Below are 51,055 nucleotides of genomic sequence, written 5' to 3' on the forward strand. Positions count from 1 at the left end.
GATAAATATCAACTAGATGTTGCAGGGTAAAGCAGTATGCAATGCAATAGAATATAACCAGAGAAATCAGGGTTTAGTCCACAATGTTGTACTAACAAGATGAAGAATTGTGAAGAATACAAAGCCACTCATAATTGTTCTGGAACCACAGAATAAACTTTATAAAACAGATGTTTAATCCTTTATACTGTCTGTGTGGAGAGATTCAGTATCATAAAGACAACCTGATATATGGTTTTTGTTTTATAACTCCAAATATGTCCATAAATCAGTCGGTCTCAGTGACTATCAATAGTGCCTTTATAATAATGAGGAGTCCTTGTGGCACCTTAGAGACTAACAAATTTATTTGGGCATAAGCTTTCATGCGCTAAAACCCACTTCATCAGATGCATGGAGTGAAAAATACAGTAAGCAGGTATACAGCACATGAAAAGATGGGAGCTGCCTTACCAAGTGGGGAGGTCAGTGCTAACAAGCCCAATTCAATTAAGGTGGAAGTAGCCTACTCTCAACAGTTGACAAGAAGGGGTGAATATCAAGAGAGGGAAAATTACTTTTGTAGTGCTAACGAGGCCAATGCAATCAAGGTGGACGTCGGCCATTTCCAACAGTTGATAAGAAGGTGTGAGCATCAGCAGAGGGAAAATTACTTTTTGTAGTGACCCATCCACTCTTGATTCAGTCTTGATTCTAGCCGAATTTGATGGTGTCCAGTTTGTAAATTAATTCCAGTTCTGCAGTTTCTCGTTGAAGTCTGTTTCTGAAGTTTTTTTGTTGAAGAATTGACATTTTGAAGTCTGTTATTGAGTGTCCAGGGAGTGTCCAGTGAAGTGCTCTCCTACTGGTTTTTGAATGAACAATTCTTGACGTCTGATTTGTGTCCATTTATTCTTTTACGTAGAGACTGTCCAGTTTGACCAATGTGCATGGCAGAGGGGCATTGCTGGCACATGATGGCATATGTCATATTGGTTGATGTGCAGGTGAATGAGCCTCTGAGGGTGGGACTGATGTGGTTAGGTTCTATGATGGTGTCCCTTGAATAGATATGCGGACAGAGTTGGCAATGGGGTTTGTTGCAGGGATTGGTTCCTGGGTTAGTGTTTTTGTTGTGTGGTGTGTAGTTGCTGCTGAGTATTTGCTTCAGGTTGGGGAGCTGTCTGTAAACGAGGACTGACCTGTCTCCCAAGGCCTGTAAGAGTGAGGGATAGGTTGTAGATCCTTGATGCGCTGGAGAGGTTTTAGTTGGGGGCTGTAGGTGACGGCTAGTGGCGTTCTGTTTCTTTCTTTGTTGGGCCTGTCCTGTAGTAGGTGACTTCTGGGTACCCTTCTGGCTCTGTCAATCTGTTTCTTCAGTTCACTGTTTCTGTTTTCTTCATTTATAATAACAGCTGAACAGAAAACAGTTTCTATGAGAATGGCTTTTGATCCCAGCTGCTGTCTGCAAATCAATGTTCAATTCTGGATATGATTTATATAAATGTTGCAGCTCAGATGCCTTTTTCAGCAGCTACATCTCACAGAGGTTAATAACTATTCACAGTAAGTACAATCCACACAATAGGACAAGAAGGTTTGCAAGGTTGTCAGTCAGAGAAGCTAGCTATAATTCTGTATATGACTATCTTGTTCTTGAAAGGCATAGTATTTTTAATTGAATTATAGGCTTTCATGCCAGCATTTCTGTCTGCACTTGTCCTTTGGACCTTCTACAATCTGGAAAGAAAACCAGACACCTTTAGAAGTTAAAACTATTAAATTGCCTTGCCCTCCACAGAAATATTCCTAAAGCAATTTATAAAGTACTTTTAAACACTCTCTTTAAAATTAATAGTTTGAATTATATATTAAATATACTTACAACTGGCATAAACCATGACAGGTAGAGAGATACATAAATGGTGCATTTCCATAGACAGAGCAGGATTGGGCCTTTAGTGAGAAAACAGCTTTATACAAGAGAGATCCTCCCTTGGCTGGATACAGAAAAGGCTTTAAGGGTCCCTTTATGCTGCTCCGGACCTTTTACCCAGTGTAAAAGTTATAGTTTATAAAAACTCTTAACATTGTGTGAGACATTGGATGACTCAGGAGATGGATAATTGGGATATGGAGCCTTTCACCTCTTGAACCTGGATGAAATGGGGTGCTGTCCATTTAAGGTAGTGTGAGAGGCCAGTTACCCCATCCCAAGTGTCTGGAATTACCGATCCCACTGACACTAACATGAACCAAATCAGGACTGTAGTGGGTCATAAGCAGATGTGAAAGATATGTTCAGTAGCGAGGACAGCATAAAATAAAGAAAGGAGAGGACAAACAACAACAAAACCATGTTGGGTGCTGTGTGTGGGGTGTGTATTTATTGCTCATGAGAGGTGCCAGGAAACAGATTTGAGTGACATCCTGGCTCCACTAAAGTCAGTAGGAGTTTTGCCATTGACTTCAGCAGGGCCAGGATTTCACCCTGGGACTGCACAGTTCTCTAGTTTCCATAGGACAGGTAGAGTATGAGTTAGTAGCCATCCAAATGTCCCTCCACCACTGTGGGCCATACATGCACTGCAGAGACAGTCATAAGGCTGCCTTCCAAGGACTCCACCATGAGTCCTGGTGTAGGAACATGAGATGGGGTGGGATTAGGAGCAGAAAGATCGTGTCGGGGTAGGTCAAGACCACACAGCGCTGCAGAGATTCCAGGCAGTGTGGTAGCCAATGGGGCAGTCCAAAGAAACTGCTGTAACTTAGACAGGCCCTCAGGGCTGGCTAAGTTACATCAGGAGCCTCTCCATACCCTGAAACAGTACAGGCTCAGGAAGACACAAAGGCCACCTTAGTGCTCCCCCCCCCCCCCAAATCCCCAAAGCTGTCAGTTCTATGATGCAGCTCTTAGGGTATGTCACAGCTAAAAATAACAGAGTGGCTGCAGCAGCAGCATGGGTGGCAGCTCAGGCTAGCTGCCCAAGTATAACCCCACCACCACCTCCTGCTTCCATGGGTACCTGGCCGCCACAATGCTGTTTTTAGCATGCTAGCCTGAGCAGAGCTAGCACATGTATGTACTTACACAGGACATTACACCTCTCCACTGCTGTGAAGACATATCCTTAGGCTTATCCTCCATGACTCTCTTACAAGAAATAATTCCTCACTTTTACTTTTGATTAAAAACAATTTTCACACACGTAGTTAGATCATACTCATACACAATGCTGTTGCTAAAATCATTGGGCCTGATTCTGATCTCACGCGACAATAAATCAGGAGTAACTCCATTGAAGACAGGTGTAAGTGAGAGAAAAATCAGACCATTATTTTGCTCTTACTGTTCTGACCATGTCCCTTCCTTGGGTGGATTCCTCCACTGGTCTCCTCTCAAATACTACAGCTAGTTCAAAGTTCTAATCCTTCCTCTCAAGACTCTGTACCACTCCACCTTGCCTACAGATCTGATCTAATTTCCTTTAGTTCCACTCCACTGCCAGCACTCCTATCTAACCTCCTGCCTAAACAATCATTTGTATCCTGAGTCTACTGTCGTCTTTGTGGCTTCCTTCATCTTACCCCATGTTTGGAACTTCTGTATCAAGGCAGGAATTCACCACTCTGCAGAGGACCAATTCAAGGCCTATCCGCCACTGAAGAAAGATCATACTTATTTGTTTTCTCTCCTTTGCATTGCTCAGAGACATGGCCATTGTCAGGGCATGTGGTGCATTACGTGACTGGACTCTACTGTCTGTCTCACTAAGTGAAACGCAGCAGCTGTCTGACAGCACAAAACAACAGTATGCTATAGTTTAGGACAGGAAGTGAAGCATCCTGTATCCAATTTAAACTTCAGGGCGAATGTATGAAAGAATGGAATTACCCAAAATGGAATTTGTTCAGTACAACTTTCCCCAACTCTAATGAAAAGTGTTATGGGATTTTAAGGACCACAAGTGGTCAGAATAGTGGTTTTACATCTTGTCCAAAGGATGGCACCACCGTGCAGAGCTGTCCCTTGGGTAGCGCGAATCGGGGCAACTGCTCCGGGCCATGCGCTTTGGCCATGTAGACTGGTGCCGGACGCAGTCGGTTCTGGAAGTGACAGATTCGTCACTTCCACTCCAGGCCCCGTATCCCCTAGGGATGACCCTGCCACCGTGTACCGCCAGCAACACAGAGCCCTAACATTATGCTCTCTCATTGCTTCTGTAGTGACTGAGATATGCAGTAAATACAGTACAGTACTGAATCATCAGCACCCCTTCCTTCAGCCCCTTGAATTTTCCACTCAGGTTACCCAAATTACTGTCCTGGATTGTCTCTGCTTCTCCTGTGAATGGACAACCCAAGGTAGCATGGCTTCTGGCCATATAAACATGCAGAAACATTACCTACTGTCAAGGATATTAAAGAATGAGGAGGGAATCCATTGTTTATTTGTCTGTCCTGTTAGTACCTGCTTGTTCTTGTCTGGATAGAAAGAAAAAAATTTAGAAAGAAAGAAAAGAGACCTCACGTCTTATCTTCTAATCTCTTTACTTACCCTCTCTTCAGAACAAGTCACTTACAAAACCTTTCACCATTAATCCCCCAAAGAAAGAAGTGACTATTTAAAAGAACAGTTCCCTGAAATGGTTTGTGATCCAGTTGTCATCTAAGGATTGATCTTGGACGTCCTGAGCATCCTCACCTCCTGCACTTTGCAGGATTGAGCCCCCAATCATCCCATATAAACTGCATCATCTTTTTAATATAAACTGCAAGCTCCTTGAAGCAGCTATTTTCTTCCTCTGTGTTTTGTACAGGGCCAAGCACACTGATGGCACATCATAAATCACAATTAGGCTTCCTTAGTTTTCATTTTCAACCTGACACTGCTTCTCATTGCAAGAGAGGAAGCTCATTACTTTCTCAAAGCAGGCGTACCACTTTACAGTTAGGATGTGAGATCAAGTGCAGTATTAGTTCAGTATTTGCTGCCCCTTGTGCAAAGCTACCTCATTATCCACTTTCAAGCCCCTCCTCATAATTCTTCTTTGCCGTGATCCATTGTTTACTTGACAAAAAAACTGACAACAGTTCGGCTCCTGGAGTGCTGTGACTACTGCCTATCACCAGCATTGTTTCCTTGTATTCCCTTATCTGCCCGTATCTATCTGTTGTCTCTTTTCTTATACTTAGATTGTAAGTTTCTTGGGGCTTTTTGTTCTGTGTTCATACAGTGGCTAGTGCAGGGATCGGCAACGTTTGGCAAGCAGCCCGCCAGGGTAAGCCCCCTGGCGGGCTGGGCCAGTTTGTTTACCTGCCGCGTCCGCAGGTTCAGCCGATCGCGGCTCCCACTGACCACGGTTTGCCATTCCAGGCCAATGGGGGCTGCGGGAAGTGGTGCAGGCCGAGAGATGTGGTGGCCGTCGCTTCCCGCAGCCCTCATTGGCCTGGAGCGGCAAACCAGGGCCAGTAGGAGCTGCGATCAACCGAACCTGCGGACGCGGCAGGTAAACAAACCGGCCCAGCCCGTCAGGGGGCTTACCCTGGTGGGCCGCGTGCCAAACATTGCCGATCCCTGTGCTAGTACAATGGGATCCTAATCCATGCTCTGGCTCCTCATAGACTTTTAGGTCAGACGGGACCACCATGATCATCTAGTCTGAGTTCCTGCACATTGCAGGCCACAAAACTTCACCCACTCACTCCAGTAATAGACCCATAACCTCTGACTGAGTTACTGAAGTCCTCAAATGATTTAAAGACTTTAAGTTAAAGAGAATTCACCATTTACATTAGTTTAAACCTGCAAGTGACCCATGCCCCATGCTGCAGAGGAAGTCGGAAAAAAACTCTGCCAATCTGACCTGGGGGAAAATTCCTTCCTGACCCCAAATATGATGATCAGTTAGACCCTGAGCATGTGAGCAAGACCCACCAGCCAGACACCTGGGAAAGAATCTGTAGTAACTCAGAGCCCTCCCCACCAATGTTCCCTCTAACTTTTGACAGGCCATGTGCGCAAAAAATTTCTTCTGTGCAAAGTTTTGAAGCAGAGTTCAAATTTGTACGCCATGAGGCAAATGCGCCCAAGCGAGTAAAATGCTTATACATTTAAAAAGTTTTAATTTGCAATTTGAGTCAATTTATATGGGTTTTCAGATAGAAACATCATAAGTAAAAAAAGAAAAACAAGAGTTTGTTTTAAATTTAAAATTTTCCTAAAAAAAATCAATAAATGATTATCAGCAAAGAATAAGATGTAATTACAAATGCATTTTAATTTCCTTATTGGTCAAAATGTCAAAGACTGCTAAACTAACCTTACTGTTTTTCCCTGCAATCTTTTTCATTTGCCCATTCAATATAAACTCTGTTCAGATCCATCAGTCCTCCATCCAGCTGGTAACTCTTAATACACATCAGCATGTCCAAATGATCTACAGTACTTGTAAACGATTCCATAGTTTGTTTTTTAGAGTGTTCATTAAGCTAAAGCCACGCTCAAGTCTGCACTTGATGCTAGGAATGTTCCTCCAATATCCATCAACTTTGCAAGATCCTGAAACTGTTCATTCTGGTGAGCAAATGTCACGATATCCGGGAAACTTAAAACCAATTGGCTTTTGATTCTTTTGGCTACTGCAAACTTGAAGTCATTGTACTGACTGACTATAACAATCTCTTCAGCAAGAAAGTCTTCGTATTTTGAACATAGGGATTTGACCTGATGAATTCCAAAATTGAAGTCACACTTAACTATTGCTACACAATCAAAAGCGGACAACTCCTGGACTTCATCCTCTGGAAACCTGTCTGCCAAATGTGCACAAAAGATGTTTATGAAAGTTATTATGGAACTGGTATCAATTTCATTATTTTCTTGAGAGCTCATATCTAAGAGAGCCTTAACTTTGTCGCGCCATAAGACTGAATTTCCAAGGTATTGTCTTCTGATTTTGCTCAGTTTACCTCGGGCAAGGTGAAATGCTTCAAGAGGTGTAAGGCCCTGTTTCTGGAGCAGTGTGGATAGTGAAGCCAGCTCTGACAAAACATCATTCAAAACTTCTAATGTTATTTGGTATTCCATGGTATTCAGCTTTTTGTGGCAGTATTTAGAAACTGGATCAGTATCTTTGTCTTGCTCAAAAATATTCCAGAAGAGGATTATAGCTGTGAATAATTGCTTGAAGTGCAAAGTGCCTAGATAACCAGCGCACTTCACTGAGTGGGCTGAAAGCCACTGACTCACATTCAGAAGCATCCACTATTTCCTGAAATTTGCATTTTCTCCTGGATGACCGACAGAACACCATTAAGGTTTCAATGTCTCTTATTAGCTTGACCTCTTTCCATGCATCAAAAATTCCCAAGTCTTCCCGGTGTGCAACGCAATGTTGCTGGACTAAGTGTGGAATATCACATTTCAGCTGAGCCGCCACGCCATGGAGTTTGCCCAACATCATGGAGGCACCATCAGATGTGAACATCACCATTTTAATTAGATCAAGTTGGTGTTTTTTATAAATCTTTTTGATTGCAGGTGGCCATGCATCTGAAGAAGTGGGGTTTTTACCCACAAAAGCTTATGCTCAAATAAATCTGTTAGTCTTTAAGGTTCCTCCGGACTCCTTGTTATTTAAAGTAGAGTATCAAGTATCTGTTAATGGATATATCAGTGCTTTCATCAACAGCTAGAGTATGAAACATGGCCGATGCTATTTCATGCATGAGGTCATTTTGGACAATGCGGTTGATAATTTCAAGAAATTCAAAAGCATAATTTTTACTTCTCCAGCTTGATGGTAGGCACACATACTTTTCCACGTGGCCGTTAACACCCTGAACAGAAAGCACTGAGCTGTTCATTTTAATGGCCAACAACACACTGTCAATAAATATCTTGATTTCTTCTGGGTTTGAGCGCTTGCGTTCAAGATTAATTTGCTTCCTCTGCTTTTCCGCTGGACTTTCAAGAATCATGCTCAGCAACCCACTCCGTAAGGACGGGTTTTTGTTTCTAAGTCTTGTTACACCATCTGTCTGAGACTTACTGGACAGATGACGCTTTAAGAAATCCAACTTCCATACATCGTTCCACATTCTTCCTGTTGAAAATTCTCCTGAAGCTCTGGCATCTCGACAATATACACAAACCACTCCGTTGTCCTCATCATATGTGACTATTTCATGAAGTTGAACAAGCATTACACTATGTGACTTTGGTGTAACCATCTCTATAGTCTCATCCAGCCATCCAGATTTAAATGAAGTCGCTGTTCTTTTACGCTTTAGACCTCTAGACAGCGACATTTTGGGATTGATTTTTTACCAGATTTGTTTATTTAAAATTAATACTTTTATTATATGGCTACTATTTCAATGCGCTTAACAGCGTGACTCGACAAAAGGGCAAATGGGAGATCGTTCAGATCAGGATACCAGAAGTTTGTGCACAGCTCCGATCACGTCCATGCATCTGTGGAAAAAAAACATGGGAAAATGGTAAAACATCACATTAACTGTATGAAGTCCAATGCCTTTGAAAGATTTCAGTCACAAAAACAACTCTTACCTTTGTTCATTTCTGGGAAATCTTTGCAGTTCCTTAGCAACTACGGCCAAGCATTTTGACTTATTCACACATACTTGAGTTTGTACACAGCCAAATGAACAGACTACAAGGAGGTGTGTGGGTCCCGACCGTCCCGATGTGATCAACGTTCCACGTTCAAAATGCTGGTGGGGAGGGGTATGATTCATTGCCCTCCTTTCCCTTTCCGCCCGTTGCCAGTTAGTAGAATCTGGCTGTGTTGATAGATGGCGGGCGAACAATGTCAAAAGTCACCCGTAAATAGGGTGACCAGATCACAAGAGTGAAATATCAGGACACACTGGGCGAGCGGGGGAGGAGGGGGAGGTAGAGAGCCACACAACTCCCCTGCCCTGCACTCCCTGAACCCACTATGCCCAGAGCCCCCCTACATTTCCACCACAAATGCACAGTGCTGTGCATACCACCATCCCTGCCCAGTGCCCCCCAGCCCACAGCCCCACTACAGCTGCCCAGCACCCCACACAGAATCCCCCACTCGCTAGTTTCCCAATACATACAGATTTCTCCTCCCTCCCTCCCAGTGCCCTTCCCCACAGCCCCACCACCACAACTAAACAATGCCCCACACAGACCCCTATTGCCCAGTGCCCTGACACACACAGATCTCCCCCCATCCAGCACCCCCAACAAGCCCCCACTGCCTAGCACCCCAAAACACACAAACCTCCCCCACTGCTCAGCGCCCTCCACACCCTCACAGCCCAGCACCCCACCACAGACCTCCCAGACACTCACTCCATCATGCCCTGCCCCCTTCCCTGGCCGCACTCACCAGCCCTGCTGGGAGGTCTCTGACTCCTAGGGTCAGAGCTGCAGGGGGGGAGCGGTGTCTCCAGACTCTCCACGTGCTGCGCCTGCCACAAGCACGACCTCCATGGCTCCCATTGGCCAGGAAAAGAGCCAATGGGAGCTGCCAGAGCCACAGAGCAGGGCTTGCAGGTGCCAGCAGCACACAGAGACCCTAAGAGCCAGCAAGTCCCTCTGGCTCCTAGGGTCGGGGCGGGGCGGGGCGGAAGAGCGGAGAGTTCTCTGCCCTCTGTCGAGGCCAGCAAGCCCCGCCCCCACAGCTCTGATTGGGCAGGAGGGAGCCGGTGCAGCACACTGAGACCCCCTCCGCCTCTGTGCCTAGGGGCTGCCCGCACTGCAGGCTCCTGCTGGCAGGCGGGCACGCCCCGGGAGCTACCCCAGAAAGCACCGCCACGCCAGCCCTGGACTTTGGCGGTGTTGGTGAGTGGTCCCCGATTTTGGGACAAAGGGTGTCCTGACCGACGTGCGATTGGGACGTGGGACAAATGTGCGCGCGGTGTTCGCCGTGTGCGCAGGGTTTAGGATCTGTGTGTATGCACACACGCGCACAGCTTAGAGGGAACAGTGCTCCCCACCTAGTATCCCATCACCAGGCATTGGAGCTATTGCTTCTAGCATTCGCAGATCAGCTACATGTCATTATAGGCAGTCTCATCATACCAGGGCTTAAATTCTCATAGAGTATTTCCTGGAACCCCACTCACCCACCCCATTCGGGGTTCAGCTGTGGGGCAGGGGGGTCTCAGGGCTTTAATTCAAATTAAAATTCCTCTGTTCAATCTAGCGTATTTCCGAGGCAATTTTTTGTTGTTGTTGCAAAGATCTTCTTCTGCCTGATACAGATTTGACTGAGCCAGACAACCTGTGCAGATGACCAACATTTAATGTTGGATAACCACCTCTCAAACTGATGCTAAGGGATGTGTTGGGGAGCTAGCTCAATGGTAGAGCACTTGCTTAACACGTGAGAAGTAGCGGGACTGATGCCCACATTTCCCATGTGCTTTAGTCACATCACTCTGGAAGGTGCTCTGACACTACGGTGATGAGGGAGATATAAGAGCCTGAACAGAATAGACATTAGTATGGATAGTACAACATGCTGGGCAATCCCAGCCCTCATCCTGCACCCCCACAGAGATCCCCAAATACCCTTTGGGGGAAGGGGTCTAGTGACACTTCACCATGTTCCAGTGCTGTATCCCAATGGGATGTACTGGCATAGCGCATCGGGCATGAAGATGAGGTTTCTACCCCAAGCAAATTACAATCCAGTTGCTGCTGTTATTAATCATTCATTCAGCACCGACAGCATGCCAGGGGCTGCGCCCAGCCTGGGTCGCAGCCACCCCTTCCCGCAGCGCCCAGCATCGGGGGGGGGGGCTGCGTCATGCCACCCACTGTGCTGGCTCCGTACGCTTCAGAGCGGGGGACACCATCTCCCCCCACACTGGGCCTCCTGACCTTTATGGCTCCAGGGAGGGTGCAGTGACCGGGGCCTATGGAGGGACCCAGGTGTTCAGCTGCCAGCCTACAAATCTCCCACCCACGTGGGGGGGGGGGGCAGCCGGCCGGTTCCATCGCCGACCCGCATCCCGGGAGAGGGCGAGCCGTGGAACGCGATGGAGCCAGCTGACTCCACTCCCTAGCGAATAGCTGCCGGCCTTAGATCCCAGCTGCGCCCGCGCAGCCAGTAGGTCGGAGGCTTACATTCGCACGCGCTTCCCGCCGGCGCCTGAGCCGTAGCGGCCCTAGTTGCTGTGGTGGCTGGGGCTGCTCGTGGCGCTGGCGGACGGGGGGCGGCGGTGGAGGGTCTGCAGGAGGAGCAGGTAAGGGGCTGGGCCCAGGGCTGGAGCAGGCACCACCGTCCCTGCTCCTGGGGCTAGCACTCAGAGCTCTGCGGCTGGTGCCTGGGATCTCTTGGGCAGGCTGGGGAATCCACCCCCACCCACCCGTCGCCGGTCCCTCCCCGCGGGGAGCGTCTTTCACCCTCTTCCCCAGAGCTCGCTGCGGTGCGCATTTATCGCTTGCGGGGATGCAGCGCGGGTTGTGTCCGTCCCCCCCCCCTCCCCCGTGGGGCTCGCGCCCCTTGCCCCGTTTCAAACCTTGTGCAATTCATGGCCCCTGCTCTGCCCGTCTGGAATTGCACGATGAATGCAGTCGCTGAAGCATTCCTAGCCTCGAAAGGGTTAATTAACAGCGGATGTTTAGCTGGTGCCAAAGAGCCTTTCTTTGATTATGCAGGTTTTATGCTGATGCTTTTTGTCACCAACCAAACAGGAAGGAACAAAATAAATAAACCCAGGGCCCTGGCCCTGGGGTCATGCTGGGGCATTTGTTTTTGTTTTGCAACGGGGGCTTTGAATAGCTGTCATCTGGAGCTTATGGTGACATCTGAAAACGTGAGAATTGCTGCAGCATATAACAAACTGCCCTCTTTGCTATGAAACTTGTGTATATGGCACCATTTCTGGTAAAGAGCCCCTCTTTGACTCCCCCCTAGTAAACCCTAGTTATCACACAGAGGGCATTTTGCACTCAGGAGGAGCAGCTCCTGACCTACAACATCTGTCAGGGGATGTGACCAGCCACTGGGTGGAATATGGAATGAACTGGAGGCCAGATAAACAGACTTTGCCCTGGCTGCAAAATGTTTCTGAAAGCTGCTTTATTTCCACCCCACAGTCAGGAGCCATTCTCTAACAGATTTATTCTTGTGTATATAGTGTGTGAAGTTTGTAAAGTGCTTTGATATCTATTTGAATGAAAGGCAGTGAATGTGTGGAAGACCATTATCATGGAGCCCTTTTATATTAGTTCCAGAAATACTTGTCAAGTGCATTCATAGGGAATGAATGAGAAGCCCGTAGGTGTAAATTTTACATTGGCGCAAGATAATGTCTTTAGTGGCACAGCCCACAGATTCATCTAAGGTGGCATCCCACCTCCACCAGTGGCCAGTACCCAAAGAGAGAGGCTGAAAACCCCCTCTGAAGAACCCAAGTAATTTTTCAGTATTGTACAAACAGATAGGGATTGTTCTTGACCCCTGTATGCCTTGTAGCAGGGCTTTTCAATGACCTGTATCGTTATGTTAACTTTAACCATAAATATTTATAGCTACTTAAACTATTTAGTTGTCCTAGTTTTGGGTGGGGAAGGAATGGATGATTTACACAGTCCTGGCATGGTTTCTCCCCCAGCCCCACATAATGGGTAACCTCTGCACTCACTGTAATGAATGACTGCTGCAGGCACTGAGCACCTTTGAAAACTCAGGAAGTATTTCTTGCTTTGGTGACCTACTGCTCCAATGAATGCCACAGATTCCTAAATCTAATTCTCAAAAATAATTGAAACTCATAAATCACTTATGAAAATTTTACCAGAAGTCTTTTGTTCAGTTGGCTTTATGCTTGTTGCCCTTCAGTTCATTGTCACACCCTTTATTCTCAAACAACACAGAGTAAACAGGAACTACTAGTTTTCCCTCTATTCTTACTCTTGCATACCTCAATCTAGTTCCATCTAATTCTTCTTCCTGGTTTAAGTAGCCTTAATAATCTTTGCGATCTTTCACTGTGTACAGATCCCTCCATTTTGCTAAGCTCTTTCGTTGCCTGTTTCTGAACCTTTTCAATCTCTGTGCTATCTTTAACCAGCACTGGACAGAGAGCCCTCCATATCTGGATTGATATTTGTTTGTCCTCCTCGTCTTAAGACTCCCAAGCATTCCACTTTAACAAAAAACCAGGCAGATCTCTTAATTGAGTTATCCATGAGGAGTCATTTTCCCCCCAGGATCCAGCAGGTTGGGGGTCTGAGATCAGTCAAAGAAATGTAAGGTTGGAAAGGACCTTGAGAGGTCATTTAGTTCACCCCCCTGCAATAGGACCAAATATAACTAGACCATTCCTGACAGGCATTTGTCTAACCTGTTCTTACAAACCTATAATGATGGGGATTCCACAACCTCTCTTGGAAGCTTATTCCAGTACTTAGCTGCCTTTATGGTTAGAAAGTTTTTCATAATATCTATCCTCAATCTCCTTTGCTGCAGATCAAGCCAGTTATTTCTAGTCTTACCTTCACTGGACATGGAGACATCACATTCCTTTCTTATAACAGCCTCTAACATATTTGAAAACATATCAAGTCGTCTCCCTACCCTACTCTTCTTTTCTCAAGACTTAAATATATATTTTAAAACCCTTCCTCATAGATCAGGTTTTCTAGAACTTTTGTTGCTCTCCTTTGGACTCTCTCCCATTTCTCCACACCTTTCTTAAAATATGGTGCCTCAAAAGTGGACACAGTACTCCAGCTGAGGCCTCACCAGAATCAAGTAGAGTAGACCAGTTACTCCCTGTGTCTTGCATATGACCCTCCTGGTATTACATCCCAGAATATTAGCCTGGTTATCTTTGCCATTCTGCTTTACCCGACAGTTATTCAAGTTTGTTGCAGGGTATTTTCTTAGTTAGAAAATGTAACTTGCACTGCAGTATTTTTCTAACACTAATTTGAAAAGGCTCCTTATCTTGGGCTCTGTTCTTCCATTGATGCATGCAGTACACTATAGATCTGGCCCTCATCCCCATATTGTTGTTATAATGCTTCATACTTGCAAGTACCTTCCATTCAAAGATCTCTAAGCACTTAAACATTACACACGCAATTTTACCTATGGGGAAACAGAGGTGCAGAGGTGAAATGACTTGCCCAAAATAAGATGGGAGGTTTTACACATCACCTATTTCCTAGTGCTGCACCTTAAACACAAGATTATCCTTCTGTCTGTTTTATGGCAAGTACTTCTATGGCCCTCATCACTGCAGCTTCTCTGAACGTCTCCAGCTCACAACAAATAGTAGCAATGATGGGCTATAACCAGAGAGGGAGGTCTGGGCTCGGATTAAGATTCCCCAGCAAGACAAGCTAGAGTACGTATGAAGATGCAACACCTGGGTTGATGCATGACTGCACTTGGGGTCTGTATTAATGCAGCTACTCTTGCAAAAGTTAGGCATAATCTAAAACCTAGAGAGGGCCTCTCTAGCAGCAGGGCAACCTCTTGGACTAAGTTGGAGTTGTGCTGCTGTAACTAACAGGAGAACTTTGCCCTTCATCTCTTCCCCCTTGGCTGACACATGTTTGTCTCTACTCTGAGCAGCTTTATGTCCCATTAGACACAATAGAGTGGTACTAGTCAGCATGTCTCCATCACTATTAGTTACTGGTCAGAAGGCAAGCAGGCTAGTTTCCTTAGGTTCCTGTAAGAGCAAGTTGCCCTTTCACAGACAAAGAAACAATGGCATGTGCCGCTTCCAAGCGGTGCTTTTTCTTTTCCTCTCCTTGTTTTGAGCTTTGCTTTCTTCTCCCCTTTGCTTCCTGCCTTGCTGGCTGCGTATCACTTTGCACAACAGGAAAAAAAATATTGGGTTGGAAGTTCCCATCGGTGAATCCCACCTTTGACATGGAATGAGTGGCTGAGTTCTCCACTGTTTCTCCAGGGGTGGGAGATGCACATGCCCACAGAAATATATCTTTATTCTTCTTGAAATAAACTTAGTGCTGGCCTGTTCAAATTCCACATAGGACTGCAGACAGGTGCCATCCCAGGACACCCTGCCTGTGACCTGGGGAGGTCTATTGGGCACCCTGCTTCAGTTTCTCTCCAAATTCCCAGAATAATCCAGTCACAACCATAGCCTTTGAAACAATATTCCCCTGACTTAAGGGTCTAACTTATTAAATGTCATTCAGCTTTCCAAAGGGCCCCTTTCTGCTCACCCCTCAGGTTCAAGGTCTCTCAATCTTCCTTCTTGGGACTGTTTTCAGTCCTGGCCTGTAGACTCTCTGCTCAGGTTTAGATATTCACAGCTCCCCGGGTTCTTCCACTCACCTGGCTTTGGATTCTCTTTTGAGTTTCCCACACAGTCAACTAATCAGTCTCTTGCTTCTCCCAGGTGAGTGTAATAACCCCAAACACCTGTCTGTGTTGGCTAGGAGACACTGGAGCCTTGCCCCACTCGCTCTACAAAGCTTCTGGTCACAGACCCTTAAAGGAACAGTATTCTGGGATAGCCCTAGACCTTCCCTCTCCCCAGCACTAACTGCTCTGGGGATCATTTTTGTCTCTTCCAGTGATGGCTTCATTTTTCTTCCCTGGACACATGGAACAGGGTAACTACATTCTTTGGCCTTAAAGGACCAGTATCCCATTACAAGGACAAAAGGTCTGCTCCCTCAGTTGAGAGAGGGGCCACAGAGCCCAGAAAACAAGAGTGTGTAAGACACCAAATGAACAACCAGGAATGGGATTGGGGGGGTCAAAGGTTCAAAATGCAGGGGACCAGACTAGATGACCTCTTGAGGTCCCTTTCAGTCCTACACTTCTATGATTCTATGAGGGAACTCTGGATCACCCAGCAGAGAACCCTGGACAGCCCCTACTGCTCCATGAAGGCTCCAGAGAAACGCTGCCCAGAGACAAGTATGAACTGAAAGTAAGCCACACAGTCACAGAGAATCTCCCTGTCGAGCTTCCTCTTCCTGGATTGATGGAGGCCATCTCAACCAGTGCCAGGAGGAGATTGATGTGGCGTTCCTGTGACTTTGTGCAGACCTGGACACTGAGTGCGTACAGCTCGGGAGAGTGAAATCTTCTCTTTAGCCAGAGAGCAGTAGCAACACAAACTCCACCATGCTGCCTAGTTAATGTGCCTTAGCGCAGTCCTGGAGGTTCCTCTTCTGGGATGAGAGCAGTTCAGGCCCCATGTATCCATTTGACCTTTGGCTTTTCTTCCTGGCCTGAGATTGCTGCTGCTAATTGTGTTGGAAGGATTTGCAATGTAGATTCCAGTTGGTATCCCCTGGGCTGGGATTTCCAAAGGAGCCTAAGATAGTTAGGTATCCAACTCTCATTGAAAGGTGATGGGATTTGGATGGATGAGTCCCTTAAGTTCCTTTGAAAATATCATCCTTTGTTCTCAAGTTTAGTATCATTGGAGAGGGGCCCACAGTATTCAGTTCAGTTTCTGGGTCTGTTGGACTGGGAGTGGGGTTTGAACCCACCTCTTAAAAATTAGCCTCTGCATTAATACCTCTTCCTTTGCCTTTCAGCTATGGCTATGCCCAACTCCCTCTTGTGGGCAGTTGATATCTTTGGGAGGGTTTACACTCTTTCTACAGCTGGCCAGTACTGGGAGCTCTGTAAAGACAGTCAGCTGGAATTCAAACGAGTCTCTGCTGTCAAACATTGCTGCTGGGGAATAGCTTGTGATCACCAGGTATATGCCTACGTATTCTCAAGTGATGTTCCAATCAGATACCAGGAAGAAACTTATGAGAATCAGGTATGTAAAGTCATGAGCACATCTGTCAAACTTGCCATGCGCTTTTCAGAGAGGGTTGGCAGTGAGAGATGTGGTTACTTGTCCAGACTGATCTGTTGTCCAGTAGTAAGGTTGTTTGTTGTGTAATGTGCAAATGTAAGAGCAGACAAGAAGAACCTCATATTTGGGGTTCAAAGTGAATGTGGCAGCTAGGGAAGGAATTCCGAGCTTTGGGTGGAGTTCTCCCTTCTCTGGGTACTGTGAACCATTCTGAGCATTCAGGGATTGTATTTATTTATTTATTCATTTGTTTTAATCCCTGATGCGTATTTCTGAAGGGCAGATCCTAAATGTCCCCCTAAATCCTTCCTCTTTCTTCCCCTTGAAAATATTGTCCTCTTGAGCACTGGCCATCCCAGTTGGGGTCATTCAGTCTCTAAGTCTGATGTTTTGGTTCCATCAGTGAGCAATACCTGTTCCCTTATGAAAAAGTCACATGGAACTTAACAGTAACAAAGGCTATAGAAAATGTTTTCATTTCTATAGGTTAAAAAAAAATTCCCCAGATACAATTCCCCATTAAAATCTACCATGTCTTTTAAAAAAACCTGTAAAAAATGTTATTGTCACATTCTGTAGGGCTTCTCTGTAACAGATGCTTCAACAGAGTGAATTCATAAATTGCTTTTCTTTTAAAAAAAAAAAAAGAGAGAAAAAGAAAAAGAAACAAACACCCCTCCGCACCCCAACCCCTCCCCCACCTCATGTACAGTATTTAGTAAAAATCATTCTAGAGCTACAAACAAAGGATTTTTTTTTCTTGTTTCTCTTGCTTTCTAAGGGATCACTAGATAAATGTAGTATAGAGTGCTGTGTTTATATGTAAGCAGGGGAAGGCGTATTTTCCTGACCTTTTTGTATTTTGTCTAACATTGCTATAATTATGCATTATGTTTTTAGAACATTCTTCCTTTAAGAAAACATTTTAAATGATCTCAGTTAAATGTGTTATCTGGGTTGTAAATTGTACATTCTTCACTTTGTTTGGTCTAAACCATGAAAAATAGAAATCGGAGATGTGAAATTTTTCTGTGGGAACAAACTAAAAAAGTCGTAACTATCAGACCTTTTTCACTGAATGCGTCCGATGAAGTGAGCTGTAGCTCACGAAAGCTTATGGTCAAATAAATTTGTTAGTCTCTAAGGTGCCACAAGTACTCCTTTTCTTTTTGCGAATACAGACTAACACGGTTGCTACTCTGAGACCTTGAATAATGGATAAAGAATGTGCAAAGGAGTTTAGCCTAATAATATTGTTTACAGTATAACCAATATTAAAACATCTTGAATCATTTATGATCTTTGCACATAAGAGGTCTTACACCAGACAAGGGAGTGGCTGTGGACTAGCCCAATGTCACTGAGGGAGAGCAAGTTGTGTAAAACTTCGTGGCAATTTTATTTGATTAAGGTTCTTTGTTGTGATTTTTTTTTTGTTGTTTTTTTGTTTTTAAAAGCACTGGGCTGTGTGTGGTCCTTCAAAATTTTTATTATTATTATGTAAGTGAACTTGGGCAGGTTTGACAGCATTGGAAACCAAAGTCATACAGGGTAGAGAGCGACGTGGCAGGTCAGCTTCTAACCTGGGGGGACACCTCTAAGGATCAATCAAAAGTATGTGAATATCCCCACCTACAAGTCAAAACCTGGAAGTGTTGTTACCATAGAAACCCACAGTTTACTGCCCTTTCTTATGCTGCATCAAATACTGTGCCAAGCCCATGTAACATTTATAGTTGAATTCTGTTCACTCAGTTTTCAGTCTAAGACATCTATGGTAGGGGTCTGCGGACTGCAGGTTGAATTTTCAAAGGGGTCTGCACCTCCATTTGAAATTTTTTTGGGGTCTGCAGATGAAAAAAGTTTGAAAACCACTGGTTTATTTCATTAGGAGAACTGGTGTAAGCTATACAAGCAAAAGAATTGTTGTTGTTAGCTGTATCTCCACTAGGACGGTTTACTGGTACAGACATTTCCCTGGTTACGCAAGACTCGACTTACACAAATTCACACTTACGGAAGAAGTTCCATAAACTAGAAATAAGAGGTGGTTGTTGTTGTTTGTTGTTTGTTGTTTTTTTTGCGTAACGGTCAGGTATATGTTTCTGACTGATGCAAAATTCAAGTTATGCAAGGTGTAAGGGACTGCAAAAGACTTTGTTACGGCCTAGCCAGGGAACTTCAGCTTTCCTGAGCTGAGAGGTTACTGTGGGACATAGATAGCTGCTTTATTATTGTGGGATAGAGAGAGCTCTTGAAGGACACAGCTGCTTTGCATGGCCCTTCGCCAGGTAGTAGAAAGCCCCCCTTTAAGAATCCCCTAACTTTATATTCATGAGCTGTTTTTGTGTAATGTTATTAATGTTGACTGTCTGCCCCTCCGTCGGACTCCGTCCCAGGCAGAGCTCCGATGTGCTGGGTTCCCTGCCTCCGTGACTGCAATGCTGGGAGTCTCGTTGTGGGTGGGTCACTAACCTTCAATAAAGCCAATAACTCACAGCTGTGTGCAAGCCTCGTTTTTCTCAGAGTACTCCGGCCAGGCCTGTGGTGCTTCAAGCACCTTGGCCCAGAACACAAGGCGTTCCGGAATGATTGTGTAACCCGGGGAGTGTCTGTATAGGAATACTGGCAAACACTTTCTAGGGTAGACAAAGCCTTAGGGTATGTCTATACTGCAATTAAAAACTCGTAGCTGTACCATGCCAGTTGACTCGGGCTAAGGGCCTGTTTAACTGTGGTGCAGATGTTTGGGCTCGGGCTGGAGTCCAGGTGCTACGACGCTGCAAGATGGGATGGTCAGAGAGCTCAGGCTGCAGCCCGAGCCCAAACATCTACACCACAGTTAAACAGCCCCTTAGCCTGAGCGCCACAAGCCCAAGTCCACTGGCACGGGCCAGCCATATATTTTTAATTGCATTGTAGACATACCCTGAGTCACCTTTCCATTAGGAATTGGATTAAGGCTCCATAATCCATGGCCACTTGATAGCTGTCTGATGTAGTGGCCTTTATTGGCTACCAGGCCGAGCTGAACTTGGACCAGTACGCTAGAAATGAAATGCTGCAGACAGTCCCCCAATCAATAATGCTTTCTAGTATGTGAATGGGAACACTTGATGGTGCATCTTATTGTTTATTATTCCATGATCTTTGGTAATAGAGTGAACAATTGAATGGCATCTATTAGAATGACACCCACCACATGCTTGTAAAATGAAAAGAAGATCGTGCATTTGCCTGCAGTAACTTTCCCCCTTAGCGTTATTCAATGTAGTTATAGCCACGTCAATCCCAGGATATTAGACAGACAAGGTGGGTGAGGTAATATCTTTTATTGGACCAATTTCTGAAGGTGAGAAAGACAAGCCTGAAGAAGAGCTCTATGTAAGCCCGAAAGCTTATCTCTCTGACCAACAGAAGTTGGTCCAATAAAAGATATGACCTCACCCACCTTGTCCTCCTTAGCATTGGCATTAAAGGAAGGACACACTCTTTAAAGAGTGTATGAGCCAGTAGCTGTATCTGAAGGATGCTCCCTCCAAAGATATTAGCCAGTGTTTGGATGCCTTCTTGTTTCCCGAATGGATCATTTCTCTTGAGGTGTGGAACATCTGAATATCCCCAAGGTTACATGACCTTAAAGACCTGACCTGTGCAATTTGTCTCCTTTCTGGCAGCGTTGGAATCCGGTTGGTGGCTTTTGTGAGAAATTAATGCCCAGTGATCGCTGGCAATGGAGCGACGTGAGCGGGCTAAAACATCAGCAGCTTGACAGTTTCACACTGCCATCGCCGCACTGGGAGTGGGAGTCTGACTGGTACGTGGATGAAAATATTGGAGGGGAACCAACAGAGAAAGGGGTAGGTGAACAATACTGGCAAGGGATCCATTCTGGGAATCCACTCTGTAAAAGTAGAGGCACCTCCTATCTTCCCACAGCTGGGAATGGAGATCGCTATAGTATAGTGTTGGAGGCTTCTTTTTCTAGGGCTATTGAAACCAAAGGGAGTCTTCCTGTTAACTTCAATGGGCTTTGGATCAGGCCTTGAAATGCTAGCAATTGGATGCTATTATTTACTATAACATCTTTATTATAACACAAATAAAATGCTTTTCTGTATCTTATTTGTCCTGTATGCATTGCGCAGAGGAATTGAGAAATAGTTCATGAATGTCTATAGAGTTAAGAGATAAAAGCCCTTATGTATGTGCAAAGTAATTTGTATTATGTTTGTAGGAGTGATCCTTGTGAAGAATTGTTCTGAGCTACTATTTAATGTAGCCATCTGCTCCCAATCTTTATGAAAGGAACCCTCTGTTTTTAGGGTTGGACGTATGCCATTGACTTCCCAGCTACCTACGCAAAGGATAAGAAATGGAATTCCTGTGTCCGACGTAGGAGGTGGATCAGATATAGGAGATACAAATCACGAGACACTTGGGCAAAGGTCTCTTTCTATGCTTGTTTTTTATTTATTAGCTCAAGTGTATATGAAAGAAGTGATGACAGGAGAGTGGGGAAGTTTGCACTGCTGTCACTGTGGTGTGTGCTGTCAGCAAAGATAGTACCTTGAACTCTGCAACTGCTGATCTAGCACCTCTCTCAAGCATTACAAATTCAAGGCTGGAATTTTTCAAAGGAACATAAGGAAATTAGGTGCCCAAATCCCATTGAAATTCAGTTGGATTTATTTTAAGTGCCTTTGAATATTTCCACCATAGCTTTGAATTTTTTTTCTTTTCTAACATAAAGCACTTCAATCCAGCCCTCAGATCTTTGTCTGGGATATTACATGTGTTGATTTACAATCTTGTATATGGAGACATAGGCAGAGAGAGGAATTCTGATCACTTGTCCACAGGCAGCTAATGCTACGTGATGAAAAAAACATGCTCCATTTTTAACAGGACTTTTCCTAGTACATGGCAGCCATTTGGTGTCAGTCCACTCGCTGTCTGCCCTACAGGCACATGTGATTGCTGTTTGCATGCACTAATGAGAGCACACACAAAAACATAGATTATTTATTTTAGTGACTGTAATGCTGGATTGACAGGTGTGGAACCAAAAGTCTATAGTTTTACATAAGAACAAGGATAGCCCCAGCAGCAAGAGTGCAGGCTTCTTCCATGCTGCTCCACAGATGTGGCCCCACCTTGTCTGATCTGAAGGAGCAGCCATGAGAGAGAGGGAGTCCATCCTCTATGCCTAACCATTTGGCATCCAGGTGGTGGCTTTATGATGCAAAGATTTGTCTGCTAAAAAATGAGAAGTCCCTCATACCAGAGTGCACCAAATAGCCAGCAGGTATATGTGGGGTCGGGTCTCCTTCTGCTTCGGCTCTCTAAATTTGTCTCCCTCTTCTTGCTTTAGATAACATCCTATGATGATCCTAATCAGTTGCCAGATCCTTTCAACGATATCTCCATTGGAGGATGGGAAATCACTGACGAGCCCATGGGCCGGTTATCGGTCTGGGTGGTGTCCTTACAAGGAAGGGTATAACTTTTGTGTGTGTGTGTGTTCCTTATCTGTTGTGGTTTTGTAGCCATGTTGGTCCCAGGGTATTAGAGAGACAAGGTGGATGAGGTAATATCTTTTATTGGGCCAACTTCTGCTGGGTAGATAGACAAGCTTTGGAACTACACAGAGCTCTTCTTCAGGGCTGGGAAAGGTAGTCTGAGTGTCACAACTAAATACAAGGTGGAACAGATACTTTAGCATTTGTAGTTAACACATATTCTAAGAGACCATTCAAAGTGAAGTGGCCCATTAAAACTCTGTCATCAGGCAAAAAGAGGATGTTAGTGGGTTATAGGTGGTTGTACTGAGGCATCAATCCAGTGTCTTTGGGCTTGGCTACACTTGCAATAAAGGAGCCTCGGGTGCACTAGCTCACTACCCGTCCACACTGGCAAGGCACATAGAGCGCTCTGACTCTGCGGCTACAGCGCTGCTGGTACTCCACCTTGGTGAGCAGAATAACGTTTGCTGAGCCCCCGCTGGAGCGCCGCAGCACCAATGTGGACAAAATGTTGCATTACTGCGCTCTGATCAGTCTCCGGACATGTCCCATAATCCCCTTTAGTCAAGTGGCCACTCCTGTCATTGTTTGTTTTTTGAATCACTGTAGGAATGCGGAAATGCCCTTTGAAAGCTCCGTTTCTGACAGCCAGCTGCTTATCTGCTCCATGACAAAGCAAGCCATTAGTGTGGAATGCTGTGTGTGGGAGAGAGGCGGGAGGGAAAGGGAGGTCTGCTGCTGTCTGACACAAGACAAGACAGCATGCTGACATGCTCTCAGCCCTCCAAAAACCCACTCTCTCTCCCCCCCATATACACACAACACACTCCCTGTCACACTCCACCCCATCCCATCCCACCCCACCCCCCATTTGAAAAGCATGTTGCAGTCGCTTGCATGCTGGGATAGCTGCCCATAATGCACTGCACCCAATGCTGCTGCAAGTGCCGCAGATGTGACCACACCAGTGCGCTTGAAGCTGTCAGTGTGGACAGACTGCAGCGCTTTCCCTGCTGCACTCTACAAACGCTGGTTAACTCAAAGCACTCTGCAAGTGTAGCCATACCCTAATATTAAGACCATGATTTTTAGTATCTAGCAAAGTTATGAATTTGAGCTCCCAGGTTCATCTTTTGAAGGTGTTGTGCAGGTTTCCATTGAGGACAAGGACTGAGAGGTCAGATATGGAGCAATCATTTTGTGAAAAACGTTCGCCCTTTAATGTGGTGGGTTTTTTTTCTTTTATCATTTTTCTGTGAGAGTTCATTTGAGAGCATCGTGATTGTTTGGTTTTACCCATCTAGTTTTTGGAGCATTTAGTGCATTGGATGAGGTACACCACATGTGACAAACATGTGTAGGACCCGTGCATCTTGGAAGGTGTGTTACAGGTAGGTATTTATCATCGTAGCAGTGGAGATATACTTGCAGGTTTTGCATCTGTTGTTATGGTAAGGGTCTGTTACCACTCTGAGTTGGTGGGTCCTGGTCTGTGAGAAGCTGGTTTCTAGTGATGAGGTTGCGGGGATGGGAGATGATATCTGAAGGCCAGATCACAATTGACTAGGTGGCTGTGAATCTGAGTGTTTAAGACCAGACAGATGTGCTGCAAGCTAAAGCATTGCCTTCATACTCTGGTCAGGATCTTTGCTGTTTAAACCCTTAAAGTGGCATGTTCTCTCTGCTGTGTGTAAATGTTGGGCTGAACACCATCAAAGGTTATGAAGGTGGTGAGGTATTGGCCCCTACACAAACGGTGTCTGTCTAAGTTCATTACAGTTAATGCCAAATCATGACTTTTTATCTATAGCAGTAACCTGGGTGTGTGAATGCTGCATATTTTCCTAAGGAAGAAGGATTCTTAGCATACGATTCAATGGTTCTAAGTTTCTTTAATGTGCCTTGAATTATATTTAACTGCTCCGAATGTTGAAAAAACCACACAGATCGTGTGGTAAGAGATCATGGGCCCAGTCCAAATTGGCTTGCATCATACAAGCTAGTCTATAGAAAAGCCTCCTCCCTTGATACACAGGGAAATGGTCTGCAGCTGTATAATCTACTCAACTAATGCCACTTAAAGGTGAGAGTTCAAATGCTATAAAAGGAGCCTTGGCTAGAGAAGAATGGTTCTCTCCTTTCTGTCAGGCTGGACATCTGTTTGCCCTAAAGGTTCTGATTGTTTATATTAGGGTAGCATTTTTCTAAGGCTTTTGTGTCTGTCCTAGGTATGGTATAGAGAAGACGTTTGCCACCACAATCCAGAAGGCTCCTCGTGGTCCTTAATAGCCACCCCCGGAGAAGCAGTACAGATCAGCTGTGGACCATATGACCTCCTATGGGCAACACTTTGGGAGGGGCAAGCTATTGTGAGAGAAGGGATTGATAGAAATAACCCTCAAGGTAAAACCCCGTCATGCCATGCAGGGAAGTCGCTTTGATTTGTAGAGAAAACAAGAGGCTAATGAACAATGACTCCTTGTTTTACTTGGCAGGAATTTCTTGGACAATTGTGGAACCCCCAAGCTCTGAAAATGGGATCCTGCACATCTCTGTGGGTGTAAATGTGGTGTGGGCGGTTACTAAAGACAGAAAAGTAAGAGGCCTGGAGCTACATTTCTGGTTCTCTTCCCTGTATGTTTACAGTATGTTACTCTTCTGTGCAAGCTTATGAAATGTCAGTGATTTGGGATTTCTTGCACCCTTTGCGGGGTAAGTTCCAATGCCCCAAAATTGCAGGGGTGCTCTGTGGCTCTTAGTGACTGAACTACCCAAAGGCATATGGGTGTCTCTGAGAAGGCTGCTCAGCCACTCTCCCAGAACAGAAATAGGTTCCAGCTCGACAGCATGCTGCTGCCCGTTTGGGATAATGCTACAGACAAGAGGCCAAACTCAAGTCAAACAGCAGCAAATGAGTGTAAGAGGAAGTTTCACAACCCTAGGCTGGGGCTCCTTTACAGCTGCTCAGTGACGGGTGTCATGTATTACATCTGAACATAGCCAGTCGAGTGGCATGTAGCGATAATGAGGATATGAAAAGAAACGGCAAGGAGCAAGGCACGGTGTGGAATTCACAGTGAAGAATACAGAAGGGCCTAGACTGAGAGGTGTACAGCCATTTCCTCGGCTATGGTTTTTGAGCCCCCTGGAAAGAGTGAAAACTGCTTATTTCACACAGGCATCTTGATTGTCTCTAGCTGATGATCACTGGTACAGATTCAAAGCTCAGAAATATGTACCGGTCCCAAAACCAAAACGCCTTTTCACCAAAGAGTTTATAGCCCCAGCACGCTGTGAAATAGGCAAGTTCGCTAGTCAGAATAGCTAAAGCATTAGTCTCTAGCCTTGGGTGATAAAGTCTATTGTGTATTTCTAAACCTGGTGATTAGCAAAATACTTGACCGTATAAAGGTCACCAATCCCTCCATCTAGTAGTGCTTTCTGTTACTGATCCAGGACAGAATATAGCAAATCCCACCTATGTGAACAAGGCAATATTCAGTCCCTACTTTATACTTTATAACAAAACAAAACAAAAATTATGGTTCAATCTTGGCTTCTTATCTAGGATGCCCATGTATGTGCATGTGTTTGCTCATTGTGTTTACAACTTCAAGTCTCTGTGCAAATCCCAGATAGTCTGTTGTTCTGATGACGATAAACCCCCTTTACCTATATTATACTAACAAATTTATTAGAGCATAAGTTTTCGTGAGCTACAGCACACTTCATCGGATGCATCCGATGAAGTGAGCTGTAGCTCACGAAAGCTTATGCTCTAATAAATTTGTTAGTCTCTAAGGTGCCACAAGTACTCCTTTTCTTTTTGCGAATACAGACTAACACGGCTGCTACTCTGAAACCTATATTATACTGTATGGCTGACTAATAACAAATATCTGCTGTACTTGGAAAAGAATCACTGGGTCTAAGCACTAACAGAGTGTAATTATCCCAGGTTCTTACTGCAAATTAGTAGTTTCCAGGGTTTATTGATGATAACTTTATTGAAGTTAAATAACAAACATGACGTCTCTTATTAGTACAATACAATAGCATATATAGCTTAAGGCTTGTCTAGACAGGGACATTATACCGGTATAATATAGGGGGTGAATTTAAAGCTCTGTAGTTTTACCAGTATAACTCCCTGTGTGGGCACTCTTAGTCCAATAGGAGTGTCTTTTTCCAGTTTCGTTTATGATGTTTTGGAAGTGGTTTAAATTAAGACGTAAGAAGTTGGTCTTTTTCCGGAATAAGAACGTCCACACACACTTACACTGGTATAATTAAACTGCTATAGCTATACTAATGTAACTGGAAAAATCTCCCTCGTGGACAATCTTTTAGATGTTTTTTATTTGGTAAAGAATGAGATAGAACCAAGCTAATCTAATAGGAGATTAAATACATAGTATGTTTTGATTATTTAAAAATCCAACCAATAATTTAACAAACAACTTCTAAAGTAAACACAGCCTAATCCTTTGGACTTAATATAATATGTCTAAAGCCCTTGAAAAGCTTGGTGAGGTGACTTGGAGGTAGTTAGGGCCTTTAGTAGTTAGGGGCCTTTAGATGTGATAAAAGCCATTCTACAATTGAGATATAAAAGAATGAATTTTCCCATGCACCAGAGAAACTCTCATTCTTAGGGGAAGAGATGGGGAACTGGCTGGCTCACCCTTGTCAGCTATTTGCTCTCTAACTTCTCAGAGAAGTTCTCCTTACAGAAATTATGGAACTGCCTCTCATTTACACCATCCTGGCACTCTAAGGGGCCTTAAAGTGGGTGTGTTACATTTCCTCCCACTGTAAGGCCTGTTTGCACTGCCAGAATGGTGTAAAGGGGCCACAGTGCAAATGAGAATCTGATCGCTTCTCCCTCATTCCTAGAGCAGTTCTTTAGTATTGAAGTTCTTATAGAGTATTAGTTACTTTTGAAAGAGTTAGCTAGTAAAAACTGTTGCTGGGATTTTGAAAGGAACCTAAAGGGCTAGGAACCCAACTGCCAATGGGATTTTAGGAACCTAACTCTCTTAGGTCCCTTTTCAGACTAGGATTGTCAACGCTGTTCTGGATAATTGCCATGTCTGAGGTGCATGCCAGTGTATGCTGTGCTGCCCCGAGGGAGGTGAAAGTGCAGCCTTGGGAGTTTGGAGTTCTATTCCCCACTCTGCCACTGACTTGTTGACACCTTAGGCAAGTCTCTTAATGGCTCAGTGCCACAGTCTACAAGATGCTTTGGAAGCCTCAGACCAAAGGCACTACTGAAGTATTATTGGTTGCTCAAGGCCACATGGCAATGGAAGAACTGAGAATGAGACGGAGAAGCCCTGACTCCCAGCCACGGCTTTAACCATTTAACTGTCTCTCTGCTAGTACAGTAGTTCAAAACTTGGATTTTAACTTGTGACAGGTGTGGTTCAGAAGAGGTGTGAACTCGCACAATCCATGTGGCACCAACTGGATTGAAATGGTTGGAGAAATGATGATGGTAAACGTAGGCTTAAATGACCAGGTAAGGCAGCGGAACACCAATTGTGTGAACACATGAGCATGTTTAGACTCCTTCTGTAGGATCACTGTTCAGCTTTGCGGTCGGAATACACTCGGGGGACGCCAGGATGTTCAGTCCAACAAGGGGCCCAATTGCCTGAACTGCCAAAAGACACATGAGGCACTGGGGGGTTTGCAATGCGAGAATGTTCAGCGAACCTGCCTCTCATTTGATATACTTGAGTACAAACCACCCCCCATCCCACAATCAACCCTATACAAGAGTGATGCACTGCACCTAAACTACCAGAACTAGAGACAAACCCAAAGAAAACCCCTGACTCAGGAAAGACTCTTGCCCTCAACTGACCTCTTCTCACTCCCTTGTTGTAGCTGATGCCCATCTGCTTTCCATGCCATTCATCCCCTTAGGACACACAGACATTCCCGTCAAGGCCCCTTTCTCCCCTAGGTCTGGGGAATCGGCTGCGAGGATCGAGCTGTTTATTTCCGGCAAGGCGTCACTCCGAGCGAGCTCAGCGGGAAGACATGGAAGGCGATTGTATCTGGCAGAGAGAGTGACAGGTCTCAGACCGGCAGCTCGACCAGTCTGCTCAGGTAGCTAATAAAGTTTCCAAAAGCCCTAAAGGCCATCAGATTTTGGTGCTTCCAGGGCATGAGGAGTATTTCTATGAACACAATCCATCCAGTTTGTTCAAGGCTCCTCACTGTGACCTTGAGCAAACCCCACATATGGCTCCGGCTTCTCGCCAGGTGCTGAAGTCCATTTGTTTGGGGTTTTTTCTTTCTCAATTAAAATGCAACAGTGAGCAGCAAACTCTTCCTCTCTGGGGAGGGAGACAATGTTCTGACTTGAGAATTCAGTGCAGCCTGGCAGTAAAGTGAGCTGAGCTGGGATTTGCCCTCAGATTCCAGGGTCCAGTCTAGAACAGGATGAAATGTTACCTGCCAGATATCCTGGAGGTATTTTCCCCACTTAATGATTATTCTCCTCTTGGGGGTCACTTGTGTGGCATGTTGCCACTTTCTTTCCCAGAGAGGGTAAACAAATGATTCCATGATGAGAGTTGGCCCATCGGCCATGCTGGGAACACTGCAAGAAGCCACGTGCTGAGCCCTAGGGCTCAGAACATCTCGTGTTGCTGAACAGAAACTATCTGCAGTTGAGAATGAAACCACAGTGTTGATAGGCTCTATTATTATTTATTATTATTATTATTATTATTATTCATTTGTGCTAGTGATACCTGGGAGCCCCAGGCCCCCATTGTCCTAGGCAAACACAGAACAAAAAGACAGCCCCTGCCCGAGGGAGTTTGCAGTCTGAGAATAAGACAAAACAACAGATGGATGCAGACAGAGGGGGAGCGCAAGGAAACAACGATGCAATCTTGTCTTTACAGACAAGACAAACACAGGGTGGGGAAAAGGTTAGCACACACAAGCAGACTGAACAGGGTAATGGCAGCGAACATCATGTTAATGCCAGGATTCTTTTTAGTTTGCCAGTGGAGGGATAGAGTGAGTTAGGAGGGGATCGGCTAAATAGAACAGGGAATGGAGGGGTGGAGGGCGGGCAGGAAGGGGAAGGTAGCTGTGGAGTGAATCTGAGATGAAGGTGGTAGGGAGCTGAAGGAAACAGCTGATCAGCACAGGGCACAGATTGTTCACCCATTCTGTAGTCCTGACTGGAACATCCAAAGGTCTTTGCTTCCAAAGGGCTGGAGTCTCTAGCTGGGTTCTCTCTGCACCGCTCCTCCAAGGCCACATGGAGAAGACAGGAGGCACCGTATGGGCCCTAGAACTCCCAGAAGGTGTGTGGGGTTTCCCCTGCACTGTTCTGGGGCCAAGGGCGCATTGGGAGGAAGAAAGGGGCCTGGCTGGACCCATATTTTACCCCTGCCCTTCCCAAATGCAGCAGTCCCTGCTTTGGCTGCTTCTGTTCCTACCAGTTGAAGTCTCAAGAGTCCTGCTCAGCATTTGTAAACCAAAAGACAGAGCCTTGGGGTGTTAACACTTGGGGTATTCTGGAGAGTTCTGTACAGCCAACCCTATAGGCTGTCATAAAAGGATTTCCCAGCATGGGCTGCAAAGCCATGCATCGGGCTCTCTTCCCTTGGGGATGGAGTTAAGCTTTTACCATAAAAGGTCTGCTTTGTATTAGCTGTTCACTGTGTAGCCATCTCTATCTGTCATTCTCTGGTCTTTTCTATGGCTCTGTGCCGGTTGATAATTCGGAGAATGGTGGCTGATTAGTTACTTGTCTGTTTGTCCCCAAGCGCTGGCTGTTTCTTCAGTGACGACGTTAGGGAGCAAATGAATTTGATTGTTCAGAGCGATGCTGACATTTCCTCTGATACTGAGAGCCCACAGATACACCCAAACCTTGCTGACATGCCCCTGACAGGTGCTGCAGCTAGCAACACTGGTAACAACGTAGGAAGCCAGTCAGCAGAAGCGAGTGCAAACTTGGCTGTGGATCCTCTGGACTCTACTCCTGAAGAAGCCAGCCCTGCTTCAGACAGTGGCGAGAAGGCTGGTCTCGAAAAACCCAAGTCTTCTGCTGACCAGGATGCCCATCCTGCAGAACTGCCGTGGACAAACATTGACTTAAAGGAGGCCCATAAAAAGCCTCTGCTCGCTGCCAGCACCTTCCCGGAGACATCCAGCCTGTCTTCCCTTGGCATGTTCTCAGTTGGAGTTGACGAACATTATGGAGCTGATGAGCACCCGTTGTGGGCTTGGGTGTGTGGGGGAGGCTGCCTGGTGGATTCACACAGCTTGCTGAAATGGTTCACTCTTCAGTCAGGTACTGTCAGCTCAGTGTAGCTGGGCCTTGATCCCCACTCAGGGCCTAATAAGATACCTTGCTTTTTTTATTTTTTTTAAGCGTGTCCTTATCTCAAAATAATCCCTCCTTCTCCCACCCACTCTCTTACCTAGTATCCTGCATGCCAGTTAGCTGTTACCCTTCATCCCAGAAGAGAAAGTATTTCCTGCTGTGCATATCTACCTGTAAAGCACTTTATGAACGTAGTTAGTGACTATTTCTCTGCATATTTGGCAGACATGTTACACAGGGAATAATCCAGTTTGTTGGAACTCCACACACCTGTTTAGCTCTCCATAGTGTTGAAACTGGAGCTCAGGATAAAACGGCTCCTGGGTGTGACTGAAAACTAGTCAAAAGTAAGTTGTGGAGGGAGCCTGTTTAGAGACAAATACCGCACAGTACCTGCTGGTACCATAGTCCTTGTGATCCGAGGATGAGATATACACTATCGTAAGCCTTTCTAATGGCAAGAGGAATTGAAAAGTGGTTTTCTGAATGGGAGCCCAGCCTTGACTCCTGGAGGGGTTAGAACAGGGAGGAGGCTTTTGAAGAAAGTGAAATATGATCAAATTTCCAAATAAGTTGGTTGTCAAATTAGTGTGTATGTGGCATCCCAGTACTTAGTCTTGTCTTACTGGTCATCTCAGCTCTGTATCAGAATCTGTAGAGCACATGGTCATCTCCTAGGACCATACAGGTGCTACTTTAGTGGAAGAATATAGAGAGGAGTTTGATAAGTCTTTCAATCCATTTTCTATGCACCATTTACAGTGTTCTCACTGGCCCTTTGATAATGCCACTGGGGCTAGTGTGTACATGCAATAGTGGTGTGAGACCAGAGGCATTTCGCCCAGTGTTTTTGAAGTGGCAAATTGTGTCTTGAGCATCTAATACTTCACATAATTGAGTTTAAAGCTCACTTGGTCACCATGTTGGTTTTGCTCTAGATCTGTTATCCTCTGTGCAGTCCCTTTACCTGTCTATCAGTCCAGCGCAGACAGCAGCGTGGCGAAAGCAGATTTTCCAGCAGCTCAGTGAAAGGACCAAGCGGGAACTGGAGAACTTTAGACACTATGAACAAGCTATTGAGCAGGTAAGTGAAAGTCCTCCTGTTTCTTTCCCTTTAACTCTGATCATGATTCAACATCTGACAGGACTGGGCATCCGTGATGGTACTGTCCAGTGTATGTGCTGCAACCTACTGTTATTAAGCATTGTATCCTTGCCCCCGTTCACATTTGTTCATTACCACAGCTCTTAGAGCAACTTTTCCCAAGCACTCCAACTGGAAACCCTAGTAGTCATTAAACCTCTGTCACAGCTGCTCTTGTAGAAAAGTTCCACTATAAAAGCTAGTACTATAAAAAAGAACCCTGGCTGACACTGTTGCACTTGTTACTGAATATGCTGAAATCCCTAATCCAGGACACCTTTAAATTGTGTTAGATGCATGTGAGTTACTGTACTACACAAATTCAGGGCCTTCTGTTTGCATGAATATCCTTATTACCTCAATAAATGAGTGAGCTTGTTCTCTATGAACACCAGGGGGCATACCACAGCTTCCATAAGTAGTGCTTATAATGTCAAGAACATCTGAATAACAGGATTTCTAGTTAATATTTCCCTTTGATTATCACACACAATTTCCGTGGGCTCTTCTTAGATTTCATTCAGGATTTTGGCCCCTCCTTTTCTAAGAATCCAATATCACCTGTTTAAAGTATTAAAATACAATTTGTTTCAATATAGAACAGTTTGGTGTATGCACTTTCAATCAGTTTTAATAGATGATGTTAAAAGCACTTAAACTCTAGAAACACTGTTTCTAACTCTAACCCCAGTTAGAAACAACCTGTTGTATTTTCCCAAGTCAGAGACTCTCTCTGTGATTTTAAACTCTCTGAAGTGGCGACTCTCTGAAGGTGGCATCTCTTTACCATCGAGTTTTGTTAGCCTTCATCTGATCACATTATTTTCTGCTTGTGTCAAAGCTTCACGGTATTGTATAGAAAGAACGAGCAGTTGAGGAGGTGTCCAGAAAACTCTTTGCAGCTCCTTGTAACCTTGTGTTTCTGCTACAGTCTGTCTGGGTGAAAACAGGGACCTTACAGTGGTGGAGAAGCTGGAAGCCTCATAAATGGACAGATGTGCGAGTGGCGCTGGAGCAGTTCACTGGGAATGATGGCATGCGAGACAGTATTCTGTTCGTCTATTACATGTATCGTGAGGAGAAGAAGGTGCATTCGAGAAGCACATTGCAGTGCTGGTGTCCCATTTGACAAGAGGAAAAACATGACTAGATGGGGATGGGCATTGTGATACAAGATTTCTCGTCTAGGTCACCATTTCTGATCTGGCCCAGGCCAGTAGCAAATGAAAGTCTTTTCTCTCTGGTGGCTGTCTCAGGGTTCTGTTAGAAATAATCCTGCTCTCAGTGGGAAAGCCACCACCAGGTTGACAGCAATTATCTATCTTGTTGACAGCCCAAAGACTGAATGGTCATGGAGAAAGAACAACCTTTTTGGCCTAGCATGGGGGGCCCTCTGAAGTAGGGTTGACACACACTGGCAGAGAGGTGTAGAGGCAGTAGATAGGACCTCAGTCATCCAGGGCTGTAAGTCTAACCCCATTTCATGAGCACTCCCAAACACAATGTGGGTTTTCTCCCAAGCAGAATGTTAGTCCCTCTGCCATCCTTACCAGGGACCATTTGTTCAAGGTCTCCCTATTGTGGGGGAGGCTTAACGGGAGTTTGCCTTGTTCACTAATACCCTTTGTATTGTGCCAGTACATCCACGTGTTCCTGAACGAAGTTACCATTCTCGTTGAAGTTCTGAATGATGCCAAACACTCCTTCGCTCTCTACACGCCTGAGAGGACAAAGCAGCGGTGGCCAATTCGTCTAGCAGCTGCCACGGAACAAGAAATGCATGACTGGGTAATTCTGCCAACTTTCTAATGCAGTCTGGTTACATTTGAAATGACTTCCTTAAACCCTCGTTTGTGTGAGGTTTGAGCGTCAGGTTTGCAACCTCTGGACTCTTTGGCTATGTCTGCACTAGCAAACATTGGGAAGATATACCACTAGTGCTACAAAAATTCAGCCCAAGTTTACTTGACATCATAGTGAAAACACCTGCAGCTGCATGTCACCACTAGGGCTCATGCCGGTGTGACCTGTGGTGCAGCTCACCCCATGATCACTCTTGTGGGATTTTTGTCCCCTCTAAAATCCCCTACTGTAGACCAGGCCACAGGAACTCTGTGGCAGGATTAACTCAGTCCTACCCTTCTTTGGAGGCCGAGAAATGGAGTTGTGTGTGATGGGCAGGGGCTACAGGCATTCAAACCACCTTAACTACTAAGGTTTGCTCAGCGCTGTGTAGATATTCTACTTCTCATAAAGAGCTTAAACAAGTGGGACAAAACTTTCCTTCACTGTTGTGCATTGAGCTGTCTATCCGCCTGCTTGCGTCTCTGTAGCACAAAAGTGGCTGCATTTCAGCAGTGGCGAGAGGGAAGGAGGGAGGTATTTGTACAGAGACATTGTGAAGACTCTGGGGATCCTGAAAGATAAATCATGCTGATAGCAACGAATCATGACACCTTTGATCTGAACTCTGCTAGTTCACCTTGGAGATTTGTAAAAGGCAATGAGGATAGCCTCTTTTCACTAGCACTAGATGACCTATGTTAAGGGAAAACCCTGTGTTCGCACCATGAAATGCACCTCCTCGCTCTTTGTTCCTTCCTTATATTGCAGCTGGCTTTGCTGAGCATGTCCTGCTGTGAAAGCAGACGGATTCAAGGCCCTCCCTCCCACCAGGCCATCTGGTCTGTTACCTGCAAAGGAGACATCTTTGTCAGCGAGCCAAGTCCTGAATTAGAGGCCGCACCACACCTGATGCCATGTGACCAAATGTAAGAAGGTTTTAAAGTTCCCCTCACTACTGTGCATTTCAGTCAGCCAGAATTTTCTTTAATTCCACGTCCGTGGTTATGCGGTCTGTTGTGTGAAACACATGGTGTGCTGTAGATGTCAACCAATGATGAAGAGAGACATGGAGTTGCCTTCGTTTTCATAAGTGAGATGAAGAAGTTTCCTCAGGCTACATTTTGATGTTCACATGCTCAAGCTGCATGTTATGAGCCAGATCTTGCAAGGTTTCCTATCTGATTTCATTGGGATGACCTGTAAGACTTGCAGGGTTGGGTGCTAAATTCTCCTACACAGATTAGTGGATGGCATTTTAGAGTAAATGAAACATTCCATTCATTAGGGCTGAGATTTGAATAGCACTCAAGTGAGGGGATTCAGAATTCTGAATCCCACATGCAGTGGTGCTAGATGTTCTCTAGTGAGGACAGCAGGTGGGTTTCTATTCTAAGCATGATATTGCAGCCCTGACCACTGTAGTCCAAAAGCAAAGAGGCCCTTAATCTGCCTCAAAATTGGCAGGTTAAGGGCCAAGTAGAATTTTTGCTACTAATTGGAAGTGACTTGCACGAGGTGTTTCTGATTTATGAAACCCTAAAAATCCCTTGGGTGCATCTACAGCGCAGCTGGGTGGTGCGATTCCCAGTGTGAGTAGACAGACTGGCACTAGCTCAGCTCCAGCTAGCATGCTAAAAATAGCGTGGAGAGAGATTGCAGCATGGAGGGCGGCTTAGGGTAGCAACTGGAGTCCAAGACCGCCTGATCCCTTGGGTCAGAGCTCAGGTAGCTAGCAGTGCTGTTCTAGCATGCTAGCTTGAGCAGAGCTAGTAGGAGTCTGTCTACCCTGGCTGGGAATCACACCTCCCAACTGCAGTGTAGACATACCCTCAGAGTCCTAACGGTGGAAGGGAGAGGTGGGTGGGGCTCCACTCAGGCCCTAAAGCTTGCCAGGTTGCTGGTGCCTTTATCTACTCCTGCACACTTCCTGATCCGTAAAAGCAGGTCTTCTTTTCTACTTCCCCAGACGCCGCACTGGGATGTTACTCTACATTCCCTTTGCCTTCCCTCCTATTCCCTAGACACATGCTCCACACCCTGTGCGGCTCCTGGTCCCCAGGAAGGGATTTCCCCCTGGTGGGCACCTCCTCAGAGCTGCAGACATGGGGGTCCATCTTTAGTAAGTGAAAATAAGACTCTGGTCCTGCAGAAGATGAGAGAATCCCCTCTGGCCTCTTGCCTTCCCACAGACCCATATTAGGACCATCAATCCATGTGTATTAAACCAAGGAAATTCCTAGAGGAAAAGCTTCTGGGCGAAGTCAACCTGAGGGCAAATATCCACGCCTAACAAGTGAAAATCTTCACCAGTGTATCCTAGCTAACTGTTCAAAACAAACCAGCAATGGATCAAATCAGGAAATTCAAAGTTAAAGTTAGACGTAAGAGAGATGTTTGACAGGCTGCAGACTCGCAGCTGAGGTAGCCAAGCGACCTCCACCCACTGACAGGAGTCAGTCAAAAGGCGCATTCTTAACTGGCATCAATCGCCTTCCCCATGGGTTGGATAGAGGCTGAATGAGCTAGCAACTGAACTGTCCTCCAACCCTCCCTAAGTCAGGGCTGAGGTGCAGGACAGGGAACATGTGCCGTTACTGACTCCGCTATTGAGTTCATGTAAAATGTTCTCTCTCTCCCTGTAGGTTTTGGCGACAGATTGGAGGGCATCTCCGCCTGATAGAGTGCAATAGCCATGGCATAGCATGGGGCATAGGTTATGATCACACGGCCTGGGTTTATACTGGGGGATACGGAGGCGGCTTCATTCAAGGTAATGAGACGCATTTATTCTACCAGGGTGTATAAATTCCCTAGTTAACCTCCTGCGTGACACCAGCAGGACGAAAAATTTCAATCCCCCATCTTTGTATTGTGTCTAGTCTGTAGAATGAGGTGATGGGCATGTCCCATCTCTGCCAGGGAAGCAGGCTGCGCATCTTAGCTTTCTATCTTTAGCTCAGAAATGAGCAATAAAACGTGCATAAAAGTTCCACCAGGCAAAATTTTGAACTATTGCAACTTTCTTCTTTAATATTTAACTTTGCTTTTAATCCGAGTGATTTATTGCCTACAGGATTGGCCAGCAGCGCCGATAATATTTACATGCAATCAGATGTGAAATGTGTTTATATCTATGAGAACCAGCGGTGGAATCCAGTCACAGGATATAGCAACAGGTAAGTGTGTGCGTTTATAATGGTCAAGGGAAATGTCAGGGTGTTTTTAAACTTTAATTTCATGTGTTAAATTGAGATGGAAGGCGCATGGGCTTTGAGAGGCTAGATTTCATTAAAGGAAGCCTTTGTAGGCCTCAATCCTGCAATGCGTTGTACACCAGCACACCCCTGGGAAGGTGCAAGCAACGCATTGCAGGATTAAGGTCATAGATCGTAAGCGCTTCAAGTCAGGAAGCGTATCTTCCTGTGTGCTGTGTAGTGCTAAGCACAACGGGTCCCTGATCCTAAGTGGGGCCTCTAGATGCTGCATTTAATAACCATATTTAATAATCATCTAAAGACATTGGGGTCTAATGAAATGGAAGTCAATAAATCTCTCCTTGGTGGGTAGGAAACTTTGGAAAACGGCAGAATTCTCAAGATTCACCCTCCTGGTTTTTAAATGCAAAATAGTCAGTATTTTGAGATCTTTGATCAGTGTTTGGCAGGCAACTGAAATGCAGAGCAAACCTGTTTCATTTCAATCCCTTCTTCAAGAGAGTCTAGTGATTGAAGACTGTGTTCAGTGTATGGACGTGGGAAGTGCTAGGCAGAGGTGAAGAGCTTTAACTTTTATCCTTCTCTCACTGTTGCTTATTCTTTATTCCTTGTACTTGTGTTGCAGAGGGCTGCCCACAGACCGGTATATGTGGAGTGATGCGTCTGGCTTACAAGAATGCACAAAAGTTAACACAAAGCCTCCATCCCCGCAGTGGTCTTGGGTAAATTGTCTTGAAATTATTATTTTTCTATTTTTTATTTAAAAATAAAAACGGATGGCCTAGTTGTTCGGGTACAGAATGGAGGTGTCAGGAGACCTGGGTTCCATTCCTGGCTCTACCACTGACCTGCTGTTTCACTTTAACCTCTGGTTTCCTCATCGTTACCATGGAGATGATCTTCCCTGCATCTTAGGGATGCTGAGAGGATTGATTGTCCCCCTGCCCTCCCAACCCAATTTCTCTTTGGCTCCTTTGTGAATCCCACCCTGAATGTTTTTAAAGTCCTTGGGGACCCAGGATGGAAGTTGTTCTCAACAGGCAAAGTTGTACTATAAGTATTGTTATCAGAACATTCCATACAAGCAATTACAATGCAAAGGATGCAGAAGAAGAGGTGAAAGATGATCTCCCTGCTATGCCTTCACTTTCTGTTGTGCTCCTATTCACATTATCCTTCTGACTCTAGGTGTCTGACTGGTATATTGATTTTAACATTTCCGGTGGAACTGATCGGGAAGGCTGGCAGTATGCAGCAGACTTTCCAGCGTAAGGAGTTACCTTCTTGTACCTAATAGCCTGGCAGGACCATGCCAAGTTTAACACCTGATTGGCTACAACCACACTGCAAGCAATTATTTAAAACTAGTTGATTTAAAGTTCAGCTTTGCTTTAATGGGGGAATCTGTGCCTTGATTTCCCCCTTTGCAAAATGAGGGGGAGAGAGAGCTGCAGACAATCAGTGTTGAGTACTGTATCGATTTGAAGTATTACTGTCCATGGCATTTGGGGTGAAATATAAGTCCCACACAGCAAAATAAGAGTCTGCCAATATTCTAAAGTGGCAGGGAAGTCTCCAGGGTGAATAGTTATTTACAGTTGCAAGCCAATGCCTGGTATCCTCACAACACTGTGTGGTGTGAGGGGAGAGTTTTTTTACAGAACAGTTGCATTGGTAAATAATGCTGGGCTGAAGCATAGTCAGCACTGACAGACTGTTGCTGAAATGTGAGGTATTTCCAAGTCCTCTCAAACTTGCATTAAACCACGTATCTTTGGCAGATCCTACCATGGTCACAAGACGATGAAGGATTTTGTACGGCGAAGACGCTGGGCCAGGTAAGGGATTAAGTTATGGATATAAAGTTTAGAATTCAGACATGCTCCTTTCTTAAGGGCAAGCTGTTTAGTCCCTTAAATATCTCTCCACTAACAAAGGGCAAAAGCACTGAAACCTGCACTGAAGAACCCATCTCCAGCAGGGCAGCCCATGGCTTTAGCAACCACTTAAATTACATTTCACTTCCAACCTTTGCACACAAGTGTCCCAACGATTCTGTTGTGACTGTGTGAGATCTCTGGGTAGAAGCCCTCTGGTCACAGTTCAGATCAAGGTTCTTGTCACAGGACAGAGTGCCCAAAGTATTGCCTCATGGACTGCAGTCCTACAGGCAGCCTGCTGCGGTATTCCCCTTCAAGAGGCTTCTTCAAAACCTCAAACCCTTGTGTCCAGTCACAGCCCATTTCAGGTTCTGGTGTATTAAATACACAAAAAATTCAAAATAAAGCTCTCGTAAGCCCTTTATCCCCTTATTAGGACATGCTCAGGCCTTCCCTACCATAGTCTCACTTCCCCAAGTCCCAGCTTTCTCTACTGGAGCCTACTTTCACCCAGCAGCCTCTATACTCTAGTCTCCCTGAGCATCCTTCACTTCCTGCTGCTCATTACAAGGGAATCAGCTAAATCCCCTACAGATGAGCCTTAGTAACTAGGGCTGGCTGGGCCCAGGCCTCTAGCCCTTAAAGGGGCAGACCACCCTTTTATAGCTCCCTTTACAAATGGTGGTTAAATGATTAGTAGATGTTGTTAGAGAGTCCGCCAAGCCAGTAGGTTGCTTGTAACCATTTATAACACATGCCTCATATGCTTAGATTGCAGGCTCTTAGGGCAAGGACTGTCTTTTTGTTCTATGTTTGTACAGCACCCAACACAATGGTCTATGACTGGGGCTCCTAGGCACTACAATACACACAACAATAGGGCTTTAACCCTCTTATAGATGGAGTCCTAATATAAATGTGACCAGCACCACCTACTTACTAGGCAACTGATGACTTCCCAGCCAGGTTTTACTGTAATTGGATGGAACCAGAAAAGATTGAACTGTCACTGTATCCTGCCTTGAGCAGGAAGCACCCCTGCACCCTGTTTTTTCCCAAGGGAACCTGGGGCTATTCTGAATCACTCTAGTTTTCCTCATGCACTTTTTTGTGCTAAGCTATCAAACACCCTTACTAATGAGGCATTATGAGCCTACAAATTAAAGACTTCGATGTTTGGTGCTTGTTTTGTGGCTGCAGAGTCAACGTTTTAGGCCTCAAGCATCTCTTCCTCCCGCTCAGAGAGGCCCTCGGGCCACAAACAGTTCTGCTGTATGTCCTGTAACGAATTGAATCCAAATGAACTAAGTGCTGATGCCAAATATAACTGACACAAGTTGAGAAAAGCCTTGAGCCCAACCGTTCCTCTCTTTTTCAGTTGCACAAATTAAAATTGAAAACAAATAGGGGATTGCTTAGGGCTAGATCCTGGACTTGTGGGTTGGAGGAGAGAGAAATTCCCTGTGTTCCTGGGCTGGGTTCAGGTAGACATTCTGCCTGTGGAGTCTAATGTATCTTCCCTAATTTGCAATGCTACTTATTTCCACATGGAAACTAGAGCAGTGTAGCTTTCTGTAAGGGCCCATTAAGAGAGAACCTTTTTTTGTACTGCTTTAATGAAAGGCTGCCAGCTCTTAGCCAACAAACATGCCTCCCTCCCTTGGGATGCTCTGTGTTACCTTCAGACAGTCCCCTCCTGAATCAAGTCCAGCTGTCACTCCCATTGCCAGTACAGAGGCGGGAACGGACCACCTACAGAGTTCTGCTCTCAGCCATGGATTCCCCCACTAACAGGATGAAATGCTTTTCTTTATCCTGAAGTTGTAGGCTAGTTTTAGACAGGTAGGAAGCAAAGTGGACCACAGCACAGATGTCTAAGAGGGCCAGTTTTTTCTTTATTAAGTTGCTCTTAAAAAAGAAACCCTGATAAATGTTATCCTGTGTCTAGTGCTTCAGAACTCAACCTGGAAACACAAACCTGGCTGGTGTCAACTCACTTTCAAACTGAAAATATTTGTTGCATGGTATCTCTGCTTTCCATATTACCCATTGAATGAAAGGATTTGGGGACTTCCCCCATCCTTATGAGTTATTCTGTCAAACTGGGAGCAGATCCACTCACAGGAAGTGCATGTTCCTAAAGGGTTGTGTGGGTTTTCCCTTTAGAAAATGTAAAATAATCACCAATGGACCCTGGCTGGAAGTGCCGCCCATCGCCCTGTGGGACATTGCCATAATCCCTAGTTCGTCAGCAGACGAAGAAGAATCGATAGCACTCTGGGCAGTTAGCGACAAGGGAGACGTGCTGTGCAGACTCGGAGTAACACAGCAAAATCCAGCTGTAAGACTTTCTCGTTACTGCCTCTCTCATATGTGTCATTTAAAGTGCATGTATGTAGTGTTTGCGCGCATGAATCCCTCAGATCACTTCACTGGTTTTTGTCTTTTGTGTAAACCCCCCGTTAACCCCTCAGCCTTCTTTTCCTGCTCCACTCACCCCAAACGTGCGCTCATTCCCCACCTCTTGACTCATGCTACCTCCTGTACCTGATATAGCTCTCCTCTCCTACCTCATATGTCTCCCTACTGCCCCTTTCCTTTCCTTCCCCTTCAGTCCCTGGGGATCTGCTCCTGCCTTCTCTTCAAATGGTTGGTAGCATGTCCATCTGACTTAGATATTAAGCTGCTCAGGGCAGGAACCTGGCCAAGCTGTGGCCCCCATATAGAGCCCACAGAAGTCAATGGGAGTCTTTCCATTAACTTCAGTGGGCTTTGTATTGTGTTTTTTTTTAAATAAGGAACCATGCACATCTATAGTGCCTAGTATAATTAATACTAGGTTCACATTTACCTACAGACTATAATAGACATTGCAAAACAGTAACCTCCATCCACTAAAGTACTTACCCATGTGAATCATCCCTGTAATAGCAGCTGCCTCCCAAGTGCCCCCTCCTGGCTAGGAATACTTCAGTTTCCCTCTTCTCCAGGGCTCCTTAATAAACTCCACAGACAGGATAGTGCTGGAGATGTGGATTAGCCCTCTAGCCACCTCACAAACAAACTTAACCCTTCTCAGGGGTAACAAAAAAAAAAAAAAAAAAACTGAAAAGTCCCAGCAAACAAAAAGGTAGAAGAACCTTAATGGGCTTTTCTTCAGCCTACCCCTGGACTGTGTTTCCAGCACCTTTCCGAGCTACCTTGGAGTCTTTTCCTTGCTTTGGTATAGAAAACTCAGCCTCTAGCCTGATTTCCCCTGGAGTACTGTTCTCCTGCAGCCTGTCTGGTTCAGTGCTTTCCCTGGCACAGAGCAGCCAGACTGACCAGTCCCTGTAGTTCTGCTCCAAGACTGAGCTCTCTGTCCCTTTATAAGGCTCAGGTGTCCATTAAAGCATCAGTTGCATCCCTGAACCATGCCTCTCCTCTGGCTCTATAGCAAGGCCAGCTGCCCTCTATTAGGCCCCATTATAAGGCTCTTAATGAAGCACAGGTGGGCTGGACCAGTACCCTCTTAGGCTATATCTAGTCTGCACCTCATTGGGGGCAGCATCTAGGCTAGGTGTAGCTATAGACGGCAGTGAAAAGCAGGCTGTGTCCACACTGCAGCATGTAGCTACAGATGGCAGAGAGAGGCTCTGGCAGGGGGGAAGCCATGGGGAAAGGGTGTGGTAGTGGGGAGGGCATGGGACTCCCCCTCCCACTACTAAAAATAGCAGCATAGATGTGGGAAGCACTGTTTGGGTGTGTAGAGAGCCATATGGGGTACATACCCAAAGGTTTTGGTGTGCTTTTATTCCCCTAAGCTATTCATACCTGTGCTGGGGATGGAGGGTGCAGTGTATGTACTCCACATGCTGCCGTAAGAAGTGTGCAGTATAGACATACCCTTAAAAGGTGCAGTCTACCTGGTGACACTCCCTTTGACTTCAGAAGGATGCTTGCATGTTTAATGTTAAGCATATGTGTAAGTGCTTTACAGGATTGCGACCAAATGTGCACTAATTTTTGCAAAAGTCATATCTAGAGCTTGTAGAAATGTTTCCTTTTTTTAAATTAAATTTAAATGTAGACATCTTGAAACTCTGGAAAAACCAGTATGAAAAAAATTTCAAAAAAATGTTCACTAATATGTTTCCTGTTTTTTCTACCAGTTCTATTTCAACAGCTGTCCTGTTAGGTACAACTAAAGTCATAATGCGCTTATAGAAAAGTCCCATAGAATTGAACGGAAGATTACATCCCTGCTCTAGCATAATCTAAACGAGGGACAGGCAAACTTTTTGGGCTGAGGGCCACATTGGGTTTCCAAAATTGTATGGAGGGCCAATTATGGGAGCCTGTGCCTCCCCAAACAGCCAGGTGTGGCCCGGCCCCCACCCCATCCAAACCCCCTGCTTCTCACCCTCTGATGGCCCCCCCGGGATTCCTGCCCCATCCACCCCCCCGACTGCCTCCGAACCCCCCCCCACCCCTGCTGCCCCATCCAACCTCTCCTCTCCTTCCTGACTGCTCCCTGGGACCCTTGCCCCCATTCAACCCCCCGTTCCCTGCCCTCTGACCACCCAGACCCCTATCCACACACCCGACCCCAACCACCACCCTAAACTCCCCTGCCCTCTATCCAACCCGCCCTGCTCCCTGTCCCCTTACTGCGCTGCCCGGAGCACCAGTGGCTGGTGGCACTACAGCCATGCTGCGCAGAGCACCAGGAACCAGCCATGCCACCACGCAGCACAGAGCACTGGGTCAGGCCGTGGCTCTACAGCTGCGCTACTCAACAAGAGCTCGCTGCCCAGAGCATTGCGCCAGTGGCGCAGTGAGCTGAAGCTGCGGGGTGGGGGAACAGTGGGGGAGGGGCCGGGGGTGGGTCTCCTGGGCCAGGAGCTCAGGGGCTGGGCAGGAGGTTCCCGTGGGCCATAGTTTGCCCACCTCTGATCTAAACAAACCAGGGAAAGGCCTTTATCTGTTAAGTCATATAGGGTTCTAGAAAAGTTACTCTTCAGAACCAATTGCATTCTGTAGGTTTTTTCCCATCAGGTGCTGATCAGCCAGCAGGCGCACTGTGTTGTTCAGTTCTGCAACAGGTGTGTGGTTTCCAAACCATTCTGTCATTTGCTAGGGAACATCATGGCTTCACGTGGGAACAGATCAGCCCTTCATGTCGGTCTCGATTGGGGCATTCCACCAAGTCTGGGCTGTTGCCAGAGATGGCTCTACCTTCTATCGGGGTTCAGTGTCTTCAAAAAAACCTGCAGGTGAGTGCTGTGGAACAGAGTAGGTCTTCTCGCAGCAAGAATGTAGTGAGCTGAACGAGCACAGGACGGAGACATTTCAATGTCATCACTGCAAAGAGTGTGAGGCTGATGCAAAGTAAACAGCCTCCTCTTCACTTAGATTAACATGCTTTAGGACGCTTTTAAAAGTTAGTTAATGTTTACAAAACCTTGAGATGAGTTTTTTTTGTTAGCAATGTATCTGGGTAACTTCTTGGAAGCCCAAGAGAAGTTTTACCAGCCTTGCCCACACGGAAATGCCATTTCACACAGGTCAGCAACATTCCTCCTTAAATTCTCCAGGCCAAACTCTCTTGAGAAGGTCAGGGTAGAAACTATCTAAAATTTTCCACCTCAATATGGAAAATACTGAGTTAAGAAAGGAGATGGAAAATATTGCTTTATGTGAAGTAGGTTCCCACTCTTTACTTTAACTATTCTGTGCCTCAGTTTCCCCATCTATAAAATGAGGGTAATGATACTGACCTCCTTTGAAATCTAACAATGCAAAGTGCTATATAAGAGCTAGGTATTCTCAATGTGTGTAATTCAAATGGAGAGGATTAGTGGTTTGGATGTGCTTGACTTTTAGACCAGCACTTCTCAGGTCAGCCAGTCATGTTGTTGTATAGCCAGAAGGGCTGGAAGGCTTCTTGGTTCCCTCTGCTGTGATTCACCACTGCCTTGTGTAGTTAGGTATTTCTAATGCTCCTACCCCTATGGTGTCTGAACACAAAGCTTTCTTTGGCCTATTACAATACCCTTGTTACTGCTGTTTTCTCAGTGTCTCGTTCATTTATTTCCAACTTTTAGGCGATTGTTGGTACCATATCCCTTCACCTCCAAAACAAAAGTTAAAACAAGTCTCAGTAGGACGGACATCTATGTTGGCGGTGGATAAAAATGGTGAGTTTTAAATGACAAGGACTCGGAAACGAACCAGAGATCTGACTGCTTTCAAACAAGATTCTAGGCCACATCCTCCACTAGTGTAAACTGGCATTGCTCCATTGAAGTTAGTGGAGCTATGCTGATTTACACCACCTGAGGATCTGTTCCTCTGTGTGTTTAGAGGGAACAGCCTTGCATTGGCACAGTGATGGACTGGGTGAGGTAATCACTGTCTGGCTCCTAGGATTGTATTTGACATAGCTAGTGCCATAGATAACATGGACACAGCATCTATAACGGTTTAACATATTTATTGGATTGTCACAAAGAAGAAAATAACATCTCTCGCTGCATCTGAGGAGCTTTGCCAGAAACCCAAAAACATGCAAATCTGCAGGAAGAATGCCTTGCATTGAACCATGCACATCATCCATAGCAAACATACTGGTGCATCATCATTAGACAAAATTAAAGGGTCCTTTCACAAAAGAAACAAGCCTTTAACTCTGCAGTGTCCTGTCTGAGAGAACTCCTTTTCCATGTTGCATTACTTCTGTGCCGCCAATGGTGTGCATGGATCTTTGTAAATCTATAATGCCTGGTCCTTTCCCCAAGGAGCTTTACAAATTAGTGTGTGCACCATTATTCAGGAAGGTCAAAATAGGGTAAATAGAGAATATTAAGTTCCACGCACTAGTGAAAAGTGTAATAGGATTCCATAGAAAATAAGGAAGCAATAACTGCTGATCTCTTACGACGTTTAATTAAACAGTGCAGAGTTCATGGCTTTAATGCAGTGGGCTCATCCTACATGAGCAGAACTCACGAACTCTGTCTAAAAGACCATCCTTCCCTTCATAGGATTTAATTGATCTATTTTTAGGTAATCTCTGGTACCGTCAGGGAATCACTCCAAGCTACCCTCAAGGATCTAGTTGGGACCATGTTTCAAATAATATCCGTAAAGTTTCTGTGGGACCCCTGGATCAGGTATGTATTTAACTTTGCATTTCACTAGTTATGAATGACATAGTTAAATAATCAGTAAACAGTGGTTTCTACTCCTGTTTCCCTCATAAGACAGTGATTCACATGCTGGTATCCTGACAACCTGAAAATTAACTCTGTGAAATGGTAACAGACTTCTGCTGTCCCACTGAGACTATGCAAATAGCATATATTGTAAACCTTCCTTGTTAAATCTCAGTGGGAATGTTTTCACTGCTAATCTTCGCACCTGAGTCTCATTTGTATAGGAATGTTTGGGTTTCTGTTTGCCCAAATTAGAGCTGTTTTGCTCTAAGCAAGGTCACTACATCCAGTCTTTGGAGCTCTTTGTGTGACTGAGCTGGGTACTGTCATGGTTTTCATTTAGGGGAAGCGAGTAGTGTGTGAAACACATTTTATTCATTCTCTCTCTTTAAGGTTTGGGTGATAGCTGATAAAGTGCAAGGAAGTCACAGCCTAAGTTGTGGGACAGTCTGTCATCGAACAGGAGTCCAACCATTGGAACCGAAAGGGCTCTCATGGGACTACGGCATTGGGGTGAGTGCTGGGAGCACAGAATTGCTCTAGAGTTGGTATCTATACAGTTATAGGTGGTTGGGCACTGTCTATAGAGGAAGATACAATCCCTGTTTCAGCAGGCTCCTACGAAATTTTGGATAGGTGCTCATCTCCTTAGGAAACTGGTCTTGCACCCTGTACTCTCAAATGGGAGCATTCCTTGTCTTGACTATGGAGACATTTCCATGTCAAGTGATTGTGTCTTCAAATGTACTGGCGTCTTTTTTTTAAAATGAATGAAGTGTGTTATGCAATTACAGTATAGAACGGTGCATCATTTACATTACACTAATCTTTAAACTAGTGTTGGTTTTTAGTTTGAGCGCTTTGAAGTCTTCATTAAAGAGTTCAATTGTGTCCAGTGACACTGTTTTAAAATATGTAGTTAACTGTGATTAGCCAAATTAAATATGATACAGCAATTAACATGGCAGCATGTTATAAGTAAAGCTTCTCCACAGTCTGTGCATGATTATCCCCCGTTGTCATGATGCTGCACTACTCTCTGCTGCAGTGTTTTGAAGTGCAGATATTTAAACAGTCTCATTGAAATCGTAGCCCCTTTGAAGTTGATGGCAAAATTCCAACTTCAGTGGGGACAGGATTTCACCCAATCCCCATTATGCAGAATACTAATCCTTGTCCGGGCCTGCTCCTTTCCTTGAGCATGTCTCTCATACATTTTAGATGCTCTAACCAGAGTATCCAAGAGATAGGAGTCATGGGGATTTGTGTGTGGACCAGGCACGTACGCACCCAGCTCCCTCTGGGAGTTGCACATATTAGCAGGTCAGGATTTTGTAAGGAGTCCTTTTTCTGAGCTGAGCTAGGGGGGGAAAACTAACCCCCAGCAGGGCATTAAGAATAAATAGTGCAAAAACCTTCCTGTAAACAAAGCTTTGAATCAAATTGCGATGTTTCTTTAAAATATATTAATCTCATGTAGGGTGGATGGGAGCACATTACAGTCAGAGGAAATGCAACTGAAGCTCCTAAGGCTGCTTTACATGAGACCTCTGAAGAGCATTCAGCAAAGCCAACGGATCTAGAAGATGGGGAGAACGGAGGAAAAGGAAACCATTCTAAAACCACCTTGATGGTTAACGAAGGGCAAGCGCTAGACAGAAACTCTGTTAATTGTTAGTATGTTCTGTTCTCTGTACACTGGCTGCTGCTTGTTTCCCAAGTAATTTAAAGAAAAACAAACTGTAGGATACAACAAACTCAATCCATTTCTGCTCAGAAAAAAAAAAAGCCTTCTGATAAAACTGATGCATTTTTTAGAACTGGAATTTACAATATGGGCATTTTAATATTTAATTTATTCTTGTACTAGTAAGTTAATAGAGTATGGCTTGATAGAACTGACACAGTTTTGCCAAGGGAGACAAGGTGCTGTTTGGAGTTGCAGGAATAGCCCTGGCCCCCATTTAAAGCTGCTACAAACTGTGTGAATGTGAATATCTTTGCAGACTCATTTATTTTTCTGTAGAAGTCTAATTCCCTTCCCTACATCCCTTAACACTCACTCATCTTATACGCCACTCTCCAGTTTTAGTATTGCTCGTCTTTGGGCAGGTAGGATGATTTTAAAAATTGTATCAATATATAGTTGATTACTGTACAGAGAGCTCTAGTCACTGCATTAGTGTCAAATCTAGGGTCCTGATCCTGCAGACACTTATGGACATGCTTAACTTTGCTCATGTGAGTCAGCCCATTGATTTCTATGCTACCCTGACATTGAGCGGGCATCACTTGCATCAATAATGTTCCACATGAGTATAAGTGTTTGTTTGCAGGACTGGAGTGGAGGGAGTACACATTACTAAGGGCCAATTTCTGGTACCCGTTCCCATGCTGCATAGAATCTTATTTCACAAGTGGTCCCATTGGTGTCAGCAGAACTCTTGTGGGAGAGAGTCCTAACCTCTCAGTAGGGGTGGCAGCATCTGGTTCTACATTTATCAGATATGAGGTGGAAAAATCATCTTTTTAGCCTCACGTTCAGCTCATCCTCCAACAGCTCTCGCCTCATGCTTTGTCCAAGTCTCTTTGAGTGAGAGACTGGAAAAAGTTCTATGCCTAATTCTGGCTTCATAGTGGTAGAGAGCTACAGTCACTCCAGTGAAGTCAGTGTAGACTAGCATGCACTCAAAATGGGGCTTTGCTGTTAGTTTGTACTAAGTGATCTGTGCTGAATATATTTCTGGCTCTTCCTAGTGAGTTAACACCTTAGTGTATATTATTCCTCAAAAGAGAAGGTCTGGTTCTGTCCTGCTTTAAAATTGTAGTTAATCCTAGATTCTCCTCTGAACTCCTCTTTATTTTTAAAGCCCAGTGTTGCATGGTGCCTGTCACCTTCTGCAAGGTGCTGAGCGTTCACCTCCCGTTGGTTTCAGGAGGGCATTCCACACCTTACGGGATAAGGCTTTATCCATTGTTACTTAGAGAGGTTGTCACTGAGGGGCTAATCTTGCACACTTCGATTCAATGGGAATGTTGAGAGCAGGCTCAGACCCCAAGTTTCTTAATGGTAGCACTGCAAGTTTACATTCTTTTTCCCTATATTGTGTGTGATTGTATATGGAGTTATTTTTATATAAATTGAATAGCAGTGTGGCATGGTCTCAAGTACTGTACTTGTAGAAGTAACTATTGACTGTATTTAATATATATATATATATATATGATATTTTAATGCCAAGACACTGTTTGTCCAAATTTGAAAAAGAATCTTAAAGATGCTACTGTCTAACCTATTGAACTTTCCAATACGTGACTATAGTTTTTTTTATTGATTTTTTACATCTGTGGTGTTTCATAAGTGACATTATTTGCATTCATTCCTATAAATACTAGGTTACACACAATTCTAGAAGTTACACAGCAATTGTTCCAAATAAACATCATTAAATAGCTTTACCACATATACTCTTAGATTATGTGTTAGGCTTGCTTTTTCTCTGCACTATGTCAGAAGGTCAGCTTATATTTTCCTTTTAAATACCCAATGTTTACATCTTCAATGCAAGTGTTATATATAATACTGACTCAATAAAATATACGCTAATGTAATCGTGCATTTTCTCCTTCCTTCCCCCCCCCCCCCAAGCATTGCCAACCCCATTTTGTCTGTTGTACAACAAAAAGCTGTTTAAGGGAACATGTGCAAAATATAAAATCTATATTTGAGCACCAAATCTCTGCCCACTGAAAGTCATCTTAAAGTAGAAAGTGACAGATGGAATTAAAATGTGCATCAGCCCCATAATTGTGAGATAACTTTACTGAAATTAATTGAAGGTTGAAATGGATTTTGAAAGATAAAGTTCATCTGTCAGAAGAAAGGCTCGTGTTGTGAAATTCCCTTGAATTTGTCCAAGAAAAACTCTTGTCACTAGCTGCTATTTTGAAACTAGGGGTAACTGCTTGCCTTAAGCTATAATGCTAACACTACTGGAAGAAATAAAATATCCTAGCAATTTTGTTCAGTGAGAAGCAAGTCGTAGCTGACAGCCGGGCAGTATTTACTGAGGGAAGGCATACCCTTCATATCTGATCTCTGTACCACTAGCTACCTGATACTGCATTTACTGTTAAAGGTTATGCAGTATTGTTTGCCAAATGCTTTAATAACTTGTAATAATGCCCCTTTATTTATGCTAAGCGTTGAATCCAGACACTTATTTGCTGTCTTGGCAGCTAAAATGCTGTCTGTCCCCTTCCCTTCCCCCAAAAAAATCCTACAGAGAAGGATTTTAAAGTCCACAGCATGCTGCTGTGGGAATATCCATTGTAATGTGTTGGTGATTGAGGAGCTTAAAAACCCCTGCAAGATTTGTTAGATTCCCTTAATGTTTGTCACTCAATATTACTTCTCTCACTTTCATTACTGTGCTGAGACAGATTCAGCAAAGCACTTAAGCACACTTTAAGTGCTTTGCTGAATCAGGGCCTATATAAACAGTCGAGAGCTTTTAAGAAATGGGACCAGGATTCACCACAACTAAACTGTCTGTAAATCCAGGCAGAACAAGAAAACTAGAGAGCCATGTACATGGCATCGCCCTTTGTCTTCCAAAGCCTGGCTAGTATACCGAGTTGTCTGTCTGGACTCTAACCCCAGAAACTAGGGTAACTCTACCCATATAAAATGCCTTTTACTTGACATCTGAACTTGAATTGTAAGTTGGTACTTGCATAACTCTTCCCTTGTGTGTTTAAGAGAGATTAGACTCTGTTAATGGCCCAAGTTAAATTATTTTGAGGTTATAAGAGAACACTAAAAGCAGCTTTGTTCCTGCTAATGTGCAGTTTAGCAATGTGGGGCCTGGTCTCTGTAAGAGATGCAAAGAGAATGACATTTCAGAAGTGTAAGGAGAATCACTACTGAAGTAGTAAGTAGCAGCAATGTTTGAAAGGTAGGAAGTTGGGTCCATTTCTTTCCTGGCCACAAAGAATCCTACCAGAGGGGACTCGCCAAAAAAAGCTGCCCAGAGACCTCCTTGGTGAGTTCCCCGATGATTGTGGGAGGCTCTGAGCCTGTGCCTC

General features: G+C 44.9%; 1 protein-coding gene and 1 long non-coding RNA gene across 7 annotated transcripts; one reads left to right on the forward strand and one right to left on the reverse strand.

Moving 5' to 3' along the window:
• Positions 1-6,462: 6,462 nt before the first annotated feature.
• LOC122456196 lies at positions 6,463-8,598 on the reverse strand. Its single transcript, XR_006274924.1, has 3 exons — positions 8,555-8,598; positions 8,039-8,458; positions 6,463-6,706 (listed from the first exon to the last, which is right to left on the reverse strand). It is a non-coding gene; the product is annotated as an uncharacterized LOC122456196 (long non-coding RNA).
• A 2,479-nt stretch (positions 8,599-11,077) lies between these two features.
• Positions 11,078-49,579, forward strand: TECPR1 (tectonin beta-propeller repeat containing 1). 6 transcript variants are annotated; one of them, XM_038420388.2, is made up of 25 exons: positions 11,078-11,232; positions 16,529-16,761; positions 20,478-20,660; positions 21,126-21,248; positions 22,175-22,300; positions 24,554-24,728; positions 24,821-24,921; positions 27,745-27,846; positions 28,297-28,442; positions 30,125-30,654; positions 31,626-31,771; positions 32,763-32,918; positions 33,470-33,619; positions 34,445-34,602; positions 36,319-36,446; positions 36,750-36,852; positions 37,517-37,613; positions 38,080-38,159; positions 38,673-38,729; positions 40,938-41,112; positions 43,891-44,026; positions 44,858-44,950; positions 45,819-45,925; positions 46,361-46,480; positions 47,448-49,579. In XM_038420388.2, the coding sequence occupies exons 2-25, from the start codon at positions 16,531-16,533 to the stop codon at positions 47,643-47,645; spliced, it is 3,621 nt and encodes a 1,206-aa protein (XP_038276316.1). In that variant the 5' UTR covers positions 11,078-11,232; positions 16,529-16,530; the 3' UTR covers positions 47,646-49,579. The 6 variants fall into 6 exon arrangements, with proteins under 6 accessions (XP_038276316.1, XP_043350418.1, XP_043350419.1 ...); XM_043494483.1 differs by lacking the exon at positions 11,078-11,232 and adding an exon at positions 15,556-15,589; XM_043494484.1 differs by lacking the exon at positions 11,078-11,232 and adding an exon at positions 15,766-15,912.
• Positions 49,580-51,055: the final 1,476 nt, after the last annotated feature.

Source organism: Dermochelys coriacea, chromosome 10 (assembly GCF_009764565.3).
Source record: "Dermochelys coriacea isolate rDerCor1 chromosome 10, rDerCor1.pri.v4, whole genome shotgun sequence".
Classification (NCBI taxonomy): Eukaryota; Metazoa; Chordata; order Testudines; family Dermochelyidae; genus Dermochelys; species Dermochelys coriacea.

Bases quoted from the DNA above. Each gene is read 5' to 3' on its own strand.
- TECPR1 (XM_043494483.1), top strand. The intron at 24,922-27,744 runs GTAAGAGGCCTG...AACTTGTGACAG, and splicing joins CGGTTACTAAAGACAGAAAA to GTGTGGTTCAGAAGAGGTGT. The intron at 34,603-36,318 runs GTAAGAAGGTTT...CTCTCCCTGTAG, and splicing joins CTGATGCCATGTGACCAAAT to GTTTTGGCGACAGATTGGAG.